This window comes from Rhinolophus sinicus, chromosome 4 (genome assembly GCF_057876585.1).
Source record: "Rhinolophus sinicus isolate RSI-liver-muscle chromosome 4, RSI-T2T, whole genome shotgun sequence".
In the NCBI taxonomy this organism is placed as follows: Eukaryota; Metazoa; Chordata; class Mammalia; order Chiroptera; family Rhinolophidae; genus Rhinolophus; species Rhinolophus sinicus.
In genome coordinates, this window is record NC_142504.1 from 65,302,345 (window position 1) to 65,374,433 (window position 72,089).

At 35.6% G+C, this 72,089-nt stretch overlaps 1 pseudogene; it reads right to left on the minus strand.

Moving 5' to 3' along the window:
- Positions 1 to 34,026: 34,026 nt before the first annotated feature.
- On the minus strand, positions 34,027 to 34,981 carry LOC109435505 (nuclear transcription factor Y subunit alpha pseudogene; annotated as a pseudogene).
- Between the last annotated feature and the right edge of the window lie 37,108 nt (positions 34,982 to 72,089).

Here is a 72,089-nt window from a genome sequence, read left to right on the forward strand (position 1 = left end):
AGAGTAAAATGAAGTTGGAAAAGAAAACAATAGAGAAAATCAATGAAACAAAGAGCTGATTCTTTTAAAAGATTAATAAAATTGACAAATTTCTAGCAAGTCTGCCAAAGAATACAAGAGAGAAGACATAATTGGTTAATATCAACAATGAATAAAGGACTATCACTATAGATCCTGAAGATATCAAAGGACTATAAGGATAAATAGTACAAACAACTCTATACACACTTGGTAAATTAAATGAACCAGTTCTAAAACCAATTTCAAGGTACCACAATACTCACACAATATGAAAAGAATAATTTGCATAGCCCTATAAATATTAAGGAAATTGATTTATATTAAAACGCTTCCAAAAATAATCTCCAGGCTCAGATGGATTCACTGAATAGTTCTACTAAATGTTTAAATCAACAAAACTTTTGTAAATATTTCAGAAAATAGAAAAGGAGGAAGCACTTCCCTGTTCATTTTAAGAAGGTGGTACTGTACTGGTACTAAAACTAGACAAAGATAATACAAAAAGATAAACCTACAGACCAATGTTACTCATGAATATAGATTCAAACATCCTTTATAAGCTATTGGCAAATAGAATTCAACAATATATGAAACAAAATATACGCTATGGACTTTTTCCCCAGGGATGCAAGGCTGGCTCTATATGTAAAAATCAGTCAATGTAAAACACCATATTAACAGCTGAAGAAGAAAACTCACATGATCATATTGATTGATGCAGAAAAAGTATTTGATAAAATTCAATACCTTGTCATGATAAAAACTTTCAGAAAAATAGAAATATAGGAATATTCTCAACTTGATTTAAAGAAAATCATCTGCAAAACACTTACAGATAACATTATACTTAGTAGTAAAGGACTAAATGCTTTCCTCTAAGATCAGGAACAAGGCAAGGATGTCCACTCTCACCATTCTTATTCAATACAGTATTGGAAGTTCTAGCCAGTGCAGTAAGACCACAAAAGGAAATAAAAGGCACATAGGTCAGAAAGGAAGATATGAAACTTTTCCATTCTGCATATAATTGTTGATGTTAGACAATCCCCCAAATCTACCCAAAACTCTTAGAATTAATGCCATGAGTTTAGCGAGGTTTCAGGATACAATATTATCATATAAAAGTCAATTGCATTTATATATACTAGTAATGAACAAAGGGGCATTAAAATTAAAAATACGGTACCATTTACAACTTTTCAGAAGTAGAAACAGGTGTAAGTCTAACAAACATGCACGAGTTTTATGCTGAAAATTACAAATTGCTGATAAAACAAATTTTTAAAAAGAGATATAAAACAAATGAAGAAGCATACCATGTTCATGGATTGAAAGATAATTGTAGTGGAAACTCTGCAGTTTTTAGTTTTTATTTTGGTAATGCAAGTATATGACTTAAGCTTTGATTGCAGAGGCATCTACTTCAAAGAGGTATACTCTTCAAAGATGGCTACCTCGAATAAACACATGTTAGTCACATGCCTAGATAAAGAGCCTCCCGCCACTGAGGGTCCTTTGTTTCAGAGATCTTGGTTGATTTCAATAACTGACCATTTGGGCCACTCGTTTTTCTCTCTTGCTGTGCTTTAAATTACCACTCTTATGTTTTAAATCCACCAATAGAGAATGAGCCCATGAAATATTAGACTCCTACACTTAACCACATTAAAAGCAATTCCCAGGCTTATACATGCTCTCTCTTTCTCTAGCCATGACCTCACTGTGTGTCCGCAGATGTGCTGTGTAATTTCCAGTTCTTGTAAGTAATAAATCTTTATTTTTTTCAAAGTTTCCTGATGGTTATTGCTGAAGAGTGTCTTGTGATCATAATAAGAACCACAAGGGCCAGTCCAACCACAATATTGGTTATTAATAGGCTGACACCAGCACATAACAGTAATATAGTAAAGATATCAATTGATATACAAGTTTAATGCAATTCCTATAAAATTACAGCAAGACTTTTTTTATTGATAAGATGAGATTATTCTAAAATTTATGTGGTAACACAAAGGAACTAGAATAAGTAAAATTCTTTTTTAAAAGACTAATAAAGTTGGAAGATTCAGTACTTGAATCAAGATTTATTATATAGCTTCAGTAATCAAGACTGTGTGGTATTGATGGAGTCACAGACATACAGATAAATAGAACAGAATCAAGAATCAAGAAACAGACCCATACAGATATGCCCAACTTAGTTTTAACTAAGGTTGAAAAACAATTCGATGTAAGAATAATAGTATTTTCAACAAATGGTGCTATAGCAAGACTAAAAATGAGACTAAAAATGAAACTTGACCTAATTCTTACACTTTATATAAGAATTAACTCAAAATTGGTAACAGAATTAAGTGTAAAATTTTAAACTATAAAATTTCTAGAGGGGCGGCTGGTTAGCTCCTTTGATTAGAGCGTGGTGCTCTTAACAAGGTTGCTGGTTTGATTCTCGTATGGGCCACTGTGAGCTGCACTCTCTACAAATAGATTGAAACAACTACTTGACTTGGAGCCGATGGGTCCTGGAAAAACACACTTAAAAAAGAAAAAAGAAAACTAGGAAAAAAATAGGAGAAAAATTTTTGTTATTTCGGCTAGGCAAAGATTTCTTACACTTAACACTAAAGCATGTTGATGTAAGAACCATCCAAACCTGTAGAGAATTTTTGTAACAGTTTCTTTGAGCCAAGCTGATGACATACAAGTATGCTAGGGAAGAAGGTCTAAAATGCAAAGAGATAAGGAGAATCTCACCAAAGAGAATATACAGATGGAAAACAAACACATGAAAAGACCATTGACATCTTTAGCTATTAGGAAATACAAATTCATACCAAAATGAGATATCACTACAAGCTTACCAGAATGACTAAAATAAAAAATAGTGACAACACCATATGGAGAAACTGGTGGTAATATAAAATGGTATAGACACTGGAAAATAGTTCGGCAATTAAAAATCCCCAAAACTAACCATGCAACTAACATATCCAGCAATTGCATTCCTAGACATTTATGCCAGAGAAATGAAAATGCATATTCACAAAAATAATTTGTACCTGAATGTTCATAGCAACTTTATCCATATAACTTCAAGTTGTAAACAATCCAGATATCCTTCAGTGGGGGAATGATTAAATTAAGTTGCTACATTCATGTCACGTAATATTACTCATCAACTCATCAATTAAAAAAATACATGTTTTATACACACAGTGCATTGGACGAAATGCCAGAGAATTATGCTGAGTAAAAAATGCCAATTCCAAAAAATTACATGTTAACTGATTTCCTTTATGTAGCTTTATTGAAATGATAAAACTATAGAAATGGAGAACAGATTTAGATTGCCAGAAGATAAAGGTACTGTGGAAGGGAGGCCCAGAGGGAAGTAGCTGTGGCTATAAAATGGCAGCAAGAGGGATTCTTTTGGTAATTCAATTACTTTTCACCTTGACTGTATCATTGTCAATATCTTAGTTGTGATATTATAGTATAGTTTTAAAATAAATTATCATTGGGGGAAAATAAGTAAAGGGTACATGGGACCTCTCTGTATTATTCCTTAGAACTACATGTGAGTCTAGAATAATTTCAAAATAAAAGAGTTAATTTTACAAGTTAATTATTATGAATGACGAGTTGATTTGACACAGATTTCATTATACACTGGGATTGATTCACATTAGAGTTATCTCTTATTTACCTTTCTCTTAGTTGTGAATAAGGATTAATTTCCATTTGAAAGTTGTTGTTTTGTATTTTTATGCCTAGTTAATTTATCCACTTTCCAAGAACTATGTCTTGATAGTATTGATTATTGAATGGAAAAATTTTACTTAGTAAAAAAAAAATTATAACAGTCAACAATGCATAAATTCAAACCCATGAGACTGAAAATTGATTACACTTAGAATTTTATATTTTTCTTCCCAAGATGATATGGATTTCAAATCCTAGTATTTGTTACCTTGTATTTTGTTTTTAAATATAATAAGTATAGTTTTACATTACACATGTTCCACCTGGAGAAAAAAAAATCATCTGGTATCTTAAAAGATCAGAGGAAACACAGGGTAGCAACAAGTTTTAACAACCAGTTGGCAGTGAGAGTCTATAAGAGAAGTTTCGCTTGAATTCGCACCCGTTTTCATTTACTAACAGTGTATAAATTACTCTCTCCGAGGCTATTTCTTAATCCGTAAATTGGTAATAAAATAACTATTTGGGGGATTGGGAGGAATGCTCCCTGTGACAGTCTTCATGAATTGTGCCGGTCTCTGCAAGTCTAAGTGAAGGCTGTTTATCTGATGCAAGTGGAACAAAATTAATTGAAAACAAATTCTTCATTGAAAAACAAAAAGGATGATGGATGATGTAATATTTATCTAAATTTTAGAAGACAAGGAGGCATCCTTGGGTAAATTAGTAAGATATTTTGAGATCACGTGGAAGCTTTTGCTATAGAAATAGTGGAGGTGGAGTCAAGATGATGAAAACTCTTGGGCGGAAGGAGATTTTCACTTGCCTCTAACTTACCACACTGATAAGTTAAGTCGCAACAGTTTATATCTAAAAATGTTACTGGCATGTGACATTACTATACTATTACTATACTCTTCTGCTGATGTAGTTGCAAATATATCCTTTCTTCACAAAAAAGTGCTCACAAAAAATTATCTGAAGAAATATAGCCACGGATGACTGCAGTACTCTGGGATGAGTAGTTTGCTCCACTTAAGGAATTCAGTTATACTTGCTATAATCATCATGAAATGTAAAAAATGTTACTGAACATTTTCCCAATATTTATAATTCACCTGTATTTCCCCATGCCCTTTATCCATGTATCTGTTGTATTATGCTTATTGATTTATATAAAAATTTTAACCTACTGATTATTTGTTATGTTTGCTATGAGTTTTTTCTTTTGATTAGTTGTTTTAAAATTTTGCTATTATTATTAGGTGCTCAGGAATTTTTAATCGTTATATAGTGAAATTTTTATTTTTTCTTTGCTGATTTTTCTGTATCTTTAAAATATTCCAATCATGAAGTCAAATATATGGTTCTTTTTAATAATTTAAAATTAAATAATTTTAAAATAATTTGCTTTTTAAAAAAATTTTATATTTATTGCTTTAATCCATCTGTCATATTTGAGTTTATGGTGTGAAGGAAATATCTGCATAATTTTAGATTTCAAATGTTTATTTTAGCTCTAATTTTTACTCTGAATAGTCTTATTTCTTGATCAACTGTAATAACTAGGGTCAAAATACATCCATAAATATCAAATTCATTCAATAAATTCAACTAAACCGCTGATCAATATACTTGACTAAATACCAAATGAATTGATACGATGTCGGAAAATTAAGTTTCACAAACTCATCCTAGAAAAAGTGCCACATATCTCATTGCTGAATATCACTACGGTCACCTTCAAAGTAGTACCCTTGCAAATCTATGCACAGATGCTAGTGCCTAGTCCACCCTTCAAAGCAATTTGGCAACTCTTTTTCTGGAATGGCCATCAGAGCTGTTGTCCTATTACCCTTGATGGCCTGAATATCATCAAAATGTCTTCCTTTCAATATTTCCTTTATCTTCAGATAAAAAAAGAAGTCATTGAGGGCCAGATCAGGTGAGTAGGAAGGGTGTTCCAATACAGTTATTTGTTTACTGGCTAAAAACTCCCTCACAGGCAGTGCCATGTGAGCTGATGCATTGTCATGATGCAAGAGCCATGAATTGTTGGCAAAAATTCAGGTCCTCTAATTTTTTCAAGCAGCCTTTCAGCACTTCCAAATAGTAAACTTGGTTAACTGTTTGTCCAGTGGTTACAAATTCATAATGAATAATCCCTCTGGCATCAAAAAAGGTTAGCCACATCTTTGCAAAAAGTTCACGAACTTAATTATCAGACCCCGTACACTTAGTATGCTCTTCTGTTGCTGTATTTGCAAATATACCATTTCTTCACAAGAAAGTGCTCACAAAAAATTATCTGAAGAAATATAGCCAGAGATGACTGCAGTACCCTGGGCTTAGTAATTCGCTCCACTTAGGGAATTCAGTTATACTTGCTATAATCATCATGGAATATAAAGAAAACTGAGACCTAGAGACATTAGTGCTAAACCAAATTAGCAACACTTTAGAGACAGGGTTGTACTAAGAAGCTATGTCTCATTTCTCTGTTTAACGCTGTTTCTATCACATTGCAAATAACCTTAAATCTACCCATTTGTCACAGAGCATTGGTTTTGAATTCTAGACAGAATAATTCAGTTTACTTTACTGTTGGGTTCCTCTTGTGTGGGGAAAAGATGGGATTCAAATAAATGGGCTTATAAATATTTTGGTATTTATAAAACAGAAATAATCATCATTCTGTTTCTCTTTCATTTATTCTTTTTTGGTGCATTTTTAAATCTCCCCTCAACTTACGACTTTCACAAGTTGAGAGATGAGAACTGGTCTCATAACAGAACATTAGGGCAAGTAATTTGTGATCACATTGGAATGTTCCATTATTTTGGTACGTATTTTATTGAATAGCCTTAATATTATTATATTCTTTATAAAAATGTTCCTATATCTTGCAAAAGAAACATTTGAAATGATGTCATAATTGCTTAGGATCAATACTTTTTAAGTTTCTATAATTAAGTTACATAGAATTGGTGTGACCTGTGTGGTTAAAGATTTAGTATGAATGTGATTAAAAGTGTTAGAAAGCTACTTAAATGCTTTGAGATTATTTGTTTAAGAAAGAAAACCCTGACTACATGACTAAATAGCGCGTGCGCGCGCGCACACACACACACACACACACACACACACACACACACACTTCTTTTTGAGGGTGGACATGGGACAGAGGGCTAAGAAAAGAATAAATAATGTGAATTGTTTACACTGTATTACCCTTCACTATTTTTTATGGAAAATTAAACACTGTATTCTAGAGGTTTCTGACTTAGTTAGCCAAGAAAGTTAGAATTATTAATACTACAAATCATAAAATGAAAATCAAAATTATCCAATGCCTCAAAGGAAGGCACTTTTAATTTTTTTTCTCAAGTATTTCATTATTCTTGTTGGTAAAATACAAGATGAATGGCTGGTCTAGAGCCTCCCTAAAGGCACTGGGTGCTTAGATAATAAAACAAAACTTTGGCAGAGAAGAGATTGTTTATGCTTTTCTTTTATTGCTTACTAAAGGCCAACATGTTACTTTAGAGAGATCGATATTCCTGAATTGCAAACTTTTTAGAAGCCTAAAGGAAATGGATCCTTGTTAAGCTTAAGTGTTAACCCTCTCTCTGCTATAGGGGATCAAAGCTGGTTCTCCCTTACAATTAATTTTACCCTGCTTTGGTGGAAAGGAGAGGTAATCTCCCAGGAGCTAATGACTCATTAGTCTTAGCTTTAGTATTATAATCAGCCTGCTCTTCCTCCTTAAAAAAAAAAGAAAAGAAAAAAAAAAAATATATATATATACACACACACACACACACTAGGTCTGGGGCTCTAGAGAGCACATGTAGGATGGGAATATTTGCTGAGGCCATGAATAAGTTCTCTTTATTGTTCTTCAGTCTCAAGCCTTCAACTTAAACAGCTCTCCTCATTGAGGCTTTTCTCTGGCTCCTGAGAGAAATCGGACTTCCTGGTATATGTTCTCAGTGCTATCTAATTTTTCTTCTATCATAGCACTCTTCTTGTTTTATTGTTAATATTTGCTTAATTTTCTGTCTTCTTTGCTACACTGTAAACTTGATGAGCACAGAGTCTCCGTCTTGTTTTCAAGACCAGTGTTTGGTTCAGAGTCAGGCACAAATAAATGTATGTATTTGCAGGACTGAGTGAATGTCATTAACTGGGCTCCCACTACATCTGATCCCCTTTGAGCCTGTGTGGATGTCATTACTCTCATCTCCAACATAAAGAAACAGAGGGTCAGTGTTGACATGATTTATCCTGGGTTCACAGTGAGAGGTAATTCTGGTAGTTTCAAACCCAAGTCTCTACATTGCCCAAGTTCATGTTCCTTCTACTTTAGAATACTTCCCTCAGTGTTTCCTAAACTCCAGCCACTCCTGGTCCTGGGAGGCAGTCTAAGGAACCCATGCTCTCCCTCCCCTATGGCCTCATTGCAAACACTGCCCAAGGGAATCTTCTTTGCCGCATTGTTATCTAAAATCATGTCAAGGAGTGCTAGACTGAATGCAGCATTCTCATCCTCTAGGTAACTTGCAACTTTTGGGGTGGAGAAGAGGGGTTTAGAGGGTAAGAAGACAGCTGGGGAAAACTTGCTTGGGGTATCTTGGGTGGCATCTTTATAGCCTGAATTAAAGAGTCAGACCACATTTTGACATGCTCTGGGACATACTGGAATCACAGATTGCCAACCAGTTAGAGTGTCAGAGCTCCAGGAGAAAAACAAGCCTTTTCCAGCCTATTTCAGAGCCTCAAAGATGTACAGAAGATTTAACCAGAGGAGTTTGTGCCACAGCCCAAAGGAAACTCTAGCTCAGGAGCCCAAATTTGCCTCACCGCCTGTTTTGTATAGACTGCAAACTAAGAATGATTTTTACATTTTCAGGCGACTTTTTAAAAAAAAAATCACAAGAAGAATAATATTTCATGAGACATGAAAATGATATTAAATCCAAACTTGTATGTCTGTGAAAACAGTCATGCCCATTTATTTACATAGTGTTTATGGCTGATTTACATAAACACTAGAGTTAAGCAACAGATAAGTTGCTGTAACAGAGATACCTACCTTGCAAAACCTAAGCTATTTACTTTTCTGGCTCTTTTGAGAAAATGTTTGCTGACCTCTGCTCTAGTTGAATATTATAAAGAAGAAATTCATATCTTTAATGAGATGGCAAGGTTGCCTTTTATACCAATCTTTCCAGATAAAAAATCTTCAATGGTTGAAAGTTAATAATCCATGAAGCCTTTATACTGCTTCCAACAATAGCAGCAACCATTAGTACAATCTCTCCAATTTTCAAAACCAGAGTTGGTTGAGCCACAGTTCTTCTAGTCTTTTGGGTTGTGGTCCCATGTTCCCAGTCACCATATTGGATGATGTTCCTGCCACTCTCTGCATTGTCAAGGCTTTGACATACGCCGCCCTCATTTTTCAACAAGGAAATTCCTTTTTTTTTTTCTGAGTTGTGGGTGAAAGGAAGTGATTTACATAAATATTTATATTTACAGAACTGAATGGATAGGAATAATGCAGGAGAGTGTAGAGCTGTACATCACTATTTCCTGCGCAAATTCTATTAATGCTTTTAAATAGAAAGCAGACTTCAACCAATATACTTGACATCTAGAATCTGTACAGTGATTAATAAGTTCAGAAATGACCTTTTTTTCTTACAACACGATGAATCATGAAAGCACTTATTCGTAGCTTCACCACATTGAATGATAAAACATCAGTGTGCGGAATTATAATGAAATGACTCACTCACAGTGGTGAGTTTATGAGCAATCAGGACCTGGATCAAGTTTTTCTTATCTGAAGGCTATTACCTTTACTCCACAATATCTTCATGCCTAACTACAAATTATCCTATGGAAATGATTTAAGAATTCTAATTATTTGTTATGGTATCCATGGCCATCGTCTCTGGCATTATGGATAACCCAGTGACTAGATAGACTAATAGGAGTTTTTTTCATGGATTGCATTCACTTTTCATTCAACCATTCATTAATCCATCTAACAAACATTTATTTAGCAACTATTATGTCAACCCAAGAACTGAGGCTAAGATGTCAAATAAAACATCATCTTTGCCACCAGCAAGATTATGGGGGAGACAGACAATTAAATCAATGATCATGTTGTGTTAAAATGTAATGAGCACACAGAATGGAGTAATCTAAATCATACTAGGGGAATTCTGGTGGAAATGATGCTTGAGATGAGTTTTGAATGATGATTAAGATTTAACTTAGCTAAGGAAAGGGATGGTAAAGGACAGTCCAGGAATAGTGAAAAATGTAGAGAGAATATATATAGATGTAATATAGAAAATAATAGTGTTTAAAAGCTTGACTCATTCACACATGTCCCCCCTCCCCCCCCACACGAAAAGTTCAGACTTACATGTGTTAAGTACATCGTGGAAAGTTCATGAACTTAATTGTCCGAACGTTTCGTGTGTGTGTGTGTGTGTGTGTGTGTATTGGTTGTAGTGGAGAGTGCCTATGAAGAAATTGAGACTGGTACCAGATCAAAAATTGTTTTGTATGCTGAGGTAAAACAAGTTTAAACATTTTCTATAAGCTGAGAGAGAAAAGCCACACAAAGGATTTCAAACAGAGGTGTGATGTAATCAGTCTTGTGTTTTAGAAAGATTATTTAGTAGCATCATATAATAGGCAACATAGTTGGGATTAGTCTGTAGAGAGGGAGACCAGGTAAGAAACTGTTGCAATAACTGAAGCAGATTTTTCAACAACAATAAAAATTGCACACCAAGTTTTCAGAGAAAATAACTGCAAACTAATTTCATATATCTAAATGAAATTTTAAGACTAAGAATTAAATAAATACACTTTCAGACAAAGAATGGGAATAGTTTACCAATCATAGACCCTCACTAAAAGAACTGTTAAAGGACTTACTCAAGGGAAAGAAAATTCAACCAAGAAAGGAGGACTCAAATAAAATAATACATGATGATTGAGAAGATGGTATTTATATGGGTAAATCTAAATATATATTGACTACATATTACAATTGGCTATTTGAAGAAAATTTCTGTGAGGACATGTAAGAAACTATTAACAGAAGTTAATTCTGAGAGATGATTTTATAATAATAATAATAAGAGAAAGACTTTTACTTTTCTTTATTGTTATAAAATAAAAATGATGGTCAATAAATTTTTACATCAGAGTTGAATTTTTTTCTTAAGAAATAAAATTATTCTTATTTTACTCAAATAGGTTGAAGATATAGCTATGGTTTTTCAAAGGTGCTTGAGAAAATATATTTATTCCTTCTGAATTTTGTGAAGTTTAAATTCTTGCTACCAAATAGCCATAAAACACTTTGGTAGAAACACAGAGCAAAAATAAACACATAATATGTCGTCAAAGAAGCAAGAGAGATTTGACAAAATAGAACAAGGATAATAATGATAATACATAGAGGAATAAACACCAAACAGTAAGGAAGTCATCAGCTATAAAGCAAATTAAGGTCTTGTACTACTTGAAAGGAAGGTAAAGATATTTAATACATTTACAGAATGTTAATAAATATATATGTATATTAAAATTTTAGGGTTAAGGACCAAATAAGTGAGATTTTAAAGCACAAAAATAATTCTCAGTAAAAAAATAGTTCAAGAACAAAATAAATTAGTAAGAATAAAAAGCATTGCATGCACTCAAGATTTAAACAACATTTATGAAACAAAACCTGTAATCAAGGGGAACACTGAGAAGATAACCATCAAAATGCGAGTATAAACTGTGTAAGTCTTTGGCTCGTTGCTAAACTACACAAGGTGAAGAGTAGATCCCTCCAGGGGCCATGCTAAAAAAACTGGCAGCTGTATGCCAAAATCCAGCTGATGCAAGACATCAGCTGCTGTACACCTAGACATGAGAGATTTCACTGTTTGATTCCATCAGAACAAAGAACTCTATTAGAGAAAAAAAAACACCCAAAAAGCCTCAGGAAAACAAGACAAATTCCAGAGTTTGTAAAACGTATGATGTATTATCTATAATGTCCTGTTTTCAATCAAAACCTACTTGATATAAAAATAAATAGGAAAATTTGTCCTACAATTACAAAAATTAAATAGAAACTGATTTCCAGTGCCCCAGAGTTGCATTTAGCAACAAAGAATATGGCTTTGTAAATATGTTCAAAGAATTTAAAATATGTTCAGAAAATTAAAGGAACACATGGTATAATGAATGAACACATAAGAAATCTCAACAGAGATTGGAAATTATAAAAAAGAATTCTGGAAAGTTTTGAGCTGACAAGTACAATATATATATGAAAAATTCATAAGATGGACTTAAAAACCTTTTAGATGGCAGGAAAAAATGAGTGAACCAAAAGATAGGTAATAGAAATTTTGCAATTTTGAGAAGAAATTGATAAATAAAATGATCGAAGAAAAATGAACAAAGACTCAAAGACTTGTGGAACAACATGAAGAAGGTCAAACACATATGAAATTGGTACTTCAGAAGGTGAGAAGAAAGAGAATGGGGGATAAAAATACTTGAAAATTAATGGCTGAAATGCCTAAATTGGTGAAAGCCTTTAACCTACAGATCTAATAAGCTCAATAAATTCCAAATTATCTAAATACAAAGAAAACTGACTAAATGCACCATAGTCAAACTTCCAAAAGCCAAAACATAAAAAATCTTGAAAGCAGCGAGAAAAAAAAATTACATACTTCATACAGGTGAATAAGGATTAGATTAATGGGCAATATTTCAAAAGAAACATGTTTTCTTTACATCTGAAATTAATAATAATAATAAAAAAACTATAAAACTATGTACACACACACACACACACACCCCGAAAGCCCCCTCCCTGTCGGTCAGCTGATTCAGATGGCTAGATGGAACTAAGGTTCTGAATTTACATATGAACTCTTGGTACTCATTGTTACAGAATATAAGGGTTTCCTCTGAGATTTTAATTTTGCTTGATGAATCATCTGAAAAGGAGGTAATGTTTGTTTAGGTAAATACTGGAAGGAAAATGGTAATACAGGGTTTTCCATTGTTGGCTGTACTTGCAGCACATTCTGACATTTTTGTCAATCAATTTTTTTCTTTCAGAAACCAATTATTGTTGTTAAAAATCATTTACCTGAAGTTCTACATGTCTGTTTCATTTGAGCTTCGTTTTCTTCTATTTCAGTTAACTTAAATGTTTTATTTTGCGCTTCTGCAGAAATTAAATCTACTTTTCATGTTAAAAGATAAGCACTACTTAAAGTACTGATATAGCCATTGTGTTTGCAAATTAGCTTGTGATGTAATCTAAAGTCAGAAAAGTAGCCTCATAATATTCAGTATGATCTCAAGTATATTAAAAATCCATACAGATTGAGAAAAAAATTAAAAAATGAAAGAAGTCAGTTGTTGAAATGGCATAGTCAAAGAAAAAACTATAATCAAGAGTTTTATATCCATCAAACTATCTTTCAAAATTGAATGGTTAAAACATGTCTTCTTTGTAGCAGCTAGACAATACTCATGTGTAGGGGCAAAACACTTGAGGATTGTCTTTGTGACTAATTGTATAAAAGGTTATTTTAGTTTCTGTTCTGTGGAAAGTGTTAAGCATTCCAACAAAGGGCTTTAATGTAGGCTTTTTTTTTTTTGGACCCATACTGTTGATTGCTAAATGTAATAGTCTGATCATGCTGCTGAATAAATATCTTTTTTTTTAATTAAAGTGTTTTTGTTTTGTTTTGTTTTGGCCCAATATATTTGTTTTTAATTAAAGATTATTGGGGTGACAATTGTTAGTAAAGTTACCTAGATTTCAAGTGTACAATTCTGTAATATATCATCTCTATATCATGTTGTGTATTCACCCAGAGCCAGCTCTCCTTCTATCACCATATATTTGATCCCTTTTACCCTCATCTATCACTCCCCCCCACCCCCTTACTCTTTGGTAACCACTAAACTATTGTCTGTGTCTATGAGTTTTTGTTTCTTCATTTGTTTGTCTTGTTCCTTTGTTGTTTTCAGTTTTATATACCACATATCAGTGAAACCATATGGTTCTTGAAGTGTTAAAACATTTTCAGATGAACATTTCAGATGAAAAAAAATATTGCTAACAGACTTATACTTCAAGATATACTAAAGAAATTCTTTCAAAATGAAGAAAAATGACAGCTGATGCTAATTTCATCCTCAACAAGAAGAAAGGAGCATCAGAAATGGCAAATAAATTTGAGTGCATTTGTATATATATGTGTGTAAATATGGATATACATGTATTTACCTTCAATTTTTATGAACTTCTGTTGCAAAATTTCTACATTTCATTAGAAGTAATTAAAGGTCAACTGTAAGTAGATTATGATAAGTTAAAAATACATTTGTAATCTTTCAAGTAACCTCAAAAATCATTCAAAAATTATATTAAAGGTATCAGCAACACATACTCATTCTGACCAGATGTTTGATAAAAGCCCTTGATTGCCAATTAGTGATGGCCATTCAATATTTTAGATTAGGATGTTGCCTGAGAGCTGCCAGGTATATACTTTTTTGAGATACAACTATTAGTCTGTTATTGATCACTGATTGAAACTGTATCTATTATTAAATGACATAAATTATTTTGAGAACTGAAATGTTCTGCATGCAATAAGATATGTCATAAAAATACTTCAATCAACAAGGAACTGCACAGATTTCCTTCATCAAAAATACATAGTGTATTGAAGAATACATTACTGGGGAATCCACTTGAAGGAACCCATTGCATACCTAAGCAAATGGCAACTTTGTCTTTAAATCTCCCTGATGAGTTACTTAACCCATACCTGACTAGACATCCCATATGATTAATATTGGAAGATCTCAAAAAAGTAGCAGGGCTTAAGAAAGGAATTCAAATGTGGAAGTTCAACACGCATCTCAAAGGTGGCTGCATTGTGGGGCAGCTGGATGGCTGGGCAGCCAGATGGCTCCGTTGGTTGGAGTGCGGGCTCTGAGTAGCAAGGTTGCTGGTTCAATTCCCGCGTGGGATGGTGGGCTGCTCCCCTGCAATGAAAGACTGAAAATGGTGACTGGACTTGGAGCTGAACTGTGCCCTCCACAACTAGATTGAAGGGCAATGACTTGGAACTGATGGGCCCTGGAGAGACACACTGTTCCCCAATATTCACCAATAAAAATTAAAAAAAAAAAAGTGGCTGCACTGTGACCTGCTGATGACCAGACAATTATTGTAGAAGGGAAAGACCAATTCACTCAATGGACAGAATTTAGAGTGATGTTCCTCAAGGTATCAGAGAAACTAAATTATATTAATAAACATGTGCATGGATTGATATTGACTCTTGGGCTACAGTCAATAAATTTGTAATATGGTCTGGAAAATGAGACTTAGATGACTGGAAAATAAATTTTGGTATCAATCTTGTTATGGAAAAACATCCAGACATTGTAATAACCATCCTTCAAAATGTCTCCCTATCCCAATCCCTACTTCCTGGTATTTAAACCTGTGTAGTCCTTTCACTCATTGTAGCAGGATTATCTGTGTGCCCATAGAATAAGGCAGAAGTGATGGCATATCATTTCCAAAGTTAGATTATAAAAGACACCGACTCTGTCTAGCTTCTTTCACTCTATTTCTCTCCGTTGGATCACTCATCCTGGGGAAAACCAGTGAATGTGGTATGCAAATGACTATGGTATTCAGATGACTGTAGCCATGGTAGACAGCTTCATGACCACTTCATGAGAGACTCTAAATCACCCAACTAAATTGCTACTGAATTCCAACTATGTTGCTACTGAGAAACTGTGAGATAATAAGTACCTACTTTTAAAAATTGTTTTGGGGGATATTTGTTGTGTAGTCACAGATAACTAATACAGTTATAAGAAGAGAAAAATCAAAGAGCGGCAGGTTGATGTTCAACAGTAAAAATTTCATATTCAGAAGGGCATGGGAGTCAACAAAGGAATGGTCTAGTACTCATTGGAGGTGGTCTCTTGGTTAAATAAGACGAGTTGTCCTGGGGACATTCAACAATGGACAAAAAAGACAGATCCCACTGGCTATTTCTTTGGCTGAAAATGAGACTAAAATTAGTCCAGTTTGTCAACAGTTTCACTATAGACTAAAGGCTTCTAAATACTGAAATAATCCAGGCAGGTGAGTGGAATACATTGGCTATTGGTGATGGCCCCAGTGGGATACAGAGGGTTTTGAATGTGATAGACACTTATTTTGGATTTGGGTTTGATAATGGAAGCAATTGCTTCTAATACCATGAGTTGATCAGACAGAAAACATTATTTCAGTTTAGTTCTTTTTCTTATATATCTTCATGTCATGGAACACATTTTACTGAAGATGCAGTGCAACAATGGGCTAAAATTACCGTATACAGTAGACTTATCATATATTATACAATTCACAGAACAGTGGATTATTAGAAAACTGAAATGGACATTGGACACCTGCTTACTAAATTGGGGCAGGAGATAAAGAATTAAAGGGATTGATTGCATGTCTAAACAAATATGTGGTATTAAGGTGGATCATCATCAAATAAATTGTAAGATATATTGGGAAATACAGAGAAGAGGGAAAATATTTTAATTTACATAAATATCTTCCCCACTTTTCAAAATTTTTGTTTTTCTTTGCTTGTCTTGTAGAAGGAGACCCAAATGTCTACATTTTCTGTTGCTGAAGAAGACAAAATGACAATGTTTTTAATGTAATTGCTTAAATTCCTAAGGACATGATAGAGTCAACTTTCTTCACTCATCTAAGTTAGGATTAACACCTTCAGCCTCCTTTCTACCTAGCAGATGAGGCAATCCTATATGCCTATATTTGTCCAATCTTACCTGGAACAATTAGGAATGGATGAAAAGGGAACCATATTGACTCATATTGCCACACATTTATGGATCAATTCTTTTACTAAGCCCTGTAGTTCTACTATATTGAAGAAGGTATAGGTAAATAATAATAAATGGGAAGAAGGTGAAATGATTACTGTAGTCACCCCTTATTCCCAGGGGATACTTTCCAAGACCTCCAGTGGATGTATGAAACTGTGGATAATACCAAACCCTATATATACACTATGCTTTTTCCTCTATAGATATGCCTATGACAAAGCTTAACTTATAAATTAGGCACAGTAAAAAATTAACAACAACAATAATAAAATAGAACAATTGTACCAGTACACTGTAATAAAAGTTATCTGACTATGGGATCTCTCTCTCTCTCTGATAACCATCTGAAAACAGAGAAGGCTACAAGATGACAGGTGGCGACATATACAGTGTTGTTACGCTGGACAAGGGGATAACTCATGACTCAGGTGAGACTGAGCTGGATGGCACAAGATTTCATCATGCTACTCAGAATGATACACAATTTTTTTTTTTTTTTTATGATATGCAATTTAAAAGAAATAATTTATTTCTAGAATTTCCATTTAATATTTTTGGACCACTGTTGAAATGGTGGAAAGAGGAAGCATGGAAAGTAAAACCGTAGAAAGCAAAACCGTGGATAAGCGTAAACTATGGTACTGAGGGAAAGAGGACTAATAAATGTAAAATACAGCACTACTTTAGTGCCTATGAAACATTCTGGACAGAAAAATAACATTGTCTCTTAGTTATATTCTCAAATGCCAAACTCCAAACAAAGACAGAATTATCAGACTGTATGAAAAACAATATCCAATTATATGCTATTTTTAAGAAGTGCACTTAGAATAAAAGAGACAAATATATTGACAGTAAAAACAATGGGAAAATATACATTATGAAAACAGCAAGAATAAGAAAGCTGAATTGTTTATATTAATATAAAAACAATAGACTTTAAAATAAGGAGTATAGCTAGAGACAAATAGTGATACCATATTTTGCCATGTATAATGTACTCCCATGTATAATATGCACTCATGTTTTGGCCTAAACTTTCAGGAAAAAAAAATCTTTCATTATAATTAAAATTTTTTTAAATTTCTTTCCATATATGTACTTTTTTGTATTATAAAGGAATTTTAGCATTTATTTTTAACATATTATGGTACAAGAAATTTTATGTAACAATTAATTACAAAAAATAACAGATACAAGGTTCAAGAAATTTTATGTACTAGTAACAAATTTACAATATTTACACATCATAGAAGGCCAAGGACTCTTCGTTGTTTTAAGTTCCTTGTAAGTTCACCAAAACCAGTAATCATATTCCAGGGTATTATTTTGTATATGGATATCCTTATTGATTTCTAGAGTTACACTTTTAACTCATAAGCATAAATAAAAGAATTAAAAACATTTATATAGATACGGAATTAGTACTGTATAATGCGCCTTGTGTGCACCACTTGTATGTAGCCATGTATAATACGCATCTTTATTCTCCCCTCACAAATTTGGGCAAAATAATGCACATTATACATGGCAAAATATGGTATTTTATAATGAAAAAATAGTCAATTAAAAAGAAAGAAATAATCCTAATAAATATGTATATGTGTCTTATGACACTGCCCAAAATATATTAAACAAAACTAAAGGGGGAAATAGAAAACAGACCAATTATAGTTGATTTCAACACTCTTTCCTTTGTAATTAATAAAAGTAGACAGTCAGTAATAATAGGAACTTGAACAACACTATCAAACAATGTGATTTAAATGATGTTCACAGAACACTGTACCCAACAATGAAAAAATATATTTTCTCAAGTGCACATGAATACCTACCAAGATAAATCATATGTTGACACATAAAACAAATCTCAACTAATATAAAAAGATTGAAATCATAGCATATGTTCTATAGTCACAAAAATTAAATTACAAATCAATAACATGGATTTGGAAATTAAACAACACATTTGTAACTAATTTACTGGCCACAGAATAAATCACAAGGGAAACTAGAAAATATTTTGAATTCAATAAGAATGAAAGTACATGTAAATTGTAGCCAAAACAGTATTTAGAGAGTCCATTTATAAACTTTGTATTTATATTAAATAAGGAAGTAACACCTAAAAATAATTATTTAAGATTCCATCTTAAGAAACTAGAAATTGAGGGCATATTAAACCAAAGGAAATTTCAAATATCAAGAGTGAAAAAGGAGACATCAATTCAGTTTCTAAGGAATGAAAAGGAAAATAAGGGAATATTATGACAACCTCAATGAAATGGTCATATTTCTTGAAAAATCACACTTACCAATACTAACAGAAAAAGGAACACACATAAATTGTCCTTTATCAATGAAAGAATTAAATTCATAATTTAAAATTTTCCTAAATCAAAGTTTCCAGACTCAGATGGTTTCATTGGCAAATTCTATCGAACATTTAGGGAAGAAAGAACAATAATGCTACCAAAGCTCTTGCGTAAAATTGAGGCAAATTAACCCTTCTCAATTCATTTTATAAGGACAGTGTGCCCCATATGTAAGCCAGATAAAAAAATTACAAGAATAGAAAATAGAAATATCTCTCATATAATGTAGTCAACATATATGCAAAAAGCCTGAACAAAACATTTTCAAATAAAAATATGTAAAATAATAACAAATTTAGGAAAATGGTGTTTTATTTCTTATGTAAGGTTGCTTTAATATCTGAAAATCAACCAATATATTTCACTACATTGTCTTCTATATTAGAATAAAAGAAAAAAAAACATGATTTTTCTCAATAAAGGACAAAAAAGCATATGGTAGAATTCAACACAAACAATAAAAACTATCTCAACAAGCTAGCAAGAAGAGACAACTTTCTCAACCTGATAAAAAGACAGATGTGATAAATTTACAATTAACATCATACTTAATGGAAAAAGACTGAATACTTTGTACTTAATTAAGATCAGGAACAAGTAACTATGTCCTTTAAATGTTGCACTGGAAGTCCTATAAGGCAAGAAAAAAAGTAAAAGTAACACTGATTAAAAGTGAGCATTATTAACTTTATTTGTCAACATGGTTATGTAAGTGGAAAGTTTAAAGAAATCTATTAAAAAGCTAAAGAAAAGAAATTATTTTAGCCAGGTTGCAATGTATTTTAGCTAGGCTGGTATTAAAAATTCAGCTGCATTTCTATATATCAGTAAAAAACTCCTGGACATTGAAATGAAGCACAACCCCATTTACCAAACAACTTTATTTACAAAAGTACAAATAAAATTTCTTTGACTAAATTTAACAAAAGATGTATGAAAAACCACTGTCATGCTGGGGACCCTGCTCGCTGCGCCATGTGTCGTGCAGGGAACCCTGCTCGCTGCGCCATTTGTCGTGCGGGGCGGCCTGCAGGGTCTCTGACCCCGCTCCCCACATAACTCAGGATATGGTGAGGCCAAAAAGGAACACGCACGGAGCCATAGGTAGGGGAGTCATACCACTATATTCTCTCTGGCGGCACTATACTCTCACTGGAGGCTGGATCCACACTGTCCGCAAACCGCCATCCACACTCGCCAGCCCAGCCGCCATCTTCTTGCTAGCCCCCATTCTTTTCTCTCTCCTTCTTCTCTCTCCTAGCGTAGCCACAGCAGTTATATTAGTGGCCAATGGCTCACTGGTTACAGCTGACGGCCAACTAGCCACAGCTGATGGCCATGCAATCACAGTTGGCCATTTACTACCTGAGCCAGCACCTGTCTATGTGAGGCCGAGAGCCTGGAAACTACTCTCTGGGGCTCCGCCCCCACAACCACACATCTTGCTCACTGAAAACTAAAATTTTGCTGAGAGAAATTGAAGACTTAAATAAATGGAGAAATATATCAGCTTATATACTGAAAGATGTGATAGTTAAGATAGCAGTTTTCCCCAAATTGGTTTATAGATTCAATGCAATCCCAATCAAACCACAATAAGCTTCTGTAGAAAGTGTCAAGGGATGGTAATTAAAATTTATATGGAAACAAAAGAACTAGAATAACCAAAAGTATTTTAAAAAGAACAAAGTTGGAGAATGTATACTACCTGATTTTAAGACTTAATTATAAAGTTATAGGAAACAAGACAGTGCAATGTTGGTTAAAGTATAATTATAAAGATCAGTGTAACAGAATAGAGTTTGGAGATAAACCCACATGTATGTCTGATTGATTTTGGGCAAGGGTTCTAAGGCAATTCAATGGTGAAAGCATAGTCTTTTCAGAAAATGGTACTAAGGCTACTGGACATATGCATGAATAAATGAAGTCAACAACATATCTAGACAACTCTGAATGGATCATAGACCTAAACATAAAAGCCACAAAACTTTCAGAAGATAACATAGAAGGAAATCTTTATGACCTTGGGGTAGGCAATAATTTTTTAAGTAGAATTCTAACAACAACAAAAAAAATGAAAAATACAAAATAAGATCATTTGAGCTTTATATAAATTTAAAACCGTTTTCTTTAAAATAAGAAAATGAAAAGGCAATTCTCAGACTACATACTTACCAGACATAAATAGCTGAAGGATGACTTATTGTCATGCGGGAGACCCTGCTCGCTGCGCCATTTGTCATGCGGGACGGCCTGCGGGGTCTCTGCTCCTGCTCCCCATACAAGAACGCAGGATATGGTGAAGCCAAAAAGGAACACCCATGGAGCCATAGATGGGGGAGTCATACCACTATATTCTCTCTGGCGGCACTATACTCTCACTGGAGGCTGGATCCACACTGTCCGCAAACCGCCATCCACACTTGCCAGCCCAGCCGCCATCTTCTTGCTAGCCCCCATTCTTTCTCTTTCTTCCTCTCTCTGCTAGCGTAGCCACAGCAGTTATATTGTGGCCAATGGCTCACTGGTTACAGCTGACGGCCAACTAGCCACAGCTGATGGCCCTGCAATCACAGTTGGCCATTTACTACCTGAGCCAGCACCTGTCTATGTGAGGCCGAGAGCCTGGAAACTACTTTCTGGGGCTCTGTCCCCACACTTATTCAAAATACATATTTAAAAAAATTACAGCTCAAAAATAAGAAGACAAAAGTTTTTTTAAAATTTTCAAATGATTGAAAGAGATGTTTCACAAAAGAAGTAATATAAAGAGCAAATAGCACATAAAAAGTTGGTCAGCACTACGAGTTTTCAGGAAAATGAATATTAAAACTGCCAGACTCTCCAGAATAGTTAAAAAAAATTTTAAAATGTATAATACCAAATGTTGGCAAGGATGTGAAACAACTGTTTGTACCAAATGTTGGCAAGGATGTGAAACAACAATCATACAATGCTTGTAGAAATATGATACAGCCACTATAGGAAGTAGTTTTGCAGTTTGTTTTAAAGTTAAACATATTCTTACCATATGACTCAGCAATTATGATCCTAGGTTTTTACCTGTGAGAAAGCATATATCTGTACTAAGATTTGTATGTGAATATCCACACCAGCATTTTTTATTATAATCAAAATTGGAAACAACCCAAAAGTCTCTCAACTGGTGAGTGGAGAAACAAAATATGGTATATTTATAAAATGGAATAATACTCAGCAATAAAAACGAATGAACTACTGATACAACAATGTGAATCCTAAAAGCATCATGCTAAACTACATACTGTGACAGAGATCCAAGATGGCGGAGTAGATAAGCACTGCCTACTTCCTTCTGTGAACACATTAAAATTACAACTAAATTGTAGAACAATCAACATGGAGAGCAATCTGGTTTAGCTGAACAGAAGTTTTATAGCTAAGGATATAAAGACTGGCCAAGACTGGTAGAAAGGGCAGAGACACAAAGCAGGCTAGCCCCAAACCTTTGTGTGGTGGTTGAGAATCAGGAGGGATATCTTGGCCTAAGGAGTGAGGGACCCCAGCCCCACACCAGGCTTCCCAGCCTGAAGTACTGGTGCCTATAAAAAAAGCCACTACAACATCAGCTGCGAAAAACAGTGGTGTATCTCACCACCTGGGTGAGATGAAAGATGGCAGGAAACACAAACATTCTCTTAAAGGACCCATACACAAACTCACTCACGGGAACTCACCCTGGGCTCTGATGGAAGGATGGTGATTTGGGGGTCGCCTGAGGCATATGGAGGGCAGACTGAACTGTGTGGCTTTGAGGTGAAGGTTGGAGGAAAGGTGCCATTTTCTCTTTGTGGGGTCCTTTTTACGTTCAGCTGGCAAGTGGGTATCCTCTTTCCTGTGCTAGGCCCTCTCCCACATGGCCTACCTAATTCTGAATTGGTCTGGTGAGCTCAGCTGGGACCCTGCCCTACTGAACTTCCCCAACGCCGGAGGCACTCTCTTGGGGAGTGGCCAGCCCCACCTATATAGCACTCTTTCTTGGAAAACTATTGAAGTCTGCACCCTTCCCCCTCCCACCCCCCAACCCACGCAGGCACCAACTGGCCTCATCGTGCTCTGATGCTTTTGCTGAGTAGCTCCAGGCTCAGCACTGGCACCAAACCAGAATCGAAATTAACCTGGTGAACACAACTCTTTCCACTCTAGTGACTCCCTGAGACCTCGCCTCACCAACTTGCATACCATAAAAGGCTTCATCAGTGGCTAAACCTTAAGAGAGCTAGCATGTGGCAGTAGGTGTTGGGGTGTCCTGGCTTTTTTTGGAACTACATTAGGTCTGGAACTGATGGCAGCTGTCCTTGGTTTGCAGCATGTCCTCTCCCAAGTGTTCCAGGTTTAGCACAGGCAGCAAAAAACTGTGGATCACTTTGTAGCTCCTACCAGGTAGAACCCGGCCAGTCACAGGCAGTGGCTGACCTGGGACTGCATTGGAGCCCCTCTCAAGAGGCCCAGAAACAACATATATGAAAGTTGGCTTCAGGCCACAGCAGAGCCCTTCCTATTAGCACCACAAGTGACATACACAAGGGGCAGTTTCAACAGGTACAAGAGCCCACTGGGGTGAATCCCATTTACTGGGGTAAGAACCCCTCACATCAGCCCATAAGCTGTGGACATGGCCAAACCCCACAGCAAATCAGCCTTAGGGTCTGTCCCACCCACTGACATGCTAATAGCAATCAAGTCTCAACTATAATAGGAAGGTACACACAACCCACACAAGGGATACTTCTGGAGCACCCAGAGAACATGACCAAGGATACTGTGCCACTGGGCTTCACAGGACACTCTAGTAAAATAAGAGAAAGTAGTGATGCTCTAATTTTTGCAACATGAATGTAAATAACATTATTTATGACTGTCAAGAAAGGTGAAAGTATGGAGTTCATAAATGTATAAAAGATGTAGCTCTGGGTAATTCCAGGCTTATATTTTATTTTACTAGATAGTCTTAATACATTGAGAACATAATGAAAATGCAGAAAGCAAAAGATGACCCTAAAAATGAAATCTGGTTGTCCATCTGTTATGAACTAAACTGTGTTCATCCCCTGCCTCCCAATTCAATTATTAAGGCTGTAACCCCCAATGTGACAGTATATGGAGATAGGGTCTTTAAAGAGGCAATTTAAGTTAAATAAAGTCATAAAGGTGAGGCCTTAATAATATAGGTCTCATGTCCATGGAAGAAGAAGAGACACCAGAGAAGTCTCTCTGTCTATGCAAACACACCAAGGACAGGCCATGTGAAGACACAGTGAGAAGGTGGCTGTCTGCAAGCCAGGAAGAGAGGCCTCACAAAAAACAACTCTGCTGGCACCACGTCCTGGATTTCTAGCCTCCAGAACTGTGAGAAAATTGATTTCTGTTGTTTAAGCCACTCAGTGGTATTTTGTTATGGCATCCCTAGCAATTTAATGTACCGTCTAAATTGTTACTAAATACAGCTTTTTCCAACGTTTATAGGGATACAAAGAAGTATTTCTAATTAAGTTTCACACTGAAATTTAGACTTCTGGTTTAATTCCAGAGTCTCCTGTTTCTTTGATATGAAAAAGATAATTGAAGAAAGTTTACATATTATCATAGAAACAGTGCTTTTGATGGTTCTAAAACATTGAGAATGTTTCCAGATTAGCTTTTATAAGACTAATATTTTCTCCTTTATAACCTGAATCACTGAGTTATTACATATATACCAAGGGACTTGATGAAATTGAATTTTAACAAAGAAACTATCTTATTATGTATCACTAAGTTTCCATGGAGGCTTTCTTAAGAAAGTATATTCATTCAAATACTGCTTCATAAACAATATTGAGTCTGACTCATGTTTTGTGACATAAAAAAACTCCTCAACTTTCTTTGCTAATGTTTTGGTGAGAAAAGTTTGTCCAGGTGCTGATAATCATAATGGAGAAAAGATGTTAGAAATCATTAGCGTGCAGGAGTATGAATGGGCTGATGTATAGATGGGCAAGGCAGAGAAACGGAAATTTAGAAAGAAAACTGATATTTTCAAGGGTGGAACATGGTAGTGTTTTTATTTTTACTTAATTGAAATCTATACTTTATTCATGTTTCCTTAATTTTTGCCTAATGTCTTTTTTTCTCTTCCAGATCTCATCTAAGATCCCACGCTACATTTAGTCATCATGTCTCATTATGCTCCTCTTGGCTGTGGCAGTTTCTCAAACTTTCTTGTTTTTGATCACATTGACAGTTTGAGGAGTACTGGTCAGATATTTTGTAGATTGTCCCTCACTTGGGATTTGTCTTTTTGTGTTTTTCTCATGATTAGACTGGGGTGATGGGTTTTGGAGAGGAAGATTGCAGAAGTAAAGTATTGTTCTCATCATCTCATATCAAGGATGCATACTACACATGATTTATCACTGTTGTTAACTTTGATCATCTGGCTAAGCTAATGTTTTCCAGGTCTCTTGAGTATAAACCTAATATCTCCACCCCCTTCCCAAATTGAACTTTTTTAAAGGAAGTCACTCACTATGTATATTTTGGAAGGATTAATACACTGGGAGTTATGCTCTATTTCCTTCAGGGCAAAGTATCTACATAAATTATTTGGGATTTCACTGCACAGGAGATTGTCTATTTAACTATTTGTTTGTATCAGTGTTGACTCCTGGATATTTATTTTATACTTGGGTTATAATTCAAAGTTACTTTATATTTTTGCACATATTGTTCTAGCTTTGGACATTGGGAGCTCTTTTAGTTGGCTCCTGTGTGTTCCTTTGGCATAGCTGGATCACAACAGGAGTTTTTTGAGCATTTCCTTGCTTTCTGGACTACAAGGTGCTGCAGACTCACCTTGAACACTTCCTGCCCCAATCCTGGAATCAGCCATTTCTCCAAGGAGCTTTGGTTTCTTTTATTGGAGACTAGTATTAGAAACCATGATCTGGGTACCAAGTGTCCTCATTACTATTGCAGTATCATTGCTTCTAGGCCTTTCAGTTGGCAGCAAGAGAATGTATGTATAGGTACTAACATGTTCATATATATATGTATCTATAAATATTTCCGTATGTTGCCATCTCTATCTACATTAAATTAAGCATGAGTTCATATTGATGTCTCCATCTCTAATCCATTGCCACATGGATCATTATAGCCTCCTCCTTTCGCTTGTCTATAACCTTTTCCTCCAACACAGAGAAATCTGACTCCCACCATCTACCACACATGTACTTAATTGTTCCATTCCAGTACACAGGTTAAGTGATTTTTGAAGTGTTAATTTGTACCTCTGTGGGAAAAGACTTTATCAACTAAAGTACAGTGCTTAAGTACAGTTCAGTTTGCCTTTCATCTTACAGACTCTACTCATTTCCGAAGGTCAGCACTTTATCCTGTACCCACTTTAGTGAGTTTGCCTTGTACATTCGTAATAAAGTCAGGTACTTTTTCAAACTCTACATTCCATCCTGTCTATTCTGTCTACTAATTGAATTCTTAAAAAATTTGTGTACATCAGGATTCATTCTTTCTGCTATAAAATTTTATGAGTTTTGAAAAATGCATAGTGTTTTATATCTACCACTGTCCAACAGATAGTTTTATCACCCTAAAATATTCCCTTTGCTTCTGTTCCAGCCTCCCTCAGCCTACTCTCTATGCTCCTGCAACATATGATCACTCTATCTCTGTAATTTTTTCTTTTCCAGAATGTCATATAAATGAAATCTACAGTATGTGATCTTTTCAGACTGACTTCTTTCACATTGCAGTAGGCATTTAAGATTCACACATGTATTAGTATGGCTTAATATTTCATTGATTAAAATTGCTGAATTGTATGGATGCACCACAGTTTGTGTATCCTTTCACCTAATTGAGGGATATCTTGGTTGTTTTCACTTTTTGGTGATTACAAATAAAGGTGCTATTAACATTCATGTGCTGATTTTGTGTGGACGTGTTTTCAAATTACTTGAGTAAATACCTAGGCTAGATTTTCTGGTAAGGCACTATTTAGCTTTGTAAGAAATTACCAGACTGTCTTCCAGAGTGGCTATAGTATTGTGCATTTCCACCAGCAATTAAGGAGAGTTCCTGTTCCTTGATATCCTCTCTAACATTTGGTATTGTCAATCTTTTGAATTTTGGTCATTTTAATAACTGTATAGTGGGATCTCATTGCTTTTTTAGATTGAGATATAATTGACATATAACACTATATTAGTTTAAATATATATATATATATATATATATATATATATATATATATATATATATATATATCATTATGGAATATTATTTAGCTATAATAAAGAAGATAAACCTGCAATAATTTTACTACAAAAGTTTTAGTTAACATTCATCACCACATATATTATAGGTTGGTCCAAAACTGATTGTGATTTTTGCAATTATTTTTAACCCTTTAAACCATAATTACTTTTGCACCAACCTAATAGTTAAGACAATTTCTTTTCTTGTGATGAGAACTTTTAAGTTCTACTCTGTCACCAATTTTCAAATATACAATATAGTATTGTTAACTATAGTTACCATGCTATACAGTACATTGCCTTATTTATCACATTACTGGAAGTTTGTAGCTTTTGACCACCTTCATCCATTTTGCCCATCCCTGACCCCCTGCCTCTGGCAACCACTAGTCTGTTCTCTATATTTATGAGTTTAGCTTTTTAAGATTCTACATATAACTGAGATCATTCAGTATTTGTCTTTCTCTATCTGATTTATTTTACTTAGAATAATGCCCTCAAGGTCCATCCATGTTGTTGCAAATGGCAGGATTATCTTTATTGTGGCTGAATAATATTCTACTACATATGTATATCACATTTTCTCCATTCATCTATGATGTTTTCATGTCTTGGCTATTGTAAGTCATGCTTCAATGCATATGGGGGTACAGATATCATTGTGAGATAGCACTTTTGTTTCCTTCAGATAAATATCCAGGAATGGAATTGCTGGGTTACATGGTCGTTCTGTTTTTAATATTTTGAGGAATCTTCACACTGTTTTCCATAGTGGCTGCACTGATTTACATTCCCACCAACAAAGCACAAGGGTTCCCTTTTCTCGATATTTTCATTAACACTTGTTATTTCTTGTCTTTTTGATAATAGCCATTCTAACAGGTGTAAGGTGATATCTCATTGTGGTTTTGATTTGCATTTCCCTAATGATTAATAATGGTAAGCACTTTTCATGTACCCATTGGCCACTTACATGTCTTCTTTGAAAACATGTTTATTCAGTCCCTTTGCCCATTTTTAAATTGGATTGTTTGGTAGTTGTTTTGCTATTGAATTCTATGAATTCTTTATATATTTTGGGTATTAATCCCTTATCAGACATGAGTTGTAAATATTTTCACCTATTCAGTAGGTTGTCTTTTCATTTTGCTGATGGCTTTCTTTGTTATACAAGTATTTTTGCTATAGTTTGATGTAGTCCCACTTGTTTATTTTTGCTTTTGTAGCCTTTGCTTTTCATTGTTGTTTAAATTTTCATTCACTTAATTGTTGAGTATCTCTTATGCTTATTTGCCATCTGTATATCTTTGATGAATTGTCTGTTCAGATCTTTGCCAATTTTTAAATGGAATTATTTGCTTTCTTATTCTTAGGCTTTAAGAACCTTGATTTTTAAGAGATTATAAAATGATACATTAAAACAAAGAAAGTTTAAAAACTTTATAGCAAATTGATAATGTGTATTTTCTCTAATAACAACAAATTTATCTTGTATATCTTTATTAGTTTTTCAATTTTATTTTCCAGTAATTCATTTTGATTATATTTAACAAAATTATAAGCCCACATTAGATTACAAATTTTACAAACAAACAAATAAAAGCTGGTCCTTCGCCACAGTCTGGAAAGCACTACATTACAAAGCTGACAAAAATTTACAGATTAACAAACTATTTTACTTAGGATGGATAAATGCCTTAATAAAACGCCCCCACTGTACTGTGGCATAGCAATATAGAGGGCTACATTTTGGGCTTGTAAGTGTTTGATGCTGGTGTGCAGTAGGTGGTCCTACACATGACAATGCAGAGACCCAGTCTCCTTCTATCAAATGGCTTGGCTAATTCCTAGGATTCAGAGTCCTCTTCTGCATGCTCTGCCTCCAGGCCTCAGTCAGGGGAAGGGGTAGAGTGAATAATTGCTTAGGAGAATCTAATGGGCCAGGCTTAGAAGAGGTGAACATCATTTCTGTTTCACATTCCATTGGGCACTACAGTTACATGCTGACAGCACAGTTGAGAAATGTCAGTTATGTGGGTACCTGGGAAGAAAGAAAAGCAGATTAGGTGAAGCTCTAATCAGTCTTTGCCATACAAATGGAATGATAGAAACTATATGCTTTATTATTTTATTATCATCAAAGGGTTTTATTAAATATTTCCACCTTTGTAGCTATACCAACTACAACACATGGCCATCAAGCTCATTATGGGCAGGGAGAATAATGAAAAGAGAGGGAATAAAAAAATGAATAACTATTTTCTAAATGACAGGGTAAAGTGCATGAAATGTAATGTAGAACAAAATGGTGTGAAAATAACAGATGTAATGTAGAGCACAGGGAATATAGCAATAGGGAATAATACTGTGATAGCATGGTACAGTGTCAGATGGTTGCTGGACTAATTATGGTGATCAGTTCTTCAGGTACATAAATGTTGAATAACTATGGTGTACACCTGAAACTAATATAATATTGTATGTTAGCTATATTTTAATGAAAACCTTAAAAAATCCATTAGCTAGGTTTTCATGCACAGCCATTTTTGGGGGCCAAAATTTAACATATGTATCCCTGAATCTGACCCATGGTACAAATAAGTCCATTTTATTTCAACTTCTAAGTTTTTCCACTTCTCTAATTTGTGGCATTTTCTATCAAATGTGATTCTATCAAATGTGAAACAAAGTATTTGTTGAAGTATTGTCTATGAGCTCTTCATAATGAGGGTGAATGTGGGACCTATGGTTCATTTTCTCTTGAGTTAGAAATTCCAAGAATTATTATTTAATCCAATGCTATACTCAAATACTGTGATTTGATCATTCATGTATGATTATTCATATTCATTGCTTCTCTTAGAATTTTATCTTTGGTCATTATACACACTGTCATGTTTCTTCATTTACTTGCTGTTTGTTGAGCTTTGATGTAAATCTAGTGGAGGACGGGGCTTAGCAAAGAACCTGCAAGTGGTCAGGAGAGATATCAGAAGTGGGCAGATAAAGGTTTATGGGTCTAGCAGCACAAGAAAGCAAAAATAAATAAGTTATTTGCCAAATGGTCATAAGATAATAAGTTAAAGCTAGTGAGTCAAAGAAAGTTAAGAAGAACAGAACGTATACACCTCAGTGTTACAGTATGAAAAAGAAACTTTTTCCATCAACAAAATATGAAGCAGACTGTGGGGACAGAGTCCCAGAGAGTAGTTTCCAGGCTTTCGGCCTCACATGGAAAGGTGCTGGCTCAGGTAGTAGACGGCCATCAGCTGTGACTGGTTGGCCATCACCTGTAACCAGTTAGCCAATTAGCCTCTGATATAACTGCCGTGCCTACACTGGTTAGTTTGTTGGTTGACAGGCAGAGAAGCAGACAGTGGATTGCTCATCCTGCGGTTCCGACTTCCTGTGTCTCGCCTGGCTGCCAGCGAGACTGGGGTGCAGGAAGACCCCTTGTTGGGGTACTGGCAGATGTTTGCTTTTGTGTCTCCAACCCAGCCGCCAGCGAGAATATAATGGCATGACTCCCCTATCTATGGCTCCGTGGATGTTCCTTTTTGGCTGCACCATATCCTGCGTTCTTATGTGGGGAGCGGGACAGACCCATAGACAAGCATGTCAGTTGGAGTTTCCCAACCATTAGAGAGATTAAGTAGATTGACTTGAACTTCTGCACATTGCCTTGAAATTCCTAAAGTCCTCCTCAAGATTTCTGTGCACTCACTGGAGCCTGTGTTTTCATGGTACTTTCAGGGGACTTTTCTTCCATATGTGGGGTATTGGTTCTACACCTCATTCTTAATCTCTTTTAGTTTCCATTAAAAATAACTCCAGTCATGAAAATAGCTCATGAGCTTAATAGGTTTAAGGTGTAATTACCATGCTGATGGCTTTGGAGTCCCATCACAAACTGCCAATTGCATTTCTGTTCTTCAAAAAATCCTTATGCCTTTCAGAAGTGGCTGTTCTTCTAACCCTCTCCCACACAGCACCATCTCAGATTTCCCACACTTTCTTTTCTTTCTTTTTTTTAGTTGTTTTTATAAATTTATTTTTAAAAATAACAATTGCAATGACACAAATTATCAATCACCTATACTCCCCCTACTCCTGGGGGGAAAGGGAAGGAACCTCCTATATAGTTGAGTCCCAAAGGACAATCAAGATATTGTTATCAGGCACCCAATAGCCAGAAAATGCTGTTGATCCAGTGGTACAGATACTGACATGTTCAAGGTATCAGTGTAATTAAAATATATACATTTACAGTTGTCCTGCAAAAGAAGCACTCAAGTGAAATAACTATGCATTAAACCAATTATTCACTAATCCATTCACTCTGCATCTGTGAAATCATCACTAGTCACAAGGACAAATGAATAAAAGAACTTCTAGTAAAAAATAAAGAAAACTCCAAATCTCAACCCCCACCCCACAATTTGTGGGTTATTATGGTGTGCTAAAATGACCACAATAAAAAGGCCATGAGTTAGCTGAAATGCAAAGACAAAATGATAACTGAAGCATTTCATTTCAAACAAAACTCAAACTCATGAAAACATAAAAAATTCTGCAACAATATGAGGTTGGTATTACTATATACAAACTTATAGACACAAATAAATAGCATTTTAGAACTGCTGTTGACTAAAGTACTAGAAATTAGGTCTGAGGAATTTCTTTCTGAACTCTGCATCTTAATGATTCCTAAACAAACTAAGGGATATAAACTCCTCATGGTTTTTAGTGATCTATCATCTGAAGAACTTGGGGCTTACTGAATAAATATCAGAAACTCATGTAAAGAGCCAGAAGATTTTAGTGAGCTTACCAAAGTATCAGCCTCTCCTGACACCTGGAAGCTAGAACAGATGACTAGAGTCCAGAAACTAGGAAGATACTTCACGCTTCCTGCTTCCTTTGCATAGTTCTGTGCTTCTATTTCTACCATTACAATGATTTCCCTTTGTGATGTTTTCTTTAGAGGGTTTAATATCTTTTCCTTCTTAATAAAATTACAAAAAACAGAGTCAATCTTTACTCTTGGTATTTAAGTCAAACCCAACCCAAATGTTCTTCAAAATAATTAAGTTTTTCTTCTTTGTTTCCAGAGAAGGCAACGGCTCTTCTGAATTATCATCTTATTTCTCCCAGGGTTCAACATCTAAAAAGGAAATAGATTTCTGAGGCACAACTCATTTTGGGAACTGTGACCCAGTGTCTCACACTGCAGGCATCTCTATTTCCGGTCTGCAGTTATCTGCAAAACGTGGGTGCAATGTGAAAACCTTTCTGCACAAGGCCGATGGAGAAAAGGGGGAAACAAATGGAAACTGGCACCAGAGTCAGCTGCCATGGGAAGAATGAGAATGTTCGCTCTCTGTGGCCAGCACAAAGCGCTGCAGGAGTGAAGCCAATATCCACCTCAAGCTCTAGCAGGTAACCTGGAGTTGTGTCCAGGACAGCTTGACTGAACAGTGTTTTCCAGAAATTGTCAAGGACCAAATCTCAGGCTTCTTCTTTTCTGTGCTTATTAAAAGGTTAGTGTAAGTGTAAATTATTCTCTTCATCTTAATGATGCATCCCAGGCATCCATCCACTGGAAAATCCTGCTATATGACAACACATAGGTATACATACTACTTTCTCTCTTCTTCTAGACTGAAACACACACAAAACCCTTCTACTTCCCAAATGCTCTCATCAAGCCTATGATTGAAAATCTCTAGTTTCGCTGTTTAGTAGGAGTTACTATAAAATGTCCTTAGCACTTCACCACAGAAGTTATTGTAGGTTTGTTGTTGTTGTATTGTATTCTTTTGTTCTCTACTTAGGAAAGGCAGTTTCAAGTCCACAATACTTTCTAAATTGTCTTAAAAGTAGCCATAGTAAGAATTATGGTACAGATGACCTCAAAAGACAGACAAGCAGACCACAACTTGTCAAAGCTAAAAAAAGTTCAGCAATTTATATTTTCAGTGCTTGAGTCTTTTAAAATTCTATCCCCAGAATTAGCTTTTTCTTGGCTGGAGTCCAAAAATACCAACCTATCATCTGGGCAGACAGAGATTCTTATTATTACCACAGATTAGATAAATGTATGTCAGAATTCATTGTTTCCATTTCATGAGATGGAACTTCCTTGCCTGGAAGTCATCTCTGAATACAAAGTGTCCATTCACTTTAGTCCGCCTGAGATCCCTCATTGGAGGGATGGGTCATTTTTAGAATCCATGGGAAGGAGTGGGCTGTGTAGCTTCCCTGATTGCAGTTTAGGTTGAGAAGCTTGTTCTCCCCTGCTGAGATGGCTGGCTGGCTTCACCAGTCAACACAAGTGCTGTGTGTGGTACTGCTGGGCTGGCAGAGGTCCCTTGCATCATCCTAGTCCATGAAATGTCAATGTCATCAACAGTCTAAAATAGGTCCTGACTGAAAGGGTGAGACAAAGGCTTGCAACATCATTTGCCAGACACCGCTGCAAGTATAATGCTGAGCCACCTATTAAAAATTAAGTGGGTTTCTGTCCTGTAGAAAAGGGCAGAATGTGATCATCAGTGTCCCATCAGAAGAATTGATCACTTTCCTGGAACAGGGGGAAAAAGTGGCGAGGAACATGTCCTTAATCAGCTCCATCAAATGGCCTGGGGATAGGACACTTGAATGATCTGTGTCATTGCTTCTTCATCTCCTGGGTTTGGGTCCTGCATATGAGGACTATCCTTTTCCTTTGGAGAGAAAAATTGTCCATCTTAGCAGTGCTTCCATGCCATAGCATGACGGCATCGAGACTCAGGCAGACATTTCCTTCTCTCCTTTGGAATTTTCCCTTCTGCCTCCAGTTTGGCTTGGGCTTGCCTTCTCTCAAGTATATGGTGGTACTGTTTAGCATACAGAGGCTCTTCTTCAAGCATCTCTGCCCCAGGTAGGAGGATCCTTTGGACAGCAGGCACACATCCAGCACCAGGCACCATCGTAACCATTCCTTCTGAACTGATCACATTGCCTGCTACTGGTAGTGTCACAGTGACAGTCCCTTGTCCATTGATGGTTGTTTTTGTGTTGGCTCCTGTCTGAACAATCTGTGCTCCTGCCAAACTGGCTGCTGGGATGGTTATCATGCCTGAAACAGGGACTGTAACTTACAGGAGAATGGTGCCATCTGCATTAACTGGCTGATAGATGATGGTCTGCCCTGCGGCAGTACCACTTGCTGCCCCTGGAAAGCAATCTGCTGCTGTGTCTGGGTCGGGCCCGTGGTGATGGCTGTCTGGGGCTGCTGGATGATGATCTTCTGGGTTTGGCTTGCTGGCCCTGCACCTGCACAGCCTGCCCACCCTGGATCTGGATCTGTCCAGGTGCGACCCACTGTATTTATGGCAAACGCTGTGTCCCAGATACATGATGGTTTGACCTTGTCCACCAGTGACAGCCTGGACCATAATGGGTTGGCCACTTGATGTGATTAACTGGCTTTCACTGACCTGTACCATTAATGGCTGGCTGCCCCTGGACCTGTTGCTGAATCTGTCCAGCCTGTACCACGATCTTCTCCGTTGAATTATTGCTGTTTGCTGCATACTGCTCCATGGTCCCTCACGTTAGAATCCTGTACACGGTGAGTTTCACTCCAGAGGTCTTAAAAGACTGCAAGATGCACTCTGTGCTTTGCCCCCCTGGTTCGCTGCCCATGCTGATTGGCTCCAGTACCGGACTCCAAAACCCAATCAGAGGCTCCAGCTGTCACTGCCGCTGCCACTGCCACTGCCTTGCTCCCACACTTTCTTTTATCTTCTCTAGAGCAATAAAATTCTCCTCCCTTTATTTGTCTCACACAGAGCAATTAGGGTAATTTGATGCTGTTTGTGCAATAAGTAATAAAGTGGGAGAGACTATCTGCTTTAATAACTGTTCTACACCAAACATTTAGCACAGGGTTTGGTTTTCAAAAGTAGGTGAGTCAAAAATACTTGAATGAATTACAGGATAAACAATCAAAATACATACGTTGTAAAACTGCCTAAATGTACATAAGAATAAACCAATTTGATTTACTTATAATATGTTTAGTAAGAGGTTCCAACTCTGTGTGTCAGGGCCAAGCAGTGTTCTGGAACCCCATTTACTCTTACAGAGGCCCCTGATGTAGACATAGGTAGTGTGGAAAATATGTTTTCCTTTAGAATTTCAATAAGTTATAATCCTGAAAATGGAATATTTTTTCAGAAGCCCCAAGTCTGGATGGAAACTATTACTCCCTTTGATTAGATGGGTCAAGCTTCATTGTTTTTGCACGAATGCAGAAATTTTATGTGATGATTGCCATTGTTATAAGAAATGTGAATAGAAGGGTAATTTTTCTACTGACATTTTATTAAAGCAGCTGTTAGTCTGACTGAGGTATTTGTCAGTCAGACAGGCTGCAGGTAGCTGCTTCATACTAGGGGGTTAGGGGGAATATTTTCTCTTTAAATTAATGGAAAGCCATCACAGGCTGCAGATATATTCATGTATTCTAGATCTACAAGTAATATAGTTTTCAAAATTTTTATTGGGGAACAGTGTGTTTTTCCAGGATCCATCAGCTCCAAGTCAAGTCATTGTTTCCAATCTAGTTGTGGAGGGCACAGCTCACTGGCCCATGTGGGAAACCAACCGGCGACCTTGGTGTTATGAGCACTGCGCTCTAACCACCAAGCCAATCGACTGCCCACAAGTAATATTTTTGGCATTGTTGGCATAGGATTTTATATTTTTTCTTAAATTACTTAAATCAAATGAGGACTGAGTTGGTTACCTGCATGATCTTGGCGAAGTGTGGTGAGAGTAGCGTTCAGTTTTCTTTCCTTCTGTAGTGTGTTAGGGGAGATTGCTACCAGATAATCATGACATGTCAGAGCTTACTTCTTTGATGACTTCTGTGAAATTGGATTGGTTTTAGTTTTGGCTAATGGATCAGTTTGTGTCTTTTTTTCTGGAGTGACAAGAAGAGAAGGAAAAGAGTAGAGTGGAAAAGTTAGTTCACTTTGTAACAAAAGATGGCATGACCAAAAGTTGTGTTTTTGGTGACTTCTCGATTGTCTCTCAGACCTCAAGCATGACAGCTTCTAAAATGTGGATCATGAACAAGGCATACATTCTGCTACTCTATTCTATGAGTAGCAGATGCTGCCATGCTCACATGTCTCCCTGCTCTTACCACTTCAGTGTACTGTCTGACTTATTGCCCATTTCTTCATCCTTTTACACAAAAGCTTTCATTAGCCACAAAAGCCTTAGCTGCCCCGTGCAGCACAGTAGCAAACACATTACTTGGGGGAATTAACATACTCTGGGAAGTGAGCCTCAAGCAATGACAGAAGTTGATGGATAAATATCCCAGCTATTTCATCTCTGGGCTGAGATACCTATAGGCATATGTTCTATACTTATTCCCAGAATTTCCCAGGGCCCTCAGTGGTAGCTGGTTTGATAACACATCATTTGCTGGTGAGTTATCTCCCCTGCCTTGTTTCACCTCCCTACTCCCACAGTGATGTTTTCTTCATCTCCCTAATAAAGTACGAGTGCTCAAATCCTTGTCACTCCTGCGAGAACCCAAACTGAAATGTTATACAAATCAAATAACTTTTAGTGAAAATATGTACCTATGTACATATGTACCTATGTAACAATGGCTATAGAGTGAACACTCAGCAAAAATCCAGTTTTGTCCACAGACTTTTGCTTGATGGTGTCAATGATTTCAACCTGTAGTACTCTCAGAGTAGCTGCAGTAGCATTAGCAAAGTGATGGAAATCTTCCTTAATTCAAGTTTATGGTTTAATCTATGTTCATTCTTTCCATATGTTTTTCAACATTTAAGAAGTTTTAATAACATGAACTTGAGATGTTTATTCTTCTATATGAATTAAAGTTGTGCTGAAGAAGAGTAAGAACACTATAGGATCAGCTCTAAAAATTTTTCATCATTTAAAATCTATTCTCATATGAGAATCAGACTATTTCCATGATTGTTTGGGTTGCTCTTCCAGGATCTCAGCATAATACTGTGTTTCGGGTAAAGCTGCACGCTTAGCACAATGTCTTCTATTTTATTTCCTATGTTTCTCCTCATGGATTTATGTAACAAAGACTTACGTGGCATGTAGTATGTGTGCAGTCTATAATATACTCTAATGATTCACTAGCTTTTCTGGAATTTTGATGCGTTATAATTCATTCAATTAACGTATTTAAGGATTATATGCCTTCAATCCTTTGTAAATTTTCTTATCAATTTAAACCCATCCCTTAGGCAAGTATATTTTCTCTACTCTAAATACAAGACACTTTCTGATGCCACGTATGCTTTAGCTTGTAATATATTTTTTGGGGGGAGGAGGAGTAAATATTTTCTGTTTTTAGCCTCTACTGGACTATAAACGCCTCGAGGAACAAACCGTACAATATTAACTTCATTTCTCCAACACTGTCTAAAATATGCTCTCTATAAAATAAAAGCCAAATATATGTTTCTTGCATAACTCTTTCAGATAATTTTACTCCTAAAATTTAAACTTGCTCGTGATGGAACTTATTTGGCACTTTCATATCCACTCACCGTTTATTCAGATCATCTTGGGTTTACTTTTCATCATGTAGGCATTTCATTATCTAGAAAGACAAAACAAAATAAGACAACTAAATATCTCCATTCTGAGATATTTTCTCTCTGGTATATTGGGGAGGGGCCAAGATGAGTTTCTGATTTGAATTTGTAGATGGGTAGATTACTTCAGGTTTTTTCTGAACGTTAAGATTCTACAAATCAACTAAGAGAACACATGCTTATTGTTAGCAGAACAAAACCACTGAAATAAGTTTTTTTTTGCTAGTAAGTATACATCCCATTTTACTTATGTCACCTTAGTGGCCATAAAAGGCATTTCCATATATGTAATGAGTACACCTCAATAATTCTACAAAAATTAGTAGAGTTTAACTATTCAAGTCCCAAGAAATACAGTGGAAATTCACATCTAACTGGATTTGTACCTTAATTTGTGATTATTTTTAACTAAATGTGTAAAACCACATGGATTTTTTATTCATCTGGCTTTTTAAAGGCATTTGTGAGGTTCATTCAAATATAGCTAGTCTGGACATTGATGGGGACAGGGCAGTCTCTGATGTAAATTATAGGAATATAATTGATTATCATTTTTTCCTATGGTGTTCTCATCACACTCATATCTAGATTGACGTAGGAGATAGCAATTCTCATACGAATCAGAAAATTAGAGGTGATTTGTTAAATATTAACCAGAACTTCTAACCAGAAGGGTATTAAACTTCTCAGATCAAGTCAAATTGCACAGTTAAATGTAGGGGAGATATCAGAAACAAAGGAAGAGAGAAAGATAAGCAGGAGTTGAAAAGTAAGGAATGCATTTTAAGTTCCAGGCTGTGCTAGGTATGTTCACATATGCAATTTCATTTAATCTTCTGGGCCTACTGATGAAGTTGCTGAAAGTCAGGATAAATTTGTTGGTGGTCACACAGATTGTAAATGATAGCGCTGCCATCAGATCCAGGGCTGTCTGACTCCAAAGCCCTTTATTATAGTAGAAGAAAGAAAGAGAGAAAAAAAACGAAGGAAGGAAGAAAGGGAGGGAGGGAGGGAGGGAGGGAGGGAGGGAGGGAGGGAGGGAGGGAGGGAGGGAGGAAGGGAGGGAGGAAAGAAATAAGGAAGGAAGGAAAGCAGGAAGGAGGAAGAGAGGGAAGAAGGAGAAGGCTAGTGTGCAGGATGCAAGATAACACATAATAGAGAATAAAAGGCCACAAGAATTCAAGAATACAGAAGCGGGTAAGAATAAAACAAAGAGGAGTTTTTGTGTATTCTGTGCCAAGGTGGGGAGTTTTGGTCTGTGACAAGAACAAGATATTATCGGGGGCACTAATTCCCTTTTCTTAAAAATACCTCAGTTGAGCCTAAACAAAAGAACATCTCAACTTTTAGTAAATGTCTAGGGTGTTTTACCTGTTGGCCTTGGCTTTCCATCGTTCTAATATAATCAATCAAGTTCTGAAAATAATTATTAAAACAATTATCTCATCTTTGAAAGAAGTAAACTCATCAGACCCAAAGTTTGGGCCTCTGAGGTGCAGATCGAGAACTGAGAAATGCCAGGGGTTGTTACCTGTAGTAAGGCAGGTGTCGGGTTAGCAGGTTAACGCTGAGAACATTCCACCTCTTACATCTGATGGCTGCAAGGGGCACCAGGACCTGTGGGGGTCTGCATGTAATGTGAAGTTTGTAAATGCACTTGTATTTATGAACAGGATGTCAGGATACATTATTAATGCCTGACTGACAAAGATAACAAGAGGCTTTTGTGGTTTATGTAGTAAACTGTGTTTTCACTTAAGAGGAGAACATAGTAAATACAAATTGATGATACAAAGAATAGTAATCAAAAAACCACAGCACAGGCAGGCTGACAACAGAGGTCCAGTTCCAATTTGTAGCTAATTTGATGGTGAATGCTTGCCTTTAAAACGTTTCTATCCTCAGTAGATAGGTACTAGCGAATACTTTTCTCACTTCAGAAAGCTTTGTTCATGTAAAGATCTCTGAATTTCCATGGTTAGAAAGACCAATTTATTTTTCAGGTAGAATTTGGCTTATGAAACTTTTAATAGTCACTATTTTGAGAACACAACTATTTTTAAGTAATGTAATAAAATATAATAATTTATTATTATTATTATTATTATTATTATTATTATTATTATTGTTTCCCAAAGCAGAAAGATACAGGTCTTTATTAGACAATGTTTCCTTACCCATCTCATTGTTCTGAAAGAATTAGTTGTTTATGAAAACTTCAGGGTTTTCTGCAACTAAAGAGTATATGCATGCCAACAAAGAAGCATCCTGGACAGGATGCTGATGCTTCAATCAAATCCTTGATTTATGAGCCATCAGCCAGCACAAATAGACTTTTCTGCTTGTCCCCTCATTGCTGAAACCACAGCTGGAGGAGCCACTGGTCAGGATCACTTCAGTATGAATTTGGGGAAAATGGTTTTCTGTGGGCTGCCCAGGTAGTCTACCTACATGTGGTTATCTGGGCTAAGAGTCTTAAAGGCAAACAATCAAGTTAGGAAAGAGCAATGGAAGTGCAACCCATTCTTAGATTGGGAGCTATCCTTAATAGAAATATATTTCTACCAATCAAGCTGATTTATGTAAGCTTATTTATAAATGCGCCATATCAGAATATTTCACAAACAAAGCCCTTAAAAAACCACTTAAGATCATGACACAGAAATTCTAGCAATATTTCCCACGTGGTTATTCTTAAAAAGACAGAATCCTATACTTTGTGTGTATTCTAACAGTTAGATATTTGTCTAAAAGTTACAGCATTATAAATGTTAGACTTATAAGTTATTTTGCCTCTCCTACTCATCATAGTCTTCTGTGCTTTTTACAGAAAAAGAAAAGAAAAACACATTTTAAAAGATTTCATCTTTACAGCACTCAGGAATAAATAACCAATGTAGAAACAAGGAAAAGACCCCATGTATATGAAAGGGAAGGAGGTTGGTTAATGGTGTGTTTATTTCAAGCAAAGTGTGGTATATTTTAAAGTATAGTTCTCTCAGGGAAAACAAAGAACTCTAGTGATTTTAGTCTCTGTTGTTTATTACTTATTTTGAAATTATGCATTTCTTTTATTTCCTTAGAAACAGAAGATGGTCCAAACGATCACAGAAAGTATTGGGCAATATCTTTGAGAAAATTTCTCCATAAATAGTATAAAATACACTTTCAAACAGTTTAAGGGTTCAACTGCAGGGCCAGCTGGCTCCAGAGATGGTCTTTTTGATTTGTTGCAAGTCTTTCCAACATGCTCACCTCTCTCTCTCTCTGTCTCTGTCTCTCTCACATTTAGGACGTTTTAATATGTTCTCTGTAATGATCTTCTTGGGCTCTGCCCAATGTAAATATTTGTGATTTCTTTTCTTTTCACACACCATAGAAAAGTGTAAGAAGTTTTGATATTTATGTATCTCCTTGTTCAGAAAACATGGAGGGAATTTGGATACAGTGGCTGCATTACTGATTTCTGAGGATTCTTGGCTAAACTATTTAGAAGTGAAAAATACACACTTTAGTGTTAGATTATGGTTTTGCATTCTTCAGTTTGTCATAAAATCTATTGCACTGTAGATGATTGTATGATGTTTTCTGATTAGGCTCAGATGTATATCTAGAATGTAAAATTGTAGGGAGAAATGTATAACATATGGTCTGGAATTGCCATGAAAATTATGAAACCTCTGTGTCTCAAGAACCATTGTGATCTAGATGTTATAAAAAGGATAATTTAAAGGATATTTGTGCATTTTCATTACAGTTGTGTCATTAACTGAAAGAGAATGAGATACTAGCAGATTTGGGGGCAAAAATATTTAGCGATGTAAGCTTTTGCCCTGCAAAGAGTTTATTCTAACCCCATCCAAGTGCCAGGAAGCCTGGTATACCATCTTTACTCTGGAAAAAGAACAGCATTCTGCTCTTCATTTAGCTTGTTCCATCTTTGATAGAGCAGGTACTCAGAAACTCTAGGATGATACTGGGGTCCTGGATTATTTTCTTTCTTGGAGTCTGTAGCTCTACATTTTAGCCTAAGTTTGAGCACATTGTTAAGTGTTATGGACTGAATGTTTGTGTCCCTCCAAAATCTGTATGTTGAAACCCTAACCTCAGTGAGATGATATTTGGAGATGGGGTCTTTGGGAAGTAATTAGGACTAGATGAGGTCATGAGGGTGGGGTCCTCACAATGGGATTAATTCTCTAAGCAAGAGACACCAGAGACCTTGCTCTCTCTCCAGCACACAAAAAGAAGAGGTCATGTGAATACATGGTGTGAAAATGACCATCTATAAGATAGGAAGTGAGATTTCACCAGAACCTGACTGTGCTGGCAACTTCATCTTGAACTTCCAGACTCCAGAACTGGGACAAAATTAAATTTTGTTGTTTAAATCACACAGTCTATGGTATTTTGTACTGGCAACCCAAGCAAACAAAGATATCAAGTATAATAAGAGAAAACTTAATTAAATAAAGAAAACTCTCTTGCTCTCTGTAGTCAGCTGAATAATGGTCACTTGAAAAACATCAGGTTCTAATATATACTGGAACCAGTAGATATTACCAAGCAGGAAAAAGTATCAAGTTAAAGATGTTGACAGAGGGAGATTATCTTGGATTGTCCAGATGGACCCAAATCCGATCACAAGTGACTTTGTAAGAGAGAGAGACAGACAGACAGACAGACTCTATGTATATAGAAGAGGAGGCAAGGTGATCGTGGAGGTAGTGATGCAGCCACAAATCAATGAATGCTGGCAGCCACCTGGAGCTGGATGAGGAAAGCAATTCAATCTCCCTTAGAGTCTCTGGAGAGAGCACGGCTCTGACAACACCTTGATTTTGGACCCCAGAACTGTGAGAGAATAAATTTCTGCTATTTTTAGCACACAGATTGTGGTAATTTGTTACCTGCCACAGGACACTAGTACCCTACACCTTTTCATTCCTCCTCCATACAGTGTTTATTAACTGGATATGCAAGGCCATGACCTTCAGTCTAGGGCTTCTGGATGCCTCATGGTGAAGTATTAGGTTGGTGTAAAAGTAATTGCGGTTTTTGCAATTATTTTTGACCTTTGGAACCGCAATTACTTTTGCACCAACCAAAGAGCAGCAGTAGAGCAGAAGCTGAGGGTGTGTGATGCAGCCTTAAGCCCGTCTGTCCTATGGAATGGGGGCGGGTCTGAGAGAAGGTCTTCTAACCTCTGGGTCACTCCTGTCAAGAACAATCCTCATCCCAAGCCCAGCAGGCAGATCAAGCCCAGTACTGTGATGGCATTTTAGCCTTTCAGTATTTCTAAACAATAGCCCACCAACTGTGTTAGAAGCATGGGGCAGAGATATAATGACTACTTTCAGAAAATTGCACTGTTGCCAAATCATACCCTATTTTTTATAAAGGATATATGAATTTTCTTTTCAACATTCCACTCTGCTTTATTTTTATGATAAAGAATGCCTGGATAATATTCCTGGAGCATGACCACTTCTATATTGCTCCCAAACAAATAGAGAGAAAGTGGGAACAATAAGCCTCACTAGGATCCTTTCTCTACTAATTATTCTAAAGCTTGGCATAGAGGAAAGCCATTTGGTTGCTGGAAAGGCATGCTGTTCTCAAGGGACCAAGAGAAGGGGGTGCTCTGAGAATCTTTTTACTCAAAAAGACTGACTTTCTTAAAAACCAGGCCATAATTAATTGATTGAAAGTTTAATTTTCCCTTTCTGTTGGGGTTTTGGCTGAGGCTCAGCCCAGTAATGGATTGCACATGCAGAAACTCTCTTACTACCTCCACCTACTCTTTTTTCTTTCTTTCCTTTTTTGAGATCTGCAGCTAATAGGTTATTTTTGTTTGTTTGTTTTGTTTCTGTGCTTGTTGTTTGTATTAGCCTGGAAAAAAATAGTGTTTGCCTTGTTCTCTTGTCAGTCAGCTTTTTCTTATGAATGGTACGGATGGCTGGGCCAACTGCCCAGTTTCCTATTTTTCTGCTTTAAATGATCAAAATTTAAAGCATAAATACTAATGAATAACATCTGTGTCTTCTTCCTAAAATATTTCTGGTAATCTCAAAAGCTTCTAATTAATTACTCATGAAGAAAAAAGCATAAAGAAAGCTCTGTAAATTTCTGCCTTCCTGTTTATGAGAAACTTTGAACAAATAAATATTTCGCAGAGTTAATGTCTGAGAAGTTATGCCAGCAAGGCCAAGAGATTGCATAAAAAAATAACATACTGCACACTAGGGATTCAACTTTGTACTACAGAGTCTAATCATTTGTTGAATTACTTCCTTTCCATCATATTTGACATTTCTGGGGGTTACTCAGAACCTGGTTAAAGAAGCACATATATTTTTGATTCATTCAGCATCTGAAACATTCACACCTTTGTTATGTGCTGAATTTAAGTAAAGCATCTAAAGGAAGGATGCTAAGAGAGTGGAGAAAGCCTGCCATGTATATGGACATCCAGGCTCTGCTGATTAGAACAGCCAATGGCTCTTGGTCACCACTCCCATAGAGACAATTCTGGTTTTGGCAAAATCTGGGATGTGCAGATAGATACTACGTGGAGCTGTCTTGGGGAAACGGCTCAGGCTTAAGCAAGCCCCGTTGGGGAGAGTCAAGATTTTCTAGCAGTCATCTATATTTGGAGCTCAGTAATCCCATGATAATTCACACAGTGTGCTGCAAAATTCATCCCTTTGGAAAAATGTTTCTCAGTTCAGAAATGTCAACAATGCACATTTTCCTTCCATAGATATACCTACCTCAATTTGATCATTGTACTAAATTTTTTATTATTTGTAGCAACCAGAGAATTATAAACAAATATCATATAAGGTAAGTCTTATCAGATGTACCAGCAATTTGGAGGCTCACAATACATTCTGAATATAGAAATGCAACAGGTCTTTGCATTTTCCACATTTAGAACATTTCACTTGAGAAGTTCAAAACACTATGCAGGTAATATATCACTTAAATCATCATGGCTTGACTGAGTGCTGGAGAAGCCAAGAAATGCATGTTAAGGCTTGAACATCACACCTCACTTACCCTAGTGAATTGTTCACTTAATGTGCAAATGGTTTGCGTTGTTGAAACAGGAGACTGCAGTTATTGGCTAATGTCATGTGTGTCTAGTCCAGATTTGTACAATTAAGCACACCAGCAATCAATGTAATGCAGTACTCCAGGTCTATGAATTGAAGTTTCCTGGATTGTTAAGAACTAAATGATGCCTTTAATTTTCCAGAGAAAAGTGTGGGAGTTTAATCCATAAAAATTCCATTCTCCTTATCTCAAAATTAGGGGCAATTTGAAAATGTTAACTTTCATCTAGTGTCTATGTGAGATTTACATTAGGTATACGAGTAGGTGAGTGTAGCACGTAAAATTTAATTGGGGAGATGGAAAAAAATGAAAGAGAAATCTCAAGAAAATGTGGTAAATAACCAGATACAGTTATAGACAAAGGCAAGGGGAACAAAGATTATGGGCACTAAACTCAGTGTAAATTGGTCAGGAAAGGTGGTGCCTAATCTGAGTCTTGAAGTATGCCTAGGAGCTCCAAAAATACAGTGGAGAAGAACAATTCACCAAGAAAGAACACAATAAACAAAGGCATGGAGGCATAAAAGTTTATATAGACGTTATAGTCTGAAATTTAAGAGCAAAATGTGATTTAGAAACTGGTAAGAAAGTAAATGGGAAGTATAGATCTATTCATAAGGGGCCCTTCTATGCCATGCTGAGAATACTGGGCTTTATCTCATTCACATTAGAAAGGTCTGGCAGTAATGTAGACAGTAGATTGCAATGTTCTGGGTAAGAGAATGTAAAGAATTGGATTAAGATAGTCAAGAAGGAGAAAAGAAGATGGATTTGAATTTCTTTTTTTAGAGAAAAAAAATTTTTTACTTGCAAAAATGCTGTACATAATACACACAACTTGATGACTTTGGAGATACCATCACTACAATCTATGCCATAAACCTATCCAATACCTCTAAAGGTTTCCTCCCACCCTTTTATTTATTATTATTATTATCTTTTGTGATAAGAATACTTGACCTAAAATCTACCTCTTAGCAAATTTTAAAGCATATAATATAGTATTGTTAACTATAGGCACTATGCTTTATAGTAGCTCTCCAGGACTTTTTCATCTCGTGTAACAAACTTTGTACACTTTGGCTAATAACTTCCAATTTTTCCTTCTCCCCAACCCGTGGCAATCACCAACCCACTGTCTGATTTTATGAGTTTAACTATTTTATTCATCATGTAAGTGGTATGATGTAGTATTTGTACTTCTGTGCCTGGCTTGTTTTACTCAGCACAATGTCCTTCAGGTTCATGTACATTGTTGCAAATAGCAAGGTTTCTTTCTTTTCTTGAAGGGTGAACAATATTTCATTATATGTATATACCACATTTTCTTAATCCATTTTTTTCCTTGATGGATGTTTAGGTTGCTTCCATGTCTTGGCTATTGTGAATAATGCTGTAATGAACATGGGAGTGCAGATATCTTTTTGAGATCCTGATTTCAATTCTTTTGGATAATACCCAGAAGTGAGACTGCCTGATCATATGGCAGCTCTAATTTTAGTTTTTTAAATAACCTCCATACTGTTTCTCATAGTGGCTGTAACAATTTACATTTCCACCAACAGTACACAAGGGCCTCTTTTTTCTCCACATCCTCACCAACATTTTTTATATTTTGTTTTTTTGAAAATAGTCATTGTCACAGGTGTGAGGTGATATCTCATGGTTTGATTTGCATTTCCCTGGTGGTTAGTGATGTTGAGTACTTTTTAATATACTTATGAAAAGTTAGCTATTTGTACATTTTAAAAAACATTCTTGTTTTTAACTTTTTAATTTATTTTGTGTGTTTTTCCAGGACCCATCAGCTCCTAGTCAAGTAGTTGTTTCAATCTAGTTGTGGGAGGGCACAGCTCACAGGGCCCATGTGGGGATCGAACTGGCAACCTTGTTGTTAAGAGCACTGAGCTCCAACCAACTGAGCTAACCGGCTGCCCCCTGCACATGTTTATTTGCGAAATGTCTATTCAGTTATTTTGCCCATTTTTAAATTATGTTGTTCTTTGCTATTGAGTTATAGGAGTTCCTTATATATTTTGAATATTAACTGCCAGTTATGTGATTTAAAAATATTTTGTCCAATTCTGTAGGTTGCTTTTTCACTTTGTTGATGGTTTCTTTTGCTGTGCAGAAGCTTTTTAGTTTGACATAATTTTATTAGTCTATTTTTACTTTTGTTGCCTGTGCTTTTGGTGTCATGTCCAAGAAGCATTGTTAAGGCCATTGCCCAGAAGTTTTTTCTTTGTTTTCTTCTAGGAGTTAAGGTCTTACACTTACTATTTTGGATCTTATATTTAAGTCCTAAATTCATTTTGAGTTAACTCTGTTGTGAGAGATAAGGGTCTAATTTTCTTTTCTTGTGCACATAGATATACAGTTTTCCTAAGACCATTTATTAAAGAGACTATCCTTTCAAAAATCAGTTGACTGAATACATGTGGGGCCTTTTCCTGGGCTATCTATTCTATTACATTGGTTGTTACATTTTTATGCCAGTATTATACTGTTTTGTTTACTGTAGCTTTGTAATATATTTGAAATCTGTAAGTGTATTGCCTCCTGCTTTGTTCTTCTAACTCAAATTGTTTTGGCTATTCAAGGTCTTTTGTGGTTCCATATGAATTTTAGGATTGTTTTTCCTATTTCTTTTGTAAAAATGCCATTGGTTTTTTTTTTTGTAAGGATTGCATTGAATTTGTAGATCACTTAGGTTTGTATAGACATTTAAATAATATTAATTCTTCCAATTCATGAACACAGGATGTCTTTTCATTTATTGTGTCTTCTTTAATATCTGTCATCAGTGTTCTATAGTTTTCAGTGTACAAGTCTTTTACCTCTTTGGTTAAGTTTATTCTTAAGTAGTTTAATCTATTTGATGTTGTTGTTACTGTCTTCCTAATTTCCTTTCTGGAGAATTTCTGGAGAATTCATTGTTAGGGTGTAAAAATACAGCTGGGTTTTGTATGTTGATTTTGTATTCTGAAACTGTTGATTTTGTGTATTAGTTCTAACAGATTTTTTATTTTTTGACTTGGTGGAGTCTAAGTTTTTCTACATATAAAATCATGTCATCTGCAAAGAGAGTGATTTTATTTCTTCTTCTCTGATGTGGGTGACTTTTTATTTTTTCCTGCTTAATTGCTCTGGCTAGGACTTCCAGTACTATACTGTATAGAATGGTGAGAATGGAAATCCTTACCTTGTTCCAAATAACAGAGGAAAAGTTTCCATTTTTACACCGAATATAATATTAGCTGTGGACTTTTCATATATAGTCTTTATTATGTTGAGTTATGTTTCTTCTATTACAAATTTTTTGAAGCTTTTATCACAAAGAATGTTTTAGTTTGTCAAACGTATTTTTCTGCATCTAGTGATATGATCATGTGATTTTTATCCTTCATACTGTTAATGTGGTGTATCACATTGATTGCTTTGTTTATATTAAAATATCATTGCATCCCAGGGATAAACCTTACTTGGTCATGGAGTATGATCCTTTTAATGTGCCATTGAATTTGTTTTTCTAATACTTTGTTGAGGATTTTTGCACCTATGTTCATAAAGGATATTGGCGTGTTGTTTTATTTTCTTGTGGTGTTTTTCTCTGGCTTTGGTATCAGGGTGATGCTGAGCTCATAAAAACAACTTAGATGTTCTCTCTTCTATTTTTTTGGAAACTTTTAAGAAGGATTGGTATTAATTTCTCTTTAAATGTTTGGTAAAATTCACCTGTGAAGCCATCTGGTCTTGGGCTTTTATTTTTTGGGAGTTATTTTAAATTACTGATTCAATCTCATTATTTGTTATTAGTCTTTTCAGGCTCTGTATTTCTTCTTGATTCAGTTTTGGTAGGTTGTATGTATCTAGGAATTTATCAAATTTTTTCTGTTTTGTTCAATTTGTTGGTGTATGATTATTCATAATAGTCTCTTATGGTCTCTTTTATTTTTGTGGCATCAGTTATGATATCCATCTTTCCATTTCTAATTTTATTTATGTGAGTCTTTACTCTTTTGTATTTAGTCTACTTAAGGGTTTGTTGGGTTTGTTTATCATTTTAAAGAATCAATTCTTAGTTTCAACAATTTGTTCTATTGTTTTTTTAATTTAATTTTATTTATTTCTGCTCTAGTCTTTATTATTTCCTTTCTTCTGGTAACTTTAGGCTTAGTTTGGAAATATAGCTTAGGCTTACTTCAGGAAAAAAAGTGGTTATGCCATTAATCACCTGTATGAATTTCAGTGGCTTTAGTTTATTAAAGTATAAAATAAATAAATTAAACCAGCCCCATGACGTCATAGAACCAGTGATGTGAGGTGAGCCTCTTGAAATCTCCCCTGGAATTGACAACAAGTTGAACAACTATAATTCCACAAAGAACTCCCTGCAGAGCATGCAGGCAAGACTAAGAGACGCACAACTGAAATCATCTAAAGGTGGGCAAATGGGCGAGCAGGGGACGGGGGGAAGTGGAAACTGCAGAGACATGGACAGCATGCCACAGGAGGCAGAGTAGAGCTCAGCTCCGAGCTCTGAGCTCCCTGCATAATGGAGCTACCGCAGTCACAGGAGAGGGAAGAATTCAGACTGCTAGCACTTACTTTATGGCTCACAGTCCCGCCTAAGGAATCAGCATATAATATAGCTAAACCCAAAACTCACAGCACAAACATAAGAGCAAAGACTGAGGGAAGAAGGGTGAAAAGGGCGGTTTAAGCCCTCACTGCCAGAGGATGAAAGGCTTAGGCACGGAGCCTAAACAACCCCGCCCTACCCTCCCAGAGCTCGCCCCGCCCCCACCAGCCTCTGCTAGAAGCAGAACAGTAGCAGTGTCAGATCACAAGAACAGAATATTTACAGTTCTGAGAATCGTGGCCTGCAGCCATGGACTCACAGCCCAACCGGCAAAGGGGAGGGAGCCCTGGGTGAAGAGTGGGCTGTGCTGGTGGTCGCTGCCATTGCTCACAGCCACCTCCACAACCCACCTCGTTCCCATCCCCACCCCACCCCCACCTTTCTGGGTGGATCCCTGCAGGAATAAACAGAGCCACTGAAGCACACAGGCCCTGAATCTGGTGCAGGAAGAGCTTCAGAAATTCAGAAGTTTTCCACATCCACCAACGGAGGCAGTGCCCTCAGACTCAGGCTACCTGCTCACAGAGGAGGGGCCCACCTTCCAGGGAATCCCCCCATTGAGAAGCTGGAACAGTACAGAGAAAATATAATACCACAGCATGAGAGAGAATAAAAGGCTGCAGTCAGAAGGAAAATAGAGCATTGTCCTAACACCTACTGGAAAGCAAAGGAAAGACCTCTTCCTACCAACCTGCTGCAGAACCCACTCCTGTAGATGCTTAGGAAAAAAATAATAATTCACTAACTGCCATGAATAACCAAGATAACAAGGCAGCTCAGAAGGAAAATGAAGTCTCCATAAATTGAACTTAAAGACATGGAAATATGTGACTTAAATGACAAGACAATTCAGGATAGCAATTCCGAAAAAACCTCAATGAGATGCAAGAAAACACAGACAGGCAGTTTAATGAACTCAGAAACACAATCAAAGAACAAAGTGAACATTTTACCAAAGAGATTTAAATTTTAAAAAAGAACCAAATAGCATATCTGGAGATTAAGAACTCAATAAAAGAAATGAAGAATGAAATAGCCACCTTAGGTAATAGAACTGACCAGATGGAGGGAAGAATCAGTGACATTAAAGATAGAAATCTGGAAATGATACAGATGGAAGAAGAGAGAGACTTCAGAATTAAAAAAAATGAAAGAACTCTACAAGAACTTCCTGACTCCATCAGAAAGAGCAACATAAGAATAATGGGCATACCAGAAGGAGAAGAAAGGGAGAAGGGAACGGAGAGTACATTCAAACAAATAGTCCACGAGAACTTCCTAAACTAGTGGGAAGAACTGGATCCTCGAATCCAAGAAGCAAATAATAACCTCGATCACAACAAGCCTTCTCCAAGGCACATTGTATCGAAGCTGTCAAAAATTAACGACAATGAAAGAGTCCTCAAGGCTGCCAGAGAAAAGAAGGCAGTAACCTACAAAGGAAAGCCCATTAAATTATCATCAGATTCTTAAGCAGAAACTCTACAAGCCAGAAGAGAGTGGAATCAAATATTCAAACTACTGAAAGAGAGAAATTATGAGCCAAGACAGGGTGGAAATTGACACTGCAAGCAAATGGTATCCAGAGAAAAGCAGGTTTAGCCATTCTGATATCAGATGAAACAGACTTCAGGGTGAAAAAGGTAGAGAGACAAAGGGAGAGAGACAAAGATGGACATTTCATAACAATAAAGGGGACTATACGACAAGAAGACATAACAGTCATCAATATTTATGCCCCCAATCAGGGAGCACCGAAATATACCAAGCAACTATTAACAGAACTAAAGGGAGAAATTGACCAAAACACAATTATAGTAGAGGACCTAAATACATCATTCACTGTGGCCATGCAGCAGCCTACCCGTCTGACTCCTTGTACCTGTCCCCAAAGAAAGGAGAGTCTGTGAGACAGATCCTTTCAGGGACTTTGCTTCACCTTTGTGTTTGCACCTTATGTCTCCCTGTTTGGTCCCAGAAAGATGGCTGGTCAGCCAATGATGAGTAAGATTCCCCATGGGGGGAGGAGGGGCAACTCAAGCCAGGCGAAGTTGAGTGGGGACCAACAGGAGAATCCACGGGGTTCACAGAGGTGGGCACAGCCCCCCACCTTCCCCAGGCTAAGAAAAGCCTCTGCCTCTGTGGCTGCATTCTTTCCCAAAACCTGCAGGGGAAGAGATTCAATGATGTGCTCTCCATCTATTCATATGCATATAGCTTTTGTCCCTTGGGGAAGTACAAACATCCTGAGACGTAGGTCCAGCTGCCTGCAGGCAAGGGTGATTGGCTTGAATCAGTTTCCTATTATCACAGCTCTTGAGATTGACAAGCTTTATCTCCTTAACTTCCCTACCTAACTAATAAAAGCTAACGCACAGGCCTGATGGGGAGCCCAGCCCAGTCCTTGAGGCTGCAGGTCCCTTGGCCCCCACACTTAAACTCTGTTCATGGCTACTGTCTTTTCTTAACCCTGCGCTGCTCTCCTCGCTCCCCACAACCCTCATCACGCAGGACGCGACAAATGACAACTACGGATAGATCATCGGAACAGAAAATAAGTAAAGAAATATCAGCCCTAAATGACACATTAGATGAAATGGACATAGCTGACATTTATAGAGCACTTCATCCTAAAACATCAGACTGTACATTCTTTTCTAGTGTACACGGAACATTCTCAAGGATAGACCATATATTGGGACATAAAATTAACCTCAGCAAATTTAAGAAGATCGAAATCATACCAAGCATATTTTCTGATCACAAGGCTTTGAAATTGGATATCAACTCCAAAAAGAAAGCAAACAAAGCCACAAATATTAAACAACATACTTTTAAAGAATGACTGGGTCAAAGAAGAAATAAGAGAAATCAAAACACATAGAAACAAATGAGAATGAGAATACATGCTACCAAAATTTTGGGGATGCAGTGAAAGCAGTTTTAAGAGGAAAATTTATATCATTACAGGCATATCACAAGAAACAAGAAAATTCCCAGATAAATAACCTCATGTTACACCTTAAAGAACTAGAAAAAGAAGAACAGATGAAACCCAAAGTCAGCAGAAGGAAGGAAATAAGAAAAATCAGAGCATAACTAAGTGAAATAGAGAACAAAAAGACAACAGAAAAAAATTAATGTGACAGAGAGCTGGTTCTTTGAAAAGATTAAGAAAATTGACACACTCTTGGCTAGATTCACTAAGAGAAGCGACACAAATAAACAAAATCAGAAATTAAAGAAGGGACGTTACCATGGATGCCACAGAAATACAAAGGATTATCCAAGGTTACTATGAAAGACACAGTATTCAATAAGCAATTCAATAACCACAAAATTCAATAACCTAGAGGAAATGGACATGTTCTTAGAAACATATAGCCTTCCTAGGCTGAATCACGAAGAATTGGAATCTCTAAATAGACCAATCAACAGTAAGGAAATTGAATCAGTCATCTGAAACCTTCCCAAAAGCTAAAGTCCGTGACCAGATGGCTTCACTAGTGAATTCTACCAAACATTTCAAGAGGATCTAATGCCTGTCCTACTCAAAGTCTTCTGAAAAATTGAAAAAGTGATAATACTCCCTAATTCATTTTATGAGGCCAACATTATCCTGATACCAAAACCTGGTATGGATAACACAAAAAAAGAAAATTACAGACCAATATCTCTGATGAATACAGATGCAAAGTCCTAAACAAAATCTAGCAAATCGAATGCAACAATGCGTTAAAAAGATTATACATCATGACCAAGTGGGGTTCATCCCAGGGGCACAATGATGGTTCAACATATGCAAATTGATCAATGTGATACTCCACATAAACAAAATAAAGGACAAAAATCATGATTATGTCAATAGATGTAGAAAGTGTTTGATAAGATACAACACCCATTTATGATTAAAACACTTAATAAAATGGAAAATACCTTAACATAATAAAGGCCATACATGACAAACCCTCCACTAATATAATAGATAATGGTGAAAAACTGAAGCCTTTTGCTCTATGTTCAGTAACATGACAGGGCTGTTCCCTATCACCTCTGCTTTTCAACATAGTATTAGAAGTCCTAGTCAAGGCAATTAGGCAAGAAATAAAAGGCATCCAAATTGGGAATGAACAAGTTGAATTGTCATTTTTTGCAGATGACACAATGCTATATATAAAAAACCCTAATGGCTCCACCAAAAAGCTATTAGAAACAATAAACGAATACAATAGAGTTGCTGGCTACAAAATCAATGTACAGAAGTCCATTACATTCCCATATACTAACAATGAAATCTCAGAAAAAGAAATAATAATAATTTTAAAAATTCATTTTGCAATAGCAACAAAAAGAATAAAGTACCTGGGAATAAATTAACCAAGGATGTGAAAGACCTATGTACTGAAAACTCTAAGTCATTTTTAAAAGAAATTGAAAAAGACGCAAAGAAATGGAAAGACATTCCGTGCTCATGGGTTGGAAGAATGAACATAGTTAAAATGGCCATATTACCCAAAGCAATACACAGATTTAATGCAATCCCCATCAAAATCCCAATGGCATTTTTAAAATAAATAGAACAAAAAATCATCAGATTTATTTGTAACCACAAAAGACCCCAAATAACCAAAGCAATCTTAAGAAAAAAGACCAATGCTGGAGGTTTCACTCTCCCTGACTTTAGCTTGTACTACAGGGCTGCAATAATCAAAACAGCATGGTATTGGCAGAAAAACAGACACATAGAGCAATGGAATAGAATTGAGAACCCAGAAATAAACCCACATAAATACAGACAGATAATTTTTGACAAAGAAACCAAAAACATACAATGGTGAAAATGCAACCTCTTCAATAAATAGTGCAGGGAGCATTGGAAAGCCACGTGCAAAACAACGAAACTAGACTGCTATCTGTCACCATGTACCAAAGTTAACTCAAAATGGATCAAAGACCTAAACATAAGACCTGAAACAATGAACTGCATAGAAGAAAACATAGGTACTAAACTTATGGACCTTGGGTTCAAAGAGGATTTTATGAATTTGATCTCAAAGGCAATGGAAGTAAAAGCTGAAATAAATGAATGGGACTATATCAAACTAAAAAGCTTCTACACAGCAGAAAAAAACCATCAATAAAATAAAGAGGCAACAACCCAAATAGAAAATGACTTTTGCAAACAACACCTCAAATAAGGGCCTAATATCCAAAATATATAAGGAACTCATACAATTCAACAAAACAAACAAACAATCCAATTTAAAAATGGGCAGAGGACCTAAAGAGACATTTCTCCAGAGAGGACATACAGATGGCCAATAGACAGACATATGAAAAGATGCTCAATATCACTAATCATCAGAGAAATGTAAGTAAAAACCACAATGAGATATCACCTTACACCTTACACCTAATACATGTGTTACAATGGCTGTCATCAATAAGACAAATAAAAACAAATGCTGGAAAGGCTGTGGAGAAAAAGGAACCCTCATACACTGTTGGTGGGAATGCAGATTGGTGCAGCCACTATGGAAGACAGTGTGGAAGTTCCTCAAAAAATTAAGAATAGAATTACCATATGACCCAGCAATCCTTCTCCTGGGTATCTACCCCCAAAATCTGAAAACACTTATTCATAAAGATGTATGTGCTTCAATGTTCATTGCAGCTTTATTTATGGTGGCCTAGACATGGAAACAACCAAAGTGTCCTTCCATAGATGAATGGATTAAGAAGTCGTGGTATATATGCACAATGGAATACTATTCTGCCATAAGAAAAGATGAAATAGTACCATTTGTGAGAACATGGATAGATCTTGAGATTATAATGCTAAGAGAAATAAATCAGACAGAAAAAGTCGAGAACCATATGATTTCACTGATATGTGGTATGTAAAACTGAAAACAACAAAAGAATAAGACAAACAAATGAAGAAACAAATCTCATAGACACAGACAATAGTTTAGTGGTTACCAGGGGTGAAGCGGGGAGGGAGTTGGTAGATGAGAGTAAATGGGGTCAAATATATGGTGATGGAAAGAGAACTGACTCTGGGTGGTGAACACACAATGTGATTTATAGAGGATGTAATACAGAATTGTATACCTGAAATTTATGTAACTTTACTAACAATTGTCTCCCCAATAAACTTTAATTAAAAAAAAAAAAGTCAAACCAGTTGTCTTTTGAGGGCCTTGTTAGCTTAAAATTCAGTGTAGTTATGAGTGAATAATCTTTCAACCATACCTTAGAATCTAGTTCTTTTATCCCTCTGAAGTATTACATGGCCTAGGAAATAATTATTCTATTGCTATTTTCTTTGCTTTTCATTTTGTACATGGTCTAAGAAACATTTTCCCTCTACAATGTACAAATATTTTTTCCTAAAATTTTAATAGTTTTAGCTTGTATCTTTTTTTCACATTTTATTTATTTATTTAATTTTTTAAAATTACAGTATCAGATTATATATTTATTAATGTCTGGTGTACAATGTAGTGATTAGCAATTTATATAACTTACAAAGTGATCATCCCGGTAAATCTAGTACCCATCTGACACCACACGTAGTTACTACAGTATTATTGACTATATTCCATGTACTGTACTTTACATCCCCATGACTGTTTCTTGTTTGTTATTTTTTAATTAAAGTTTATTGGGGTGAAAATTGTTAATAAAGTTACATAGACTTCAGGTGTACAATTCTGTAATACATTATCTATATGTCACATTGTGTGTTTATTGGGAATGGGCTCCATCCTTAATTTAATGGACTGCTTGACTGTTTGCTTGGGAACTACCACCATGTAGTGGAACTGGAGGATGTTTGCTTTTATGTCTCGACCAGCCGCCATCGAGAATATGTGAGAACCCTTGCTGTACCCAGAAAGTCTGGTTGTACCCAGAAGGACTGGTGGTACTGTGAGAACACTGGCTGAGCCCAGGAAGACTGGCTGTGCCCAGAGAGCTTGGCTGTGTCCAGGATATTGCATTCACCTCCAGGTTCCTCGCACAGGGCCCCAAGTGGAAGACGCTTGTCACGTAGTTCGCGAGGCAAGACCCTGTAGAGGTGGAGTGCGGGGACAGAGCCCCAGAGAGCAGTTTCTAGGCTCTTGGCCTCACATGGAAAGGTGCTGGCTCGGGTAGTAGATGGCCATCAGCTGTAGCTAGTTGGCCATCAGCTGTAGTCCGTTAGCCAATTGGCCACTGATATAACTGCCGTGGCTGGGCTGGAGGGTGGAGTCGGTTGGTTGGCCAGCAGAAAAGCGGACAGTAGGTCGCAGGTCATGTGACTCCAGCCTCCAGTGAGACTATAGTTGTATGACTCCCCTACCTATGGCTCTGTGGGTGTTCCTTTATAGCCTCACCATATCCTGCATTCTTATGTGGGGAGTGGGAGCTGAGACCCTGCAGGCCGCCCCGCAGAACAGTGTTCATCACCCAGAGTCAGCTCTCTTTCCATCACCATGTACACCATGTTTAGGGGTTACCAGAGGGTAAGGGGGGAGGGGGGCTCTAGAAGAGGGTAAAGAGGGTCTAATATTTAGCTTGTATCCTTAGGTCTCTGGTCTCTCTCTCTCTCTCTTTCTCTGTGTTTAGTGGGAGGTAGGATTTGTGGTTTGTTTCTGGGCTCTCTAGACTGTATTCTGATATCTATCTCTATATTGATATTACACTATCTTAATTTATAGTATTACAGCAAGTTTTGAAATCAGGTAATGTAAGTCCTACAATGCTGTTTTTTATTTATTTTTTTTTTTTTTCAATTGATTGGCTACTATTTATATTTCCAAATATATTATAGAACCAGCTACTCATTTTCTACCAAATATATCTCCAGGAATTTTGCATGGAATTGTGTTGAATTAATAGATCAATTTTGAGAGACCTAATAACTTCACAATATTGAGTCTTCTAATCCATGATGATGATATGCCTTCCATTTTTCTCAGTTTTCAGTGCAGAATTCTTGCCCATATTTTAAGGTCGTTGCTAAGTGCTTTTTTTTGTTTGTTTTGCTTTTGTTTTTTGTTTACAATATTGTAAAAGACTTCATAAAATTTTATTTACTAGTTGTGATATAGAAATACAATTGATTTTTTGTGTATTGACTTTGCATTTTATAGCCTTGATAAATTCACTTAATTGCAATAATTTTTGAAGACTTTTTAGGAATTGTGACATACTTAATCATGTTTTGTGTAATTAGTTCTACTTATTTCTTTATAATCTGTATGCCTTTTACTTTTTCTTTTTTATTGCCTTAAATTTCACTGACTAGAACCCCCACTACAATGTTGAGCAGATATTCTTGCCTTGTTTTAGAATTAGAGAACAAGGCATTGAATCCATTCACCACTGAGTTTGATGTTAACTATAGTTTTGTTTTTTGTTTAATGTCTTTTATCCAGTTGAGGAAGTTTGTGTTTTACTAAGAAGTTTTATCACAAATTGGTATTTAGTTTATTGAATCTATTGAGCTAATCATATGATTTTTCTCTTTTATTTTGTCAACGTGTTTGAATTGCATTGATTTAAAATACTAAATGAACCTTGTGTTCCTGTGATAAACATCACATGGTTTTGTGCATTATCCTCAGTATATGTATCACTGGATTTTATTTATAAAATTTTAAGGATAATTTTGCATTTAAATTCATGAGGATATTAATTTGTAGTGTTCTTTCTTATAATGTCTTTGTATCAGGGTAATGCTCCTCTTGTAAAATGAATGACACTTAGAAAGTGTCTCTAGTCATTCATTTTTCTGAAAGAGTTTATGAAGAACTTTATTATTTCTCCCTTGAACATTTAATTGAATTCACCAGTGAAGGTATTTGGGATTGGAGCATTCCTTGTGAAAAGGGTTTCAATTATTAATTTAATGTCTTTAATACATTTTCCATTTGTTTTTTATCCATTTGAAAACTTGTACCTTTCAATTATTTTATCTAATTTATCTAAAGTTTTGAACTTATTGGCATAAAGTTATTCATAATGATTATCTTTTTAATGTGTGTATGATCTGTAGTGATATCTACTTTTCCACTTCTGATAATAATAACTTGTGTTTTCTGTTTTCCCCCCTCGATCAGTGTTGCTAGAAGCTTACCAGCTTTATTGATGTAAGTATATGGTTCATTGTTGTAAATGCAGCTTATATACTTGCAAATAATATGTATTCTGTTTTTGTTGGGTATAGTACTCTACAAATATCAATTTACTCTAGGTTACTGATAGTGTTGTTCTTTTGTCTGATTGTTGGGACAATTGAACAATTAATTGCTGCTGCATCAGCTGTCAAGAATGGTTTTTCTTTCCTAAAGGGTTATAAACACACACACACACACATACACACAAAGAAGAATATGCTCAAAACCTAATGTATTTATTATCTGAAACTTTAGGAGAAACGTTTGCTGACTTCTGTGTTAAAATCTCCAACTCTGTGGAATTATTTGCATCTTCCTTATATGAACACTCTATGTCTATATATATTCATATTCTTGGTGCTGTATTTGTTATTTGTCTTATTTCTACTGCTTTAAGTAGTAAATAAAAATATGGAAAAAAAGAATGGTATTTTGGATTTATTCATTTATTGTCCATTTCCAATGCTTTCCATTCCTTTCTGAGAATCCAAGTTTCCATTTTCCTTCAGTAGCATTTCCTTTCAGTGTGAAGACTTTCTTTAGATCATTTGTAATGATTCTGTTAGGTTTTCTTTCATCTGAAAATATCTCTATTTTATCTTTGTTTTTTAATCTTTCTTTTTTAAATCTTTCTCTTTATTAGTTTCAGGTGCACAAAACAATGTAATAGTTAGACATTAATCATTTATATCCCTCACACAGTGACAAGCCCCCTCCCCCATCCACTACCCCTCTGATATCGCACAGAGCCGTTACATTTCCATTGTCTCTGTTCCTAATGCTGTACCCCACTTCTTGTATGTGTATATATATAATTGTAGTTGACAGTCATTATTGTTCAGCTTCAGCTTCAGGTGTACAGTGCAGTGATCAGGCATCTACATCATCCCTGAGGTGGTCTCCCTAATGAGACAAGTGTCCATCAGATACCCTACAAAATCTTTACAACATTATTGATTACATTCCCCAAATCGACTTTTGTATCCCATATCTTTCTTTTCTAAGGATATTTTCACTAAATACGGAATTCTGAGTTGTTCATCCTTTTACCAATTTTATGACTTCGTTTCACTCTATTTCTTCTCTTCTTCTGGTGTTTCTCTTTATGTAACATGTCATTTTTGTCTTCCTGCTTTTAAGATTTGCTCATATCTTCAGCTTTAATAAATGTATTACCGGTATGATATGCTTTGGTATGGGCTTTACTGTGTTTATTCTCTTTTGTGTTTGCTGATTATCTTCTGTCTTTAAATGTTTGTCTTTCACCAAATTGCAAAATTTTGAGTCATTATTTCCTCAAATATATTACTTGTGCCTCATTACCTTTTGCTTCTCCTTCTGTGCTCCAATAACATATATGTTGTACTGTTTTGTATCATCTAACAAGTCACTGATCCTCTGCTCATGCTCTTTATTTTTTAACTTTTATTTCTGTTTTTCACATTGGATAACGTTCATTGATCTACGCTCATGTTTACTTACTCTTTCTTCTGTCATCTCTATTCAGCTGCTAAGACCATCCAGCTAAGATCCAAGTAGAACCCAACACAAGTCAAGAGCTGTTTTTTAAAATAAATTCATGTTGTGGATAATTAATTTTCAGTTATAGAATCTTCATTTAGTTCATCTTTATTGTTTGTATTGCAAGAGTTCCTATAATTTATTTTTTGAGAGCATATTTGTTGTACTTCATTGAAGATAATTATCATAGCCACTTTAAAATCCTTGACTATTAGCTCTAACATCTGAATCATCTTGACTTGGGGTGATTCACAGTTGATTTTATTTCCTTTTGAGAATGTGTTTCATTTTTCCTGGTTCTTTGTATTTTGGGTAATTTTGAATAGTATTTTGGGCAGTGTACATTTTTCTCCAATGCTTGTTTTGTTTTTGCAGGCAATGTTCTTGATTGAACTTGAACTGAAAACTTTGTTTATTGGATGGTGACTCTGTTGTTAGTTTTGATTTTTCATTGTTAGGTAGACTTTGAGTCTGCTCTAGGGAGATATGGTTCATAAATTACTCAGATGCGTAGGTAGGTGTATTTCAGAATCCCCCCTTGGGATCTTTCTGTCCCAAGGTTCTTCCACTATATGCAACATTTACAGTTTTCCCAACTCAGTTTTATAGTTCTCCAACTCAGAAAGCCTGCAGTTTTTCCACTAGTGTCTCCACTGTCTCACATGCTGAGCCATCTACACTTGTCCCACAACTAAAGGCCATGAAAATGAGACCTCATCTTGTACAACTACTTTTCTCTACATGTGATTTAGATATTGCAGTCTGGTGTTATAGAAATCATCTATTTATTTCATAGCAACTCAGATTACTTGGTAACTTGTTGTTTCATTCAGTCTCAACTAGGACCCAATAACAAGCCAACAAGCCAAGAGCTGGTTTTTAAAAGAAGGGTTGCTGGCTGAAGAGATTCGTTGCCAAATTAAGGGGGCATTCTCTGTGATTTTCCTATTGGAACTTGCCACAAACTCTGTACAGCATCCCAACAAACTATAAACACTTTGAGGATCTTTTCAATTCATTGAGTCATAAAAGTTAAGTGGCCTACAGTCCAAAAGTTTACTTTATATATGAATGAGAACACTATACTTAAATATGAAAATTTTAATCCTTAAAATTTAAATGGGACAATTAAGTATTATACTTTTTCATAACGGTAAAAGTTCCCAGTGTCAAAAATTGTCCTTAGCTTGGGAGGTGATATTCAGACATACGCAGACCATTAAATCTCTTAAATTTTTATAGGATTTATTCTCCATCCTTTATCATGCAAGTATAGATGCTTACCTGGGTATCTAAGGTATCTGACATTACCTTATCATTAGATTTCATATTCATGATATCATCTATGTAGTGGACCAATGGACCAATGTATGTGTGCGTGCGCGTGCACATGCACGCATGGGTGGGTCTAATAGGATCAACACCTCTGACAATCCAATTAAGTATGACAGAGAGCTATAGAATTGTGTAGTTCTGAGGTAAGAACATGAAGGTATGTTGATACTCTAGACAAATGAAACAAAAATTGATTCTAATGTTTTATGATTTTTCCGATGTGAGAAAAAAATTTCTTCTGAGTCGAGAGCTGCCTACTGTATGTATGAATGCCAAGTATGTGTTGATTTACTCCAGGAAGGATGTTCAAGGTGCAATAGCAATTGGACTCACCCTTTGATTAAGGTTATGATAATCCTCTATACTATCCAGAATTTCACAATTTTTTTTAAATGGCAAACTTTTACAAAATAAATTAGGAATATCATGATTTTTGGGCTGTGTACAATTACCTCTCAGGTTTCATTTTGTAATTGGTATAAGGCGTATTCTTGGATTTGACTCATAGTCTTTATGAAATAAGTAGTAACAGGAATGGATGGTTTGCCATGTCCTCAATTGTAGGAGTTGTCATTTATATAGACTAAAATGAGAATCACACCTTCTAGAGATTTGCCAACATGGGGTCCCTCTGGGTATGTATAGAGAATTGGCATTCCTTACAAAGTAATTAATATGCATAAAATCATTACAGGCCCTCAATCAAGTCAAAATGAGCTTTATCAATTCAGTGAAGGAAGGCTGCTTCTGCTGACAAGAGAATCTCAGTGGGTTTAGCATTTGGAGTAGTCATAGTCATTGGACTCCTCCCTAATGTCTCTTTTCCAATTCTTGGTGTCTTCTTTCTCATTCAATGTACTGTCTGTAAGAGAAAAGTATGGAGGAGATAGTAAATGAAAACTACATGATAATTCAACAGTGGTATTCAGCTACATCAACCAAGTAAGCTAAAAGAGGCAAGGAATTCTATTAAGCAGTTTTAGAAGCTCTGTGTCTTGAACCATGTAGTACTCTGATCTGGTTATTTTATTACTTTGGCTACTTTAGCACAGTGAGGAGTAGCCAGCCCATCTCATGGTTTGTGTTCCTACTGCTCAATGTAATGGTTTATCACAGTAGCCACCAGGTTATATTTAGGCTTTCAGTCCTTACATCATGTGATAAAACCTTTTAATCTGTACATACAGCTCAAGAGAGTTGTCCTCCCTCACCACTATGTATCTTTGATTATTACTTCTGTTAAATTACTCCAGTTTCTCTTCCAGAACCACCAATTTTCTCTGTGTCAAGTCCCTTTCATTTTCATTTGTGTTCCACAAGATCTTGTGTTTGCCAGAAGACCTAGTCTCCCTTTGTGGCTTCCACCTCTGTTGTTCACTTCCATCTTAGAATTCTTACAGGGATACATATGTACACCCAAACCTTGGTCTCAGAGGAAACCCTAATAGCAAAAGAAACTGGGCAAGGTGGTGTCCATCTTTTCCAATATTAATATTAGAGCAGGGTAAGTTACAAGTGAATTGGAGCAAGTGCTGAATGACCCAATAAATCTACAAAATTCTCCATAGTTGACTTTCTAGCTCAGTGAGCTATTCCACTGTTTACTATTTTCTCTACATTCAGGAAGATTATAAAAATCCTAATTGGTCAAAACTTATAGACTGTACAACATCAATAGTGAACACTAGTGTAAACTGTGAACTTTAGGTGATAATGATGTGTTAATGTAGGTTCATGGATTGTATCAAACATACCACTGTGATGCAAGATGTCAATAGTGTGGGAGGCTGTGCATATGTGGAGATAGTGAGACTGTGGGAACTCTCTTTACCTTCCTCTCAATTCTTTTGTGAACCTAAAACTGCTCTAAAAAATAAAGTCTATTTCAAAACAAAAACAAAACACTTCTACATCTGATTTAGAAACAATGCAAATATCAATCATTTTTTCAAAAGAAAAAATACATTTAAAATGCAAATATAAAAAATATTTAAAATTTATTATTAATTATACTAATAGTGTCCAGTGGTAAGTGGGGGAGGGAAGAGTGAATGGAGATGTAAAAGTATATTAAAATATTTACCTCATTAGAGGAGAATTCAAAATCTACTGTTTTTTGTCAATTTGGCCAATGTAAAAAACATAGGTTAAGAAATATGGGTTAAATATTGTTTTGAAAAGCTTAAAAGTAACTGGTAATTAAAATTGAAAACAAGATACATTGTTTATGTATATATGTATTATTTATATATGTATATCAACACAATTGGTTATGATAAAAGGAAAGGCAATGTAGTTTATCTGGCAAGAAAAACAAGCAAACAAAGGAAACAGCAAAGAAATTTAAAAACATGAAAAGAAAGTGCAACATAAAAAGATGTCTAAATATTTCAGCTATATATGCTAATCACTTAAACTGCCTTATGAAAAGTAGTCTTTTACATTGGATATAAGACAAAATGTTTGGTGTAAATGAACATATTTAAAACAAAGTTGCCTTCAAAAGAGTAAAAGCACAAGTGTGGACACTTTTAAATCATGAAAATGGGAACAAAATAAACCTGACATCAGAATATTAAATATTAAAAGATAAACAATTCAAAGTAAAAAAGAGTTAAATGGGAGAAAAGGGATTATTTTATATCGATAAGGTACAGTTTTTGTTTTAAAACATGATATAAATGGTTTTACACTGCATATGTTTTTGTGTGTTTGCTTTTTTCCCTAAATATTTTTTTGATATTCATACAACTTGAAAAGTCTTACTCAAATTCATTTGTTTTCATTGCTGCATAAATTCCATTGCATGAAAAATTATAATAGTATATTACTTTCGGATCTATAGCTAACAAAAGTATAAGAAAATTTATGAGGAACATAATCTTAAGAAGTAGTATAAAGGTTCCAACTAGGCGGAAGGAAGAAGGCTAGCTCAGGGGAGGGATCACAAAGATGAATTAACTGCTGTCAATGTTTTGGTTTTCAAACATTTGTTGCATTATTTTTATAAATTTATATTTCTTAAATATCATATAATATATAAATGAAAATTAAAAATAAAGTCATAAATACTCATTTTGTTAATATAAATTCTATTAAACTCCCTGTGCTAAAACAAATTGCATTAAATAGATAAAGCAAAAGATATTAGTAATTCAATGGGAAATTGACAGAAACACGAAAGCAGTGGGAGACTTTAAAATATCTCTCTCAGTATCTAAGACTTAAGGTAGTAAATTAAATAGAGGATTTGAAAATTTATTAAATAACTAGAGTGTTACTAAATCATTGAAAACATACTAAATTGTGTAAACTGTTCTAATAAATGCATATAAACTTTTTATCCTATATGCAAAGAATGATTCTCCCATTGTTCATTGAATATATTTTAAAAATGAATACTAGGCCACAAAAAAGCAATATTCTCCAAGTGAAAAATTATGCAGGCCACATTTTATGAATATCACTGTCATTTCTAATTAGTCTGTCATATTTTTTAAATGTCTTATTTGACTGAATATTTATTAAGTGCTTGTTATTTCTTTTTGTTTGTTTGTTTCAACATGATGGATTTACCTTTTTGGCTAAGCAAGTTTTGAATGGGTTAAGTATTTTTCCTTCAATCTTCTTATTCATTCAGTATTTGTATTAGTATTTGTAGACTTACTCATTTTAGACTCAATCACTTTCTACTGTTAGAGAACAATAACAAAGGACTCACTGGTATTCTTTTCATGTATTGATGGTATAATTATTGGTAATTCTCTTGTACAATGCATTATTTTAAAGGATCAGCACTGCTTTTTCTTGCTTCTTTGCACATGGGTCACTTCTCTCTTTCATTGCCTTTTTAAAGAGTAGTTTACCATTCAGGGCAAAGTAGGTTTCCATTAGGCTGGGCAGTGAGATGTGTGTGACAGGAGACAAGAAGCAGATCTAAAAGAGGAGGGGAAGATTATCTAGCTGTCATGGCTGAGAAGGAAGCAGCGCTGGGCAGCAGCTAAATGATGAAGAAGATCCACAAAGACACAGTTTGTGTCTACGACTTGTGTAGTCCTATGCTCATGAAACCAACTTGTGAAAACTGTTTGAGTGGGCTGTTTCAGACTTGAGAGATGAAAATGAGAAGAATCATTTTCTTGAATCTTGAGGTTGGCATGAGTTCTAAGAAGAGGCTATTTGACTTAGAGTCTTGAAGGGACAGTTGACAACAAAGAACAGAGAGAGCACTTTGATTATTCTGCTTTAAGACAGCTCAATGTAAATTATTATTTATTTAAGCAAGGATTATATTAAAAGATGGGAGCATAAACATGAGGGAGTTAGCAGTTTACCTAAGAGAGACAAGGATAAAAGATAAACAGATAGAGATAGGCACATTGCTCTCCTACGTAATTACTGAGCAATAATAATAGTACACAGTGTCAAAATTGAGCAATTACATAATATAATTAGGCAACAATGCCATTAGAAACATTTCTTTGAGTTTCTGCAAGTAACAGTTAATACCTCTTTTAAAAACAGTGATTAAAGGAGTATGAATTCCAGCATGTACACTCTTGTGCATTTTTACAATTCTTATCATCAGCATGGGCAAGAACCAGCTGTGCGGTCATGTACATGGGGGAAGATATGAGGTTTGATCATATCAATCAAGTCTCCCTGCTCAATAACGGCCATTGTGGACACGTTCCAGGAAATGGTTTAACTTTATAAATACCATCTTTCTACAATTTCTTTTCCATCTAGGTTTTGGTTTCATTAATGATTTCAAACATTATTCTGCAATAACATTATTCCAGTGTTATTGTACTGTCTAAATCCTGGAAAGGGTCTGGTGTTTGATAGCTAAAGTGCAGTACTGGTACCAGCATGTTCACACACATTGCCTGGCCTTGCGTGGAAGATTTCTCCAGCTCCAGTTATATACCAAGAATGCCAAAAAATGTATAGAAGCGGACACTTTGGTCAACATTGCTCAAACAGTAGTTCGCTATAATCAGAAGTGTCTGGATGCTGATGGTAACCATTTTGAGCACCTCTTGTAATTGCAGACGTTAAATGTGACTTGTATTCATTTTTTGTTATTGGTATATATTGAGTATTACAATTGTAATACAGTTTTTTTCTTTCTTAAAATGTGTATACATTTTTTGGCACCCTCTGTATAGTCTCCTTGGCTTTCTTTAATGATTGCAATTCTTCTTTTAACATTGTAACAAGAGTACCCTGAAACCCCGACTTCTTCCTTTTCCTTGTAAAGGGAAGGCAACTGTTGGATCAGGTGGTTCATGATGCTGGCATAATAGCAGGAAATTCATGTTCGCATTTCATTTTGACCTCTGACATTTTGACATGGAGGATTTTAAAATACAAACTTTCAAAAATCATAATTATGCCAACATTGATAAATTTTCACAAAGACTGTGGCTTTGTTTTCTAAATTAAAGTTTATTGGGGTCACAATGGTTAGTAAAGTTACGTAGGTTTCAAGTGTGGCTTTTGAAACAGATTTCATTATATCAAACTAAGCCCTGGATCAATGCTTTATATATAGCACAGTTAAACCAGTTTCCATGTAATTTTTGATTTAATTAGTTATTTAATTTTTATATTTTATACACAGATTTGATTCTTTTAATGTTTCATCCTATCAACTTTTTTGGATTATTAGTTCTAATGTGAATTTTCATTTGTAATCATTATTTCTTTCTAGTACTAATTTTTATAGGTTAGATTTTGCAGTTCTAAAATTGATATCACAATATTGTGATTCATCAGCCAGTTTTTGAGCAGCAGAACATTTTACTATGAGGTTTTAGCCAGTGTCAATTTTATTTTCTGTTAATTATTTCTATCGGTATTATTCATTATGAATTTGAAAAAATTACTTGTAAGTTTTTTCAAATCAGTGAGAAATTTGAGAGAAATTTTGGGACAGATAAATCAGGGAGTTAATAATGCAAGAAAGTGTGGGAGGGAGGGGCGGAAAGGATAGGGATGGAGGAGGCATCTGATGGAGAGGAAAAGAGGGAAAATCACAAAAGGGACAGATGAAGGGTGGAATGGAGAGGAGAGTGGAGGGCAAACCATGGAAAATAGAAGGAATGAGGTGGAGAATGAAATGAGAGGGAAGGAGAAGGGGTCAAGGGCGAGACAGGAAAGGAGAGGATGGGATTAGGGGAAATATATTAAGTGAGATAGAAGGAAAGGGAGGGAAGGGTTCAAAATAGACTCAGAGTCAAAATGGTCCCTTCAAATCATTCTGCTTCAGAAAATCTTGACTTTCTCTAGACATTTTGAGGCATTGTAGGAAAAAATTTAAAGATAGGGGGATTAAACCTCCCTAGTAAAACCCATGTTGTCCTGTATTATCAGTATTATATTTTGCTTTTCAGTTGGAGCCAGGGGATGTCAAGTCTCATGGGCACCTCTGTGTTCAACATGGAGCATTAATAATAAAGATGGTGGGTGGGGCAGATAGCAAGATGCACCTGAGACAGTCTCACAGACTTCTTTTCCAGCATAGTGCTCGCAAAGCTTTCTCATGTCTCTGAGAGAGGTTGGATGTCAGAACTGGACTGGAGAGTCCTTGCATTCAGGAGCATGCAGTTGCAAAGATAACAACCAGAGATATGATGAGAATGAAGGTTGATTACCAAAGTGGTGCCCCTTCCTCATGCCCTGTCACTGCCCAGACATTGCAACCATGTTCTCTTTATTGCACTGCGAGAACTAACGCTGATCCTTGTGAACAAACAAGTGCACCTGCACATTTTTTTTTTTTTTTAAACCACGATCATTCTAATGTTTGTTTGATAAGCTGTTTTTCCCTCTCAACTACCTTATGGGTATGTTAGCATGTTTATAAATAGATAAATTTCATAATTCTTACTGGCTTGGAGATAGACTTCCAAATAGTCCACAAATGTGCTTTTTTACAATGTCTATAGCCAACTATGTATATTGTGAATATTTTTAAAATTGCTAATTATATAGGCAAAAGCCTTATATTTATTTGTATTTCTTCTTAACTATATAATTGATCATCCTGTCTTATGTTTATTGGCCATTTGCCAATTGTTTATCACATCTTATCCATTCTCCATTTTTTTTTCTTCTTATTTTGGTAAGAACACTGTACATTAAATGCTATAGTTCTTTGTCTGGCTTATAAAATAGAAATATTTTCCTAGTTTGTCATTTATATTTTATTTAAAAAGTTTGAAGAATAGAAAATAAGAATTTTATATAGTTAAATTTGTCATTTTTTCTTTTACAGATTCTGTAATTACTGTCATGCTTAGAAAAGATTTTACATTCCCAGGGCATAAATACACTAAGCTGCATTTTCTTATTGTACTTTTTTTACATAGTCATTTATTTCATATCCAATTTAATCTATCTGGAGTACATTATGTTGGAAGGGTAAAGTAACCATCCATTTTTATTGGGTTTCTAATGACCAACCATTTATTTGTTCCAACATTATTTATTGAATAATCCATTTTCAATTATAGATTTGCAATGTCAGGAATATGATTTGATGTATTTCTTTAAGTCCTATTTTATTCCATTTATTTTTCTATCTTGTGCAATAACTACACTGTTTAAATAATTAATTTATTTTAACTTAATTTAAATTATTAAATAAATTTTAATATATGATAGCATGAGTTCCAGGTTATGATTCTACTTTTTCAGAATCTTTTCCCATGCATTGTCTTTCAGACAACTTTCAAAATCAGTTTGACAATTTTCAAATACCACTCTTCCCCACAAAATAGCATTTGAATTTAGACTGAAATTGCATTGCATCTATAAATTAGAGGGTGATTTAGAATTTTTTCAGTTTTGATCTTTCCATCCAAGGATGAATTATATCTATTAATTTACTTAAGTCTTAGGTTTTTTAGTGCATATTTCTAGTTTTTTAATTTATAAACTAGGTAATTCATAGTATGTGTGTATCTCTCTATATTATGATTTGTTGATATTGAAAAGGAAGTTTTAGTCATAATATTCACTGTACTATTGAAAAATTAATTTTCACATTTTATTTTATAATTATTCTTTTTACCAGTTTCTCTTATTGATTCTACTAGTTATCAGATTTTTACTGAAATTCTTGGGCATTTCAGGGACACAATCACAAAATTTGCAAATAAAAAAAATAAAATTCCACTTTCTAAGAGCATTAATAGTTTGTTTCTTGTTACTGCAAAGTATTTCATTATGAGGATAAAATCCCTTTATCTGCTAATGGAAATTTTGATTATTGTCAGGTATTTTACTATTATAAAGAAGACTTCAATGAACATTAGTATGGATAATTATTGTATGGATATATGTGTTCCTTACACTTTTTCTTTACTATTATGAGTTTCAGCTGTACAAAACAATTATATAACAATGTTAGATATTTATACCCCTCACAAAGTAATAACTCCCCTTCCCCAATTTACTACCCCTCTGACATCGCACACAGCTCTTACATTTCCACTGTCTCTATTTCTAATGCAGTACTCCACTTCTTGTGACTATACACAAATATATATATATATATATATATATATATATATATATATATACACACACACACACACACACACACACACACACACACACACACACACACACAAAATTATAGTTGACATTCATTATTATTCAGCTTCAGTTTTAGGCATACAGTGCTGTGACCAGGCATCTACAACATCCCTGAGGTGGTCTCCCTAATAAGACAAGTGTCCATCGGATACCCTACAAAATCTTTACAACATTATTGATTATATTCCCCAAACTGTCTTTCCTAACCCTGTGGCAATTTTGTAGTTACCGATTGTGCTATCTAATCCCCTCACTTTCCTCTTTATCCCCAACCCCCCTCCCATTTAGCAATGCTCAGTTTTTCCTCTATATCTCTTATACTGTTTTTGATTAGTTTGTTCATTTATTCTATTCCTTAGATTCCACATATTAGTGAGATCATATGGTATTTGTCTTTCTCCGTCTGACTTATTTCACTTAGCATAATGCTCTCTAGGTCCATCCATATTGTTGCAAATGGTAAGAAGTCATTCTTCTTTATGGCCGAGTAATGCTCCATTGTATAAATGTACCACAGTTTCTTGGTCCAGTCATTTACCGATGGGCATTTCAGTTGTTTCCATGTCTTGGATATTGTGAATAGTGCTGCAATAAACATACGGGTGCGTACATTTTTTTGAATTAGTGTTTTGGATTTCTTTGGATAGATGCCTAAGAGTGGAATTGCTGGGTCATAGGTAGTTCCATTTTCAGATTTTTGAGATGCCTCCATACTGATTTCCATAGTGGCTGCACCAATCTGCAATCCCACCAACAGTGCACATCCTTTTCTCCACATCCTCGCCAGCACTTGTTGTTTGTTGATTTATTGATGATAGCCATTTTGACTGGGGTGAGGTGGTATCTCATTGTGGTTTTTAATTACATTTATCTAATGATTAGTGAGGTTGAGCATTTTTTCATCTCTCTGTTTCCCATCTGTATGTGCTTTTTAGAAAAATGTCTCTTCATGTCCTCTGCCCATTTTTTAATTGGGTTGGGTTGTTTGTTTTTTTTGGTGTTGAGTTGAATGAGTTTATATATATATATATGATATTAACCCTTTATCAGATATATTATTGACAAATATCTTTACCCATTCAGTAGGATGCCTTTTTGTTTTATTTATGGTTTCCTTTGCTGTGAAAAAAACTTTTTAGTTTGACATAATACCATATGTTTATTTTTTCTCTTACTTCCCTTGCCCTAAGGCATATATCAGTAAAAATATTACTAAGGGTAATGTCTGCAAACTTTCTCCCTATATTTTCTTCTAGGAGTTCTATGGTTTCAGATCTTACATTTAAGTCTATAATCCATTTTGAATTCACTCTTGTATACGGTATAAAGAGGTGGTCCAGCTTCATGTTTTTGCGTGTGTCTGTCCAGGTTTCCCAGCACCATTTATTGAATAGACTGTCTTTACCCCACTGTAAATTCTTGCTTCTGCTGTCATAGATTAAATGACTATATAGGCATGAATTTATTTCTGGGCTCTCTATTCTGTTCCGTTGATCAATGTGTCTGTTTTTATGCCAGTACCATGTTGTTTTGATTACTGTAGTCTTGTAGTGTGATTTAATGTCAGGTATCCTGATACCTTCCACTTTGTTCTTATTTCTCAAGATTGCTGAGGTTATCTGGGGTCTCTTATAGTTTCATATAAACTTTAGGATTGT